This window comes from Panicum hallii, chromosome 8, assembly GCF_002211085.1.
Source record: "Panicum hallii strain FIL2 chromosome 8, PHallii_v3.1, whole genome shotgun sequence".
Taxonomy (NCBI): domain Eukaryota; kingdom Viridiplantae; phylum Streptophyta; class Magnoliopsida; order Poales; family Poaceae; genus Panicum; species Panicum hallii.
This window is the reverse complement of record NC_038049.1, coordinates 22,932,987-23,004,275: the sequence shown is the minus strand read 5'-3', so window position 1 is coordinate 23,004,275 and position 71,289 is coordinate 22,932,987. Positions and strand designations below refer to the sequence as shown.

Sequence of the window (71,289 nt, the reverse complement as noted above, 5' to 3'; positions counted from 1 at the left end):
ACGATGCAGGGGCTCGGGCCAGCTATGCAAGGGAGGTCACAAGGGGCTAAGGGTTTAGCGAGCAGGGACGAGGCGGCGCATCGGGCTGGGACTCATCCTTGAGTCCATATTGTCCACAAGAGAAACAAGATTGGGCTGACCAGCGGGCCCCACCAGTTAGCGAGCAAAGAGAGGAAGGAAGAGGTAAAGAAAGGAGGAAACGACCTCGCGTTGAGACTTGAGTGGCGAGCGAGTTCGGTTATGGGCCGAAACAGGTTCAGGTGGAGGCTGAACATGAAAACATGTTGGTAGTGCTGGTTGAACACGAACGGGCTATTCGAGAACGTGAAGTAGAAGAGAGAGAGAGAGAGAGAGAGAGAGAGAGAGAGAGAGAGATCAGGCTAGGCCATTGGCGGATCAGTTCAGGACCTTGCAACGGCGATTCTGGTTATCGAAATTGACAGTTCGCTAGCTTCAACGAGGAATCAAACTCCGGGATAGAAAGTGAAAGGGAAACGAGGGGTTCGCCTAGGGTTCCTCAAAGAGAAGCTTATGGTCTATTTTTTCGATGAAACGCGACACGCGATGAGATAGTGGTGGTGACCGAGCTGAAGCTCGCACGCGGCACGTTTTTAGGGTTTAAGGCGGAATAGACCCAAAATAAGTTGAATCCAGCTCTAGATGAAAAGAAAATAAATTTATTTTCCAGAACATATTTTCAAGCTTAAAATCAATCTAGAAAAGTCTAGATAAATCTTTTAAACCACGAAAAATATATCCTGAAGAATTCCAAAAATTTTGGGAAAAAACCAGGACACGATGAGTCCAAATAAAATAGTCGGAGCCCAAGAAAAAGATTTTAGAGCTTTCCAATAAATGAATTTAGCTCTACGGAAATAGAGAATAATTTTTAGAAAAATCTTGAAAATTTTCGAAAAACCCTAAAGATGGATGAACACATTCTAAAATATATTCACATCCTAAAATTAAATATTTTAGGGTGTGATAAAAAATAACTCCCGCAATAATCAAAAAAGAAGTACGGAGACATCTCCATTAACTGGTTATTGGAAAAAAATTATGGGGAACTGCTCTAATTGTGTTTAGTTGGGGTGGATTATTATTTGATCCCAATAATTATTTAAAAAAGAGAAAAGGAAATGGATCTGCTGAATCACTACTTTTGCACCAGCTATTTTAATATGATAGTTGGATTGTGGAATAAAGCTTGTGACCACCGATTTCCTCAAGAGTTACTTTTTGTATCTCAAAATTTATTATGAAATGAGATGGAACGAGTAATATCTTGGCTTAGAAAAATGCTGCAGTCCCGGCCGATCCCTAACATGTGGTAAAAACTACTCCAAGCAAAATTAATACGAGAAAATAGAGGCTCTCTCAAGAGCGTGTGCGGATCGCGTCTTGTTGCTTCACACAAGTTTTCGTTTGGTTGATTACTTAATTTCCTCGTCGTTTGGAGGAGGTGCGAGCCTATGAGGCTATGAGCAGGAATATTAGGAGAGCTGAGAGGGATGGTCATGTGGGTTGTTGCCGTCAAATCGCTGGCTTTGTCAGCCATTTTCCTCCGCTCACATGCACCAAAACACCTTATAAGCTGTATGAACTAAAGTGACCTTTTATATGTTGGGGACTTGGGGTATTTGTGGGTATTTATGGGAGCCTGGCTCAGCTCGGTTGGTCAGCCTGCGTGGGAGCGAGGCTGTCAACCAGAGTTCAAATCCCGCGAATCGCGTCTCGTGGAGTGCGGGACCGAATCTCGATCCTCATGCTATGTTTATCGGGGTGGCACGAGGCTAATCTATCCTCTGACGTATGTACTTAGATATTTATTCGGTAGATCGACGGTGGTAAAAGCAGCGAAAACATACCTCGATCGGGGCAACTTTTGACACGTCACGCTCCACGATGGAGTTCTTCACATGGCCGCGAGCGCGCAAGATCAAAATGGCTGAGCTCAAGATAGCAGAAATGAATCTGAACTTAATTTTTTTAATTTAGTCAATCATTTCGACTTATAAGTTCGAGGTCAAAACGTGAAGCCATGTTTACTCCAGCTGAAACCAATCTGCTAGATATTGCCTGCTTTCAAATATTCTTAATTGGGCTTCACGAGTATCACCTTCAGCTATAGTGTAACATCCTAATTTTTAAATTAGGAAACTAAATAAATTTTGCTAGATTCTTTTCAAAATTCATAAGGTTTTTATTCAATTATATTAATTTTTAGAGCATTTACTGTGAATTAATAGTAAATTATTTAACCATAAAAAGAAATATAAAGAAATGTAGATCTTGTGCATTTCATGCCGCATTGCATTATTTAATTGACCGTCTTTCATTTGAATTTAAATTTCAAATTCAAATTCAAATGCATTTAAATGCATTTCTTTTTCTCCCTCTTTTTCTCTTTTGGCCCGGCCCACTCCCTTTTTCTTTTTCTTTTTCCCTTCTCTCTTCTCCATCCACCGCGCGGCCCAGCCCAGCAGCTGGCTTCGTCCCCCCCCCCCCGGCCTAGCGGCCCGCCCGCGCGCCCCTTCTCTCTCCCCTTCTCTCTCTCGCTGACGGCCGGGGTCATCCCCGTCCTCGAGCTCGAGCTAAGCTCAGACTCGCGCCAAGTCCGGCCGTGGTACGGCCTTCCCCGCTGCGCGACGCCCCAAGCCCGCACGCTAAGGCCCCCTCGGCCGCCTGTTATCGCCATAATTTAGCTGGGCCAGAAGGTGGGCCGCGAGCAAGATGGGCTCAAAGGATAATTGTAATGGGCCTGCGAATCGGCACCTGCACGGGCGTTTTAAGGCCAGCATTGGCCATGTATCTAGATAAGTGTGTGCGTTTAAAATAGTTTAGATAGAGATAGCCAGGATTCATGCCGTAGTCAGTTAGGATTAGTTAGGAGAGGCAAGTCTCCTGACTATAAATATGTACCTTTATCACACCCGAATTATAAAGAACATAAATCGAGCAATCATATATGCGCCAGGATCAAGTCACGCATATATACAACAGAATCATCAAGATATCACAACACATATCACGAATAACATTAATATAAATCATAAATGAATTAGTTTATTACAACCGAATCAAGAATCGGTTCAAGAGTTGCGGAAGCGTAAAATGAAGTACATGAAAAGTAGGGCGCCACAGGAACATCGACTGGGAGACAAACGCCTAGAAGTCGTCGAAGCTGCTGACATAGTCCTCCACGTTGCCGGGCACTGAGCAGCAGTCGAAGATATCCAAGAGAACAGAAGAGTAGAGAGGCAAGTGTGAGTACAAACTCGTACTCAACAAGTATAACACAAACTATGAGGCTCTAAGGTTGGCTGACTCAACTGCATTAGCTTTTAGTCTTGGCAAATTTTATTAAAACTAGTTACTACAAGTGGATGAATTACCATAACCCACATTGCATAAGAAATTAATCAACATTAATTAAGAACTACTGAGAACCATCCAAACCAAAACCACCCGGGGAATCTCCCTAATCAAAGGTAGAAAACCCCACTAATCAAAAGGAGGATCTGGGTCGCTCATGACTGTGAGCACAGCTGATATATCAGTTTTACACTCTCGAGAGGTTGCACAACTTTACCCACAAGTCGTGAGCTACACTAGTGGTTCATCACACTTCCTTAGGTGAGATGGCTAGCAAGCACACTACGAGACCGTTACAAAGGATCACGTTGGTAAGGTGTAACCGCTAAGGATTCTGGATCAGCGACGATGGGGCCCACCTCCGGGGGTACAAGCACACAGCACAGACCAAGCCGGAGGAGCAGGGACCATTGAAGCCTACCACCCCTCTTGCCCACGCAGGTAAGTTACTCCCGAACCAACACGACCTAATTAATAAGTCAAGACCGTCCCATTCCAGTCTTGTGGTAGCGCGGTTGTCCCAGGTTGTCGCTCTATGAACTGGTCCTTATGGAGAGTGGCCAACCAGGCACTAAGCACCGTGCTGGCCCCCTAAACCATGTTTCTAACAAAACATCTTTCAAGGAGACGTGAGCTGCTCAAGCACACAGCATAGAGGGCCACTCTCAGAGTTAAGTTGCATATAACCATTAATCAAATTTAATTAAAAAGGACCATAATATGTGAGAGCGCAGCACCTAGCACAACTAACCAAAATGCAACCCAAGGTATAATATACAGGATAAAAGTGGCTAGGAAATCCTTATAGGCATACAGTATTAAAATGCAGTATGAAATTGTATTTAAAAGTGATAGGATGTTCATATTATACTTGCCTTCCTCAAACTCTCCTGGCTGCTGCTCAAACTGCTCAGAAGATGGCGGCTCCTGGTACTGCTCCGGTGGCTCGACGTCTAATCACGATCGTAATCATCAAGCATGGTCCACACATGCACACACATGCAAACAAGGACAAAAGATAAGAAACAGTACAAAATTACATCAAAACAGCACACAAGACTAGTCTAAAGCTATTCTACGCGTTACAACGATCGCGTGAGCGCGAGAATCACCTAAAACGGAGCTAAGACGCGAAATCTAGGGCTAAAATAAGGTCCAGGGGCTTTTCTGTAAGAAAACAGGAAAAACCAGGGGGTTCTTTGCAAAAACTGAGGGTCTAAATGTAATTAAAGGCTAGACACAGGGGCTAACTTTCTAAAACTCAAGGCTAGGATGGCGGGCACTAATTCCAGGAAGCTCAGGGGTCTAAACGAATAAAATAGGACTTATCCGCAAATATTCTAGAACTACAGGTGGACCGCGGGTTGATTCTAGGAAAAGCCGAGGACTCTTTAGCAAAAATACCCGGCTGAAGCGGTATGCGCTGTTCTGGGCCACTGGATCTAATCTCTACGGCCCAGATTAGATCTGATCCGCGAAGGGGTACGCTTGATTCTCATCCATCCGATCGGGATCTAACGCGCCCGAGCCTAACTTAACTGGAATCCAATCCCACGCGTCGGATCAAGAATGGACGGCCGGGATTTAAAATAACCCCGAACCGGTACGCGCGATTTGGATCCCTTGGATCTCGATCTCACGGCTCGGATCTACCTCGGCTCGATCTAATCCTGTCCATCCGTCTCAAATGCTATGGCTCGGGCAAACGGGCGCTCGGGGCGGCGGAGGGGTCGCCGGATCTCGGCTCCCGCGGCGGCGCCTCGCCAGCGTTGGGCAAACTTGGCCGTCCGGGCTTCATCTGGGACGAGGTCAAGCCCTGGAGGTAGAGCGCGACACGGCGAACTCGTCTAGGGGCTTGAGACGGCTAATTAGGGTCTGGGTCGGAGCTCCCCACGACAGAGGCGGCGCGGGCTCACGGTGGCAAGGGGAACGCGCTCGCGCAGAGGGAGAGGGGAAAAGGGAAAGGGCGCAGCGTGATACTTACCACCCCAGGGTGCTACGACGACGGTTAGAGACCGGAGATTGGCGGCACCGAGGGGGAATTGGGGTGGCGCAGGGCTCGGTCGACGGCGGCGCTGCCCTCGGGTCGAGTGGCGGCATGGCGGTGCAAGGGCACGGGGGAGCTGGGAGAGGCAGTGGCGGCTGAGGGAGAGTGCGAGAAAGTGGCCGTGGCTAAGAAAAGGGGGTGGGGCGGCCTCGGCGTGCGGGTCGTTCGCGCAACGGCCCCCGCTCCTCACAGAATCGTTGCGGCTTGACCTAATCCAAGCGCAGGCGGCTTCTAGAGGGAAGAGGAGGCTCGGGTGCTGGCCAGTGGGGCCTTGCGAGCGCGGGGAAGGGAGCCCAGGGGTGCGGCGGAGCGGCCCACGGTCAGCGGCAGGGCGGCCGGCCGGCAGGGAGAGAAACAGGGGAGGGGAAGGAAAGGGGAAGAGGATGCTGACGTGCGGGCCCCGGGTGTCGGAGAGAAAGGGGAGTGCGGGGGAGAGTGAGCGCGCGTGGGCCAGGCGGGCTGCGCACGAGAGGGAGGAAAGGCAGAGCGGGGAGAGCACTCAGGCTGGGCTGCGGAGGAAGGAAGTGGGCCGGGCGTGGCTGTTGGGCCGCGCGTGGAAGAGAAGAGAGAAGAGGGGGGACCCGAGGGAGAGAGAGAGGGAGAGGTGAGTGGGCCGGCGTGCCCCATGCGGGAGAAAGGAGGGCGAAGGGGAGAGCTGGGCTGGGCCAAGGGGTTTGGGCTGCTTTCTTTCCTTCTTCTTTCCCTTTTCTTTTCTATACTCAAACATTCAAACAAACTATTTGAATCCAAATAAATTTGAATTCAAACCCTATACACTCAACACAAATAAAACAATGCTCCAGCATGAATGCACAAGCAAGTTGATCCTATAATAAATTTTATTTCCTTGTGTTATAAAATTACTTTAACTGCAAGATAAATTAGGGAAAACCCTGGAAATTTTATTTAAGCCCAAATAAATTCCTTAAAATTTGGGAAAATTACATTAGGGTGTTACAAACCTACCCCCCTTACAGGAATCTCGTCCCGAGATTCGAATAGGCTAGCTAGCAAAGAGATCGGGATATGTCTTCCTTAGCTCATCTTCTCGCTCCCAAGTAGCCTCGTCCTCCGTGTGATGACTCCACTGAACCCGGCACATCTTGATTTTCTTGTGCCTGGTAACTCTCTCGGACGTCTCCAGAATCTTCACCGGATGCTCGGTGTAAGTCAGATCTTCCTGTACATCCAACCCTTCTAGCGGTGCTTGCTCTTCTGGCACCCTCAAGCACTTCTTCAGCTGAGACACGTGGAACACATCGTGCACTCCTGAGAGATTGGGAGGCAACTCCAAGCGATATGCTACCTCAACCTTCCGTTCCAACACCTTGAACGGACCAATGTATCGAGGGGCTAGCTTCCCTCTCACATTAAACCTGCGGATTCCTCTCATCGGCGAGACCTTCAGGTACACATGATCACCCACTGCAAAGGTCAAATCTCGACGACGAACATCCGCGTAGCTCTTCTGACGAGTCTGGGCGACCCTCAGATTCTCTCGCACCTGCTGTACCAGCTGTTCTGCCTCTTCAACAATATCCGGACCAAATACCTGCCTCTCGCCAATCTTATCCCAATACAGCGGAGTCCTGCACTTCCGACCGTACAAAGCCTCGAAAGGAGACTTCTTCAGACTGGCCTGATAACTGTTGTTATACGAAAACTCTGCATAAGGAAGGCACTTATCCCAGCTGGTACCATACTGAATAGCACAGGCTCAAAGCATATCCTCCAACACTTGGTTGGTTCTCTCTGTCTGCCCATCTGTCTGAGGATGATAAGCAGTACTGAAGTGCAGCTTCGTATCCAACGAATCATGCAACTGCTCCCAGAACCACGAAGTGAACTGAGATCCTCTATCAGATATGATCTTCTTAGGAACACCATGCAGACAGACAATCCTGGAAATGTACAACTCTGCAAGTCTAGCACCGGAGTAGGTAGTGTTCACCGGAATGAAGTGGGCAACCTTCGTCAACCGATCCACTACTATAGAGTTATATCCTTTCTGAGTATGGGGCAAGCCAACGATGAAGTCCATGGTGATCTCCTCCCATTTCCACTCTGGGATCTTCAATGGCTGCAATAGATCTGCTGGTCTTTGATGCTCTGCCTTGACAGGCTGACAAGTGTCGCAGATAGCCACGTACTCCGCAACGGAACGCTTCATTCCATACCACCAGAATCGTTCCTTGAGATCATAATACATCTTCGTGCTACCTGGATGAATAGAATACGCTGTATCATGAGCCTCACTCAAGATCAGCTTCCTGAGATCTGCTACATCCGGCACACATATCCGGCCCTTGTACCACAAGGTACCCTGATCATCCTCTCAAAAACGAGGTGCTTTGCCAATCTTAATCAGTTCACGGATCTCCTAAAGCTTCTTATCTTCTTTCTGATGCTGCCTGATATCCGCCTCTAGAGTGGGTTCTGCCTCGAATGTTGCACTCGAGGTGTGATGCAAGAAACCCAGACTCAACTGCTCAAACTCCCCGCATAACTCCTGAGGCATCTGAAAAGCCATGGCCATGTTAACATAGCTCTTTCTGCTCAGAGCATCTGCTACCACATTAGCCTTGCCCGGATGATAGTGAATCTCCAGGTCATAATCTTTGACTAACTCTAGCCATCTTCTCTGCCGCATGTTCAGCTCACTCTGAGCTAAAATGTACTTGAGGCTCTTGTGATCAATGTAAATGTCACACTGCTGCCCAAACAAGTAATGCCTCCATATCTTCAGAGCATGCACAACTGCGGCTAACTCCAGATCATGAGTGGGATAATTCAGCTCGTGCCGGCGCAACTGCCGCGAAGCATAAGCTATAACTCTGCCTTCCTGCATCAAGACGCAACCAAGACCATCTCTCAAAGCATCACAATACACTGTGAACCTCTTGCTCTGGTCTGGCAGAGTAAGGACTGGCGCCGTGGTTAACCTCTTCTTCAGCTCCTCGAAGGCCTTCTGACGCTCATCAGTCCAAGAGAAATCCACACCCTTCTCTAGCAAGGAAGTCAAAGGCTTCGCAATCTTGGAGAAATTCTCAATGAACCTCCGATAATATCCTGCTAAGCCCAGAAAAGAGCGGACTTCCTTCACTGTCTGTGGTACAACCCAGTCAAGCACATCCTTCACCTTTCCGGGGTCCACAGCAATACCTCCCTTGGGATGACATGACCGAGGAATGGAACCTCGTCAATCCAGAATTCGCACTTGCTGAGCTTGGCATATAGCTTGTGCTCTCTGAGCCTCTGCAACACAAGCCTCAGATGTTTCTCATGCTCTGCTTCTGACTTGGAATATATCAGGATATCATCAATAAATATCACCACAAAGGTGTCCAGATAATCCATGAAAACCTTGTTCATCAGATGCATGAAGAAAGCCGAAGCATTGGTCAAGCCAAAGGACATGACCGTATACTCGTATAGCCCATACTTGCAGGTGAATGCCATCTTCGGAATATCCTTGGAACGAATCTTCAGCTGATGATAACCCGAACGCAGGTCAATCTTCGAGAATACACAAGCACCCTGAAGCTGATCGAAAAGATCTTCAATACAGGGCAATGGATGCTTGTTCTTGATGGTGACTGCATTCAGATCCCGATTATCAATGCACATCCTCTTCGCACCCGCCTTCTTCTCCATGAGCAAAACATGAAAGGCCCAAGGAGAGAAACTGCGACGGATATAGCCCTTGGCTAGCAACTCATCGATGGTCTTCTTAACTTCCTCGTGCTCAACGGGTGCCATACGATAGGGCCGCTTAGCAATAGGAGCTGTGCCAGGCAAGAGATCAATAGAAAACTCAATGTCGCGATCAGGCGGCATACCTGGCAAATCATCCGGAAAGACATCCGGGAATTCGGACACCACGCGAATACCATCCGTGGGTCTAGCCTCCATCTGATGAAGAAATCCGGAAGGTTCTGTAGCTCCGACAGTGACCTCCTGACCATCCGGTGCTGATAGAAGAACAGTCCTCTGAGCACAATCTATCCGGACTCCCCACTTAGCAAGAGTCTCCATCCCTAAGATCACATCAATACCCTTGGTGTCTAGCACCATCAGATTTGCACTGAACTCTACCCCCCTTATGGCCACACTGACTCTGGGACAGAAGACATGAGACCTCAACTGCCCTCCCGGTGAAGATACTAACATGCACCTCTTTAATGTGCTAGTAGGAATACCATGATGCTCGATAAAAGACTGAGTAATGAAGGAATGCGTAGCACCAGTATCAAAAAGCAATGTAGCAGGGTGAGCATTAACCATGAACGTACCAATAACCACGTTGGGAGCCTCGGCCGCTGACTCGGCCGTCACGTGGTTCACTCTGCCCTGGGAAGGCGTCTTGGGCTGAGCTGGACGCCCCTGCTATCCTGACTATGCCTTCTGAGGACAGACGTTAGCGTAGTGTCCCGGCTCGCCACAGTGAAAGCACACCCGTGGGAGTGCTGGAGCCTGCTGCCCGGCAGGAGGAGTGGGCACTCCCTGCCTCGGAGCTGGTGGAGCCAGAGGTGCTGGAAGCCTCTGACTCTGTCCCGCCTGCTGCTGAGGACGAGGAGGGAACTGCTGCCGCTGCTGGTACTGCTGGGGCGGCCTCTGCTGCTGCTGCTGCGGATGCTGGTATCGGGGACGAGTGTTGCTGCCCGACGAGGATGGAGCCATCTTCCTCTTCTTATCCTCAATCTCCTGGCGCTTACGCTCGGTGTTGAGGGCAGCATCAACCAGATGGTTGAAACTGTCGAAGCGGTGGTTCAGGAGCGCATACTGGATGTGATCATCCAGTCCCTCCTTGAAATACTCCTGCTTGTCACTATCAAGGGCGACGTCGTCGGGGGCGTAACGGGCAAGCTGAAGGAAACGGTCATGATACTCCATCACCGTCGTAGATCCCTGAAATGACGAACATAGATAACAAGGATAGAATTTGCTCAATATGCCAGGATTACGAAAAGGTCAAGGATAGATCGAAGCTCAAAAGAAGTTGCAGAAAATTCTGTTCAAATTTACCTGCTTAAGGGCACGGAACTCCTTCTGCTTCATCTTCATAATCCCCTCAGGAATATGGTGGTTCCTGAAGCGCTCACGGAACTGGACCTAGGTGAGAGATTCGCGGTCCTGAGCCGGGTAGGACTCCCACCAGTCAAGAGCGGAGCCTCGCAGCTGCCCTGCTGCATACAGAACCCGCTCCCGGTCGTCGCACTGGGCCACAACCAACTGGCGCTCCACTGAGCGAAGCCAGTCGTCCGCCTGGAGTGGGTTCGTGGCGTGAGAGAAGGTCGGAGGATGACCTCTCAGGAAATCCGCACGTCGATCACGGGGCTAAGGCGGCGGTGGAGGCGATGGCTGGGCGTGAATCTGCTGCAGAGCCTGAACGGTGTTGTTCAGGGTCGCCATCATCTGCATCTGGAGCTGGAAGAACTGCTCCGGGGTCAGTGGTGGTGGCATCGGCAACGGCTGACCAGTACTCTGGTTGTTCTGCTCCTGCTGATTAGAACCGGAACCGGTGCGCCTGGTATTCACCATCTGATTGCAATAAATGAAATTTTTATGAGAATGAGATATTGTGCAGCTGCGGAAATGAAACTTTGGAAGGATATGACAGAGAGAAAGGAATATAGGTTTTACCCCCAACGTTCTAACTCAATTTTATTATTTAGTTCAAGTTGTGTTAGGGTCGATTTGCATGAACAAGTTTAACTACTAGACTATGCAATCAACCAAAAATCCAAATCAAACATTGGCACAATATCAAACATTCAATATTCACAACTTAGTCGAGTTTATCACACTACTCGACTAACACACTCGTTCTAGCGTATTTTCATTGGGATAGCTTAAACTTATAGCTTATAGGGTTAGACACTCAGGCCAACGTCTACGGAAAACTCAAGCTATTTCTCAGAAAAAATAGGAGAGATAGCAAATCAAAGGCTTAAGACTCAAGGAATAGAAGCAGAAAAAGATGTTAGAGTATTTTGCGGAAGCAAGGCAAGAGAAAAGAAGTCCTAAACTCGTCCAGTTCTATCTAAGCTTCGTCCTACAGTCGATATGGCTCTGGTACCAATCCTGTCACACCCGATTTATAAAGAACATAAATCGAGCAATCATATATACGCCAGGATCAAGTCACGCATATATACAACAGAATCATCAAGATATCACAACACATATCACGAATAACATTAATATAAATCATAAATGAATTAGTTTATTACAACCGAATCAAGAATCGGTTCAAGAATTGTGGAAGCGTAAAATGAAGTACATGAAAAGTAGGGCGCCACAGGGACATCGACTGGGAGACAAACGCCTAGAAGTCGTCGAAGCCGCTGACATAGTCCTCCACGTTGCCGGGCACTGAGCAGCAGTCGAAGATATCCAAGAGAACAGAAGAGTAGAGAGGCAAGTGTGAGTACAAACTCGTACTCAACAAGTATAACACAAACTATGAGGCTCTAAGGTTGGCTGACTCAACTGCATTAGCTTTTAGTCTTGGCAAATTTTATTAAAACTAGTTACTACAAGTGGATGAATTACCATAACCCACATTGCATAAGAAATTAATCAACATTAATTAAGAACTACTGAGAACCATCCAAACCAAAACCACCCGGGGAATCTCCCTAATCAAAGGTAGAAAAACCCCACTAATCAAAAGGAGGATCCGGGTCGCTCATGACTGTGAGCACAGCTGATATATCAGTTTTACACTCTCGATAGGTTGCACAACTTTACCCACAAGTCGTGAGCTACGCTAGTGGTTCATCACACTTCCTTAGGTGAGATGGCTAGCAAGCACACTACGAGACCGTTACAAAGGATCACGTTGGTAAGGTGTAACCGCTAAGGATTCTGGATCAGCGACGATGGGGCCCACCTCCAGGGGTACAAGCACACAGCACAGACCAAGCCGGAGGAGCAGGGACCATTGAAGCCTAGCACCCCTCTTGCCCACGCAGGTAAGTTACTCCCGAACCAACACGACCTAATTAGTAAGTCAAGACCGTCCCATTCCAGTCTTGTGGTAGCGCGGTTGTCCCAGGTTGTCGCTCTATGAACCGGTCCTTATGGAGAGTGGCCAACCAGGCACTAAGCACCGTGCTGGCCCCCTAAACCATATTTCTAAAAAAACATCTTTTAAGGAGACGTGAGCCGCTCAAGCACATAGCACAGAGGGCCACTCTCAGAGTTAAGTTGCATATAACCATTAATCAAATTTAATTAAAAAGGATCATAATATGTGAGAGCGCAGCACCTAGCACAACTAACCAAAATGCAACCCAAGGTATAATATACAGGATAAAAGTGGCTAGGAAATCCTTATAGGCATACAGTATTAAAATGCAGTATGAAATTATATTTAAAAGTGATAGGATGTTCATGTTATACTTGCCTTCCTCAAACTCTCCTGGCTGCTGCTCAAACTGCTCAGAAGATGGCGGCTCCTGGTACTGCTCCGGTGGCTCGACGTCTAATCACGATCGTAATCATCAAGCATGGTCCACACATGCACACACATGCAAACAAGGACAAAAGATAAGAAACAGTACAACATTACAGCAAAACAGCACACAAGACTAGTCTAAAGCTATTCTACGCGTTACAACAATCGCGTGAGCGCGAGAATTACCTAAAACGGAGCTAAGACGCGAAATCTAGGGCTAAAATAAGGTCCAGGGGCTTTTTGTGTAAGAAAACAGGAAAAACCAGGGGGTTCTTTGCAAAAACTGAGGGTCTAAATGTAATTAAAGGCTAGACACAGGGGCTAACTTGCTAAAACTCAAGGCTAGGATGGTGGGCACTAATTCCAGGAAGCTCAGGGGTCTAAACGAATAAAATAGGACTTATCCGCAAATATTCTAGAACTACAGGTGGACCGCGGGTTGATTTTAGGAAAAGCTGAGGACTCTTTAGCAAAAATACCCGGCTGAAGCGGTATGCGCTGTTCTGGGCCACTGGATCTAATCTCTACGGCCCAGATTAGATCTGATCCGCGAAGGGGTACGCTTGATTCTCATCCATCCGATCGGGATCTAACGCGCCCGAGCCTAACTTAACTGGAATCCAATCCCACGCGTCAGATCAAGAATGGACGGCCGGGATTTAAAATACCCCAAACCGGTACGCGCGATTTGGATCCCTTGGATCTCGATCTCACGGCTCGGATCTACCTCGGCTCGATCTAATCCTGTCCATCCGTCTCAAATGCTATGGCTCGGGCAAACGGGCGCTCGGGGCGGCGGAGGGGTCGCCGGAGCTCGGCTCCCGCGGCGGCGCCTCGCCGGCGTTGGGCAAACTTGGCCGTCCGTGCTTCATCTGGGATGAGGTCAAGCCCTGGAGGTAGAGCGCGACACGGCGAACTCGTCTAGGGGCTTGAGATGGCTAATTAGGGTCTGGGTCGGAGCTCCCCACGGCAGAGGCGGCGCGGGCTCACGGTGGCAAGGGGAACACGCTCGCGTAGAGGGAGAGGGGAAAAGGGGAGAGCTGGGTTGGGCCAAGGGGTTTGGGCTGCTTTCTTTCCTTCTTCTTTCCCTTTTCTTTTCTATACTCAAACATTCAAACAAACTATTTGAATCCAAATAAATTTGAATTTAAACCCTATACACTCAACACAAATAAAACAATGCTCCAGCATGAATGCACAAGCAAGTTGATCCTATAATAAATTTTATTTCCTTGTGTTATAAAATTACTTTAACTGCAAGATAAATTAGGGAAAATCCTGGAAATTTTATTTAAGCCCAAATAAATTCCTTAAAATTTGGGAAAATTATATTAGGGTGTTACAACCTTGGAGTACGGAGACGAACGACAACCATTCACAAACAACTCTCGGCGCATCGCCACCCCTATTCTAGGGTTTCTCTCGGGTAAGTGCTATGCAGCCCCGATAACGCTTCGTTCTTGCCTAATTATCTTTGTGTTTCTCGTGCTGAAGTGTTGTTAATGGCGAGCAACACTAGTTATCTTAGTGTTTACAGGGTTGCATCGGCTCTTATATCTTATTTCATGCATTGTTTGCCGCCTGTAAACGTTTAGCTGTCCTCGTGCCCGATCATGGGTGCGAGGGCAGCGTCTTGCTCTGTTCTCGATTAGTAGATCCAATCTGTTATGCTTAGTCTTTGTTCATCAAAGATTTAGCTTAATATCCGCATGATTAGGCCCTTCAAACGAGTTAAATGATCCGGCAATACATTTGATGCTTTGTATTAATCTAAAGAGGGATTCTTCCGGGAATCGGCTCTCTGTTGGTTTTTAGGACTCTGTTTAGGTTGCTATTCCATTATCTTTCGTATTTGTTAGGCTTAGCTACGCGTAGGATGTTCCGGTTATGCGGTGAAAGCTTAACTATCGTAGATTGAATTAGCTTATTGATTACAGAGCAAGTTTATATTACCATCAGATATATGCTTTTTGTTTAAAAACTTAGATCCAATCTGATACTGGAAGACAATCAGCTCTTTACAGCCGATATCAGGGATCACCCGATGAGCCGATCACGGCTCGAACTAATGTTTGAACATGTCTGTGCATGTAGGAAACTAACTGAAATCACTTCTACACCTTCCTGATCCGGTACAAGGTCATGTGGCACTCCTAGCAACCCAGATGTCAAGTCGTGTGCCGGATCCTGGGCCGTTGGCTGAGGGACCGGGGCCCACCAGCAGTCCCGAGAGCTTCCCGGCTCCTCGTGTTGCCTGTCGTTGCTCGCTGGTGGGTTTTGACCGACAACATATTCTGGCACGCACTCGGCCCCATGAGCACAGATGGTAGACCAAACCAGCACCATCTTAAGGGATCAATTTGGTATTTTACCAAAGAGGCAGGCGATCGGCTATACTAAGCCGTATCCCAGTGACTATGGTTTAATTCCTCTGCCACCTAAGTATCGTCTCCCTGAGTTCACTAAGTTTAGTGGAGCGGAAGGATCCAGCTCCATCGAGCATGTGAGCTAATACTTGGCACAGTTAGGGATGATCTCAGTGTCGGATCCCTTGCGAGTAAGGTTCTTCTCGCAGTCTCTTACAGGGCCAGCCTTTGGATGGTACACATCATTAGGCCCTGACTCGATCTGCACCTGGAAGAAGCTGGAGGAGCAGTTTCACATCCAATACCACTCGGAAGCTGCGGAGGCTGGGATTGCCGATTTGGCACAAGTTCAACAGAAGCGAGGGGAAACCATGGCAGAGTATATCCAGCGCTTCAGAGAGGTCAAAAACCGATGCTACTCGACCCGTATTTCAGAAAAGGAGGCAGTCGAGTTGGCATCCTTGGGACTAGTAAAACCGATCAAAGATCTGGTTTTCCAATTGGAGTTCAATTCTTTGGTGCACTTGGTGCAGAAATTGACATCATATAAGCAGCGCCACCCAGAATTATATGAGGACAAGTTCAAGTGTCAGGTAACATTGATCGACGCAGAAGACGCTGAAGATTCTGGGGATGACCAAGAAGTAGCAGTTGCAGAGTGAACTCGGGGGGCAAATCCTGTGTCCTGTAAGTAGGTGAAATAGCATGGATCTGCAAAAGGTTTTGACTTTGACGTGAGCAAAGTGGAGCAGATATTTGATCTGTTATTGAAAGAAAAGCAGTTAAAGTTACCTGAACGCTGTAAGTATCCTACAGCACAAGAGCTGCAAGGGAGGTCGTACTGCAAGTGGCATCATTCTTTGACTCACAACACTAGCAACTGCAAAGAACTCCATCGGTAGATCCAATTGGCTATTGAACAAGGCCGATTGATCTTGGGTCAAAATTCCATGAAGGTTGACACCCAGCTTTTCCCAAGCGTGAATATGCTAGAGGGTTATGACCGATCTGCGAGACGATAATTGGATTTCGCATTTGGCATCAATACGGCAGGGCCTGCGCCGCGTCGCTATACAAGGAATGAAGAGGCCGATCCCTGCGATCGGCCCCAAAAAGGGGAAAAGGGATATATCACGGAAGAGCAAGTAAGGCACGTTAGGAATCAGCGGCCAGCTTCTTCCGATCTCCTCAAAAAGTATGAATACCAGTACCAGCAACGTCTCCATCGTGAATCAGAGGATGAAGAGTATGAGCGCCGTACTGGAAAAAGTTTGAAGAAGCGGGGAGATACACGTGATCATTGACATTGCCTGTTCTTCAAGTATCGCTGGGACTCTGGTATGAGCCGATTGCCTACTGTCGAGGATTGCCCGGAGTGCAGATCTCGAAAGCGTGATGCAGAAGGGGTCTCGTGTTTTGATATTTGGGACCTGTGCCGCCCCAACTTGAGCAAACCGAGCCACCGTGCAAAAGGGTGGACTTTGAAGAGGACGAGGATAAGTAACACCGGCCACGCTGGTGCCCTGATGGACTTAACCGTTCCCAGAAACGCAGGGTACAGCGGCTGCGCAGTCTAGAAGAAGCTGATGCCACATATCTTGAGATGCTAAGAAAGGCGCGCCCAGATTTGGCAGACAAAGTTCATTACACCTAGAAAAGGGAGTCGCGCCCTCCTAAGAAAGAGTGGCGTCCAAAGCCGACAAGAGCCGATGCGAAGACATCGGCTGATGCACATATGGTGTTTGTACTCCCCGCGGAGTTCCACGCCCAAGGCCGTGAAGGTTTATCGGTAGCCCAACTTGACTTGGGGCCGCGGCCAGTCATATTTGAGAAGCCCCGAGCGAAGAATTACAAGCATTTGAAGGCTTTATACCTAAGGGTTACATAAACGGCCAGCCTGTCAACAAGATGTTGGTCGACACCGGAGCAGCGGTCAACATAATGCCATACTCAGTGTTGCGTCGGTTGGAGCGGTCCACTGGAGATCTAATCAAGACCAACGTCACACTGAGCAATTTCAATGGCCAAACATCAGAGGCACAAGGCGTCCATAGTGTGGATCTGACCGTGGGAAGCAAGATTTTCCCCACTTCTTTCTTCATCGTCAACAGCATGAGCATCTACACCGTCCTAGTTGGGAGGGATTGGATTCACGCCAACTGCTGCATCCCTTCCACGATGCACCAATGTCTGATTCAGTGGGATGGAGACAAAGTAGAGGTGGTTCATGCGGATGACTCGATCGAGATTTCACACGCCGCCATGAGCATTTGGGATGCAGAAGATCAAGAGCCGATCTCAGGAATCAGTTTGGAAGGCTGTGATCGTGTGGAGACTACAAAAAATAGGGTGAGGCTGGTCTTATCCACTGGCCTTACAGAGTAGACGAAAGGGCGAGCTGTTCTGACGCACTTGGCGAGGCCGATCCCCGCGATCGGCCCCAAAAAATAAAATGTGAACTTTTGATGACAAGTATTTTGCATGATTGTAGCAATTACAAGGAGGCCCGCTCTAGCAGCCGGCCATACATCAATTGTAAGATCTCAAGGATTAATGAAGATTATAAAGTGACCGATCTTAACAATCGGCCGAAACTCTTTTCGTCACATTCTTTGTCCATTTGCAGCATTGACTTGACAGATGACAGAAAGCTTGGATACAGGTTTACATCGGCTGACGAGCTCGAAGAGGTTGATATTGGTCCTGAGGATAAGCCATGACCAACATTTATCAGCAAAAAGTTAAGCCTGTGTCTACAAGAGCCGATGATAGCTTTGCTGAAAGATTACGCAGATTGTTTCGCCTGGGATTATAGGGAGATGCCTAGGTTGGACAAGAGTATTGTTGAGCATCGGCTCCCTCTCAAAAAGGGATTTCGGCCGTTTCAGCAGCGAGTGCGACAAATGAAGGCTGAAGTTCTGGTGGAAGTCAAGAAAGAGGTGGAGAAAATGCTAGAAGCAGGATTCATCAGGCCATGCAGGTACGCCGAGTGGATTTCAAGTGTCGTACCTGTGCAAAAGAAAGATGGCCGATGGTGAGTCTGCGTGGACTACAGAGACCTCAACAGAGCTACTCCAAAGGATGAATACCCGATGCCTGTCGCGGAGACATTGATCAACGCAGTTGTTGGTCAAAAGATTTTGAGTTTCATGGATGGCAACGCCGGCTATAACCAGATTTTCATGGCTCCGGAGGATATACACAAGACCGCGTTCAGGGTACCCGGGGCAGTAGGATTGTTTGAGTATGTGGTAATGACCTTCGGGTTGAAGAATGCCGGCGCCAGGTATCAACGTGCCATGAACTACATCTTTCACGATCTGATCGGCAAGTTGGTGGAGATATATATTGATGATGTCATGGTTAAATCTGCATCAGTTGAGGGGCATTTAGGAGACATACGACGAGTTCTAGAATGAACCAGAAGGTTCGGGCTCAAGATGAATCCAAAGAAGTGCGCTTTCGGTGTATCGGCCGGTCAGTTCCTGGGTTTCTTGATGCATGAAAGAGGAATTGAGATCGGCCTAAAGATTCAAGAAGCTGTAAAAAACGATGGTGCCACCTACTACAAAGAAGGAGCTCCAGCAGCTTATTGGCAAAATCAACTTTGTCAGAAGGTTTATTTCCAATCTCTCCAGGCGGATTGAGCCTTTTATGGAGCTGGTGAAGGTTAAAGCCAATGACAAGTTTCACTGGGGGGCAGAGCAACAACGGGCCTTTGAGGAGATCAAAGAATATTTGTCAAAACAACTCGTGTTAGTTCCGCCCCAACAGGATAAGCCATTCTACGTTTATTTATCAGTAGGCAACACCTCCATTGCTTCAGTGGTGATACAAGTACATGACAGCAAGGAGAGGGTTGTGTTCTACCTCAGCAGAAGGATGCTAGATGCGGAGATCAGATACCCTGACATTGAAAAGTTATGCCTTTGTTTGTTCTTTACCTGCACAAAGCTTCGTCATATCTTGCTATCAGCCGAGACGATTGTCATCTGCAAATCAGATGTTATCAAGCATATGCTATCGGCTCCTGTGTTGAAAGGCCGACTTGGAAAGTGGATATTTGCATTGTCAGAGTTCGATATCCGATACCAACCCGCGAAGGCAGTCAAGGGGCAAGCGCTGGCGGATCTTATTGTAGAAAGGATCAATACTGACATAGCAGCACTCTCCGTGCGCGCAGGGGCCATGTACTTCGACGGATCAGCTTGTGGAGATGGATGTGGCATAGGTATCCTACTTGTGTCGCCTCGGGGGGCAACATATTCTTTTTCAATCAGATAACCTACCGCTTGTACCAACAATCTAGCAGAATATGAAGCGGTACGTAAGGATATGGAGTTGCTTCTTGAGGCCGGAACTGAAGCAGTGGAAATTTTCGGGGATTCAAAGTTGGTGATTTCTCAGCTCACAGAGGAGTATAGGTGTGAGAGCGAGTTGCTCTTCCCGTTATGGGAACAATGTTAGGAGCTGATGATTCAATTTAGGTACATAAATTTCTATTGGATACCTAGGATACAAAATTCAGAGGTCAATGATCTTGCACAGATGGCTTCGGGATACAAGGCTGTGGCAGACAGAGCCGATCTTCAGGTACACCTACTGGAACAAGGAGACTGGAGAGCCGATATCTTCAATTACTTGAAGGACATGGCTCAGGGGGCACCTAAGAGGATACGTTACAAGGCCATGAAGTGCGTCCTGATAGGGGACGACATGTTCTACAGGACTTTAGAAGGATTGTTGCTCAAATGCTTGGGGCCGATTGAATCGAATTGGCTCTTACACGAGGTCCACGAAGGCACTTGTGGGACTCAACAATCGGCTCATAAGATGAAGTGGCTGATTAGGCGATCGGGATATTACTGGCCCACCATGCTTGAAGATTGCTTCAAATATTATAAGGGATGTCAGACATGTCAGTGGTTCGGAAAAATACAGATGGTACCAGCGTCAGTAATGAACTCTATCGTCAAACCCTGGCCATTCAGAGGTTGGGGTATGGACATGATCGGCAAAATTAATCCTCCATCTAGCAAAGGCCACCAGTTCATTTTGGCCATCACGGACTACTTTACCAAGTGGGTGGAGGCCGTCCCTATGAAGTCAATAGCATCTAAGGATGTCATTAATTTTGTTAAAGAACATGTCATTCACAGGTTCAAGATTCCTCAGACCATCACAACAGATGGAGGATCGGTCTTCATATCAGAGGAGTTTAAAAAGTTTGCTACTGACATGCCTTATCAAGTTGATGAAGAGAAAGATCGATGAGCATCCTATGCGTTGGCATGAAGTCTTATCAGAGGCATTGTGGGCATACCGTATTTCGTGCCACGGAGCGACAAAAACTTCTCCTTATCACCTGGTGTATGGACAGGAGGCTGTATTACCATGGGAGATTACGGTCGGCTCAAGACGCATAGAGTTCCAAAATGACCTAATGGCTGAAGAATATGTTGCTCTGATGAACGACAATATCAAGGACCTTACGGAGCTCAGACTTTGGTCGCTTGAGAAGATCAAAGAAAATAAGGCCAAGGTAGCTGATAAGTACCGATATGAATCGGTAAAAGGATGGCCCGATCTTCACGATAGTAGGTTTAAGAACAAGATAACTCGCTGTAGAAACAGCGGGGATAACTAGTTTTATACCTGACCAAGGTTGGATGCGACCAAGCGACGGGGAGAGAGACACCGAAACCGCGAAGACTTCAACTCGATCTCCGAACGACCGCAGAACCACAACCGGAGCTAATTCACACAAGGCGAGGCAGCCGTACTGGAACTCGCAAAGCACGAACTAGTGGATCCCAGAGGAATCTCTTCACAAGTCCAAGAAGAACAAGGAAGAACAAGAGTTGAGTAAGCACTCAGCAGCTCGGCTGCGAAAATCACTTGGATTATCTCAATTCATCAAAAGTTGTCAATAGCTTACACATAGGGAGGTATTTATACAAGGATCATCCCTCCAGGATGGGTGGAAACACGAAAATAAAATAAACACGTCGCTAGTGTGAACAGGCCTCCTCATGGAGAGGTTCTGAGTGGTTTCCGCGTGGTTGCTGGAATTCTGCGCAGTCTTTAATGTTTTGACCATTTCTCCTTGGAACCTCCAAATGACGCATGGCTGGATGCGTTTGAAAGCTAACTGGATAAGCTTTCACACCATGTATAGTATGCACTATGAAACTTCGTAGAATGATACAGTTTAATACGAGAACTTTGACTTCAAGCAGACTGTTGGCCACCAGACCGGTCAGCACAAAAACTGGTCGGACGCTTTACAGAAAAATCCAAACTGGTCGGGGCTTAAGGCATCGGAAATTAGACTTCAAGAGCTTTCCAGCAAGTCCTAAATGACCATAGCTTTTGGGAGTCAAAAGATATGACTATTTCTTTCAGGTTGTTCTGTCACGCTGGATTGATTCGAACCAGTATTTCTCTCTGGTTTGTCCTTGGTGTATGCTTGTCTCCTTCTTTAGTGAACCTAAGCAATGTAAACATGCACGACATAGGTAGCATAAAATTCTCATTAATATTTAATTGAAATTCACAAAGTAGCGCATGCACCTCTTGTTGTATCTTCTTAGCTCGGCTACGAGTGATTGGACCAGTAGGGGTCGGATATGTAGCCGGTGAGGTGGCTGGTGTGCCCGGAGAGATCGGCGAGGTCGCCGACGCTGGCATGGTCATATCAGTAGCCCACGCGTACAACAAGAAAGTCAAGCCAAAAGAATTCCAAGTTGGAGATCTGGTTTGGGAAGCGGTGTTACCATTGGGGACTAAAGATACAACGTATGGCAAATGGTCTCCAAACTGGCATGGGCCTTATAGAGTTGACCAAGTCGTACCTGGGAACGCATATATGCTTGAGGGGTTAGATGGCGTCAAGTTTCCGGTGGCGGTCAATGGTCAACATCTTAAGAAATACTTCCCAAGTATGTGGGACGATGGGCAATAAAGCCGATGCTACGCATCAGGCCGTGAGCCAATACATTCAGTTGGCCCGTACAAGAGAAAGCCGATGCTACGCATCAAGCTGTGAGCCGATACATTCAGTTGGCCCGTACAAGAGAAAGCCGATGTTAAGCATCAGGCTGAGAGCCGATATGTTCAGTCGGCCCATATATAAAAAACATATACTTTGTATCCAACGCACTGAGTTGGTCAAATAGCCGATGTATAACCATCGACTTTAGAATTTTGATTTGAGTACATGTAGGTTTTGAATGACAACGGGCTACAGGAGGTGATTACAAAATAGTCTACTGAAGGAACTCGTCGATGGTTGCGATAGCCTCAAGGCGGACGCGATCAGCTTCAGCAATCACTGCTTCATCATCCTTGTCCTCACCTGACACTATCTACCAACTCAAAATGCTCAGCTCTGCGAGTTCTATCTTCAGCTGGGCGGTCAGGTCTTCTGCTTCTTGTTTGTAGCTAGCTATGAGGTTCTTCTCTTCCTGGATGCGCAACTCGGTTGCCCGGACCTTTGCCTTGAGGTCTTCTAACTCCTTCTCTAGAAGTTGAAGCCTTTGAGAATGTGCAGAGGTGTCAGTCTTGGCGTCCAAAGCTGCCTTCTTCTTGTTAACCAGACGACACCTCTCGGCAATATCGGCTTTCAAGGGGGCTTGTGAGTGACGGGCTTCAATCCTCTGCCGAGCCTTTTCTACCTTTGCCCGAAAGAAAGGCAGATGTCCGGTTGGCCAGAGCTTGATTTGAAGGTCTTCCGGGAGTTGGGGCTTGATCTCCTCAAGAATTTGCCTCACTCCATCGGAATCCTGGACCAAGGCATCAATTGGAGCCAATAGCAGACCCTTTTATACGGAGGAGTTGGCTAGCGACGCCGGACGGCTCTAGCCGGTGATCATTCACTTCGAGTATGGCCGAGCCGACGGATGCGGGGTCAAATGAGAGCAACTCTGAGAGGTTTAGACCCTGAAAGAAGACAGAAAGTTAGTACGGTACAAGGGAAGAAAGATACAAACAGCTCAGGGATATAACATACCTTTTCATGAGAAGGATCGGTAGCCGATGAGGTGACAATTGGCTCCTGCAGAGAAGGATCGATAGTCGAGGAGGTTACAATCGGTTCCCGCAGAGGACTTACACCGACAGGTGACAATCGGCTCCTGTAGATCCTGTAGGCCGACCAAAGCGTTGGCTGGCGTTGCGAGGTTCTCCTGATTCTCCAGGATTGGATCCTGGAGGTTGACCAAGGCGTCGACCATTGCCAAAGGATTCTCTGGAGCCTCTGGGTCCGGTCTTCTTGGCGCACTTGCTCTTCCCCGGAGGAAACGTCCACGACATCAGCCTTTAAGCAGGAAAAAAGCAATTGAACCAAAGTGTACCTGTTCAGAGGATCGATTCTAAAGGGACAATCCGAACCTGGTTGACATTGGGAGCTTCTTGATCGGTAGAAGATGGTCCGGCCTCCTTCAGGATCTTTCTAACAATCATCTTCCTTGCCTTGATCTGGGCTCGGGGGGCAGCAACGTCGGAGACCCGTTTTTGCTTGGAGCCTGATTTTGCAGAATCGGCTGGATCCGCATTAAGACCTTCGACAGAGGAGGTGCGTTTCTGCCAAAAAAGGACTACAGGAGCAACCGGTAAGAATTTGAAAGTGGAGCCGTCATCATTCTTTGGCTCCAGACCATCCTCCTGCTGCAGAGAAAATAAACAGAATTAGAGAAGGAGTCAAGCAGAATTATGAAGAAGTACTGAACTCATGGTAATACCTCTTCCTCAGGGGCTTCATACTCAGCGTGAATCTGCTGCAGCATTGGCCCCAAGGCTTTCCGGAAGACGTGAGTCTTCCACATCGACCACCAACTCTCGAAGCCAATAGCCAAAGAAGTGAATGATAAGTCAACGGAGATTGGGATGTGAAGATCAGTGAACAGACTATAACATCTTTGGCTGGTGAGAATATCGGGCAGATCAGCTCTACTCATTGTCAAATGGTGGAGGAAGAAGTGAGGAGGAACTTGCCCGAGACAAAACTGCCGGGCTGCTATGACCGGCTGATAAAACTCATAACCCGGCTTAATGATTCTATTGGAGGTGCTCATGCCGACTGGAAGGAAGCAAGGGCGAATCCTGATAGAGTACAGATGCCGAGTGCTATCATCATCGGCAAAGTCAGCCAATCTGAAGGTAATTGGATTCTCAAAGATTTCAGAATCCATGTAGGGAAGGTAGATTGGGTCCTCCAGACCCTGGTAAAACACTCTGAACCAGCTTGAGGCTTGTTCGGGGTTCAACTTGCTACCAGAAAGACTGTACAAGGCTTGGCCAAAGCTGGTACACCTGATTTGCCTCCCACTCTGATCTGGAAATGAGTTGTTGGCCAGAATGGGGAAGTTTGGCATGTGGTTCTGAAAATACAGGTGAGCCCATAACTGAATGAACCACTAGGGACCACCAGTCTTGAGTTACTTCTTGGAAGCCAGGCTCGAAGACATCAGGTGTAGACATCTGTAAACCTCCCTAAGGAACAATCTGCCAAGGCCAACAGTATTACCGTTGGCCAGTTCATATGCTAAAGAGAGGTAGTTCTTGGTTGGGGCAAGGGAAGGACCGCAAAATATGAAGTGTTCCAACCAAAGATTCAGAAAGGTCGTATGCTCCTTCTCAGTCACAGGGCCTTTGGTTTTGATGTGCTGGTTTAGGTAGGCACCCCAATTTGTGCACTCTGTTTTGGAGGATAATTTGAAGGGGACCTCAGGTAGTCTGAAAGCAGAGGGGCTAGGTGATGAGATGTCCAAACCAGTAATCATCACCACATCCAGGAGGGTTGGAGTCATTGGCCCATGGCCAAATAAGAAGCAGTTCAAGGCATCAGACCAAAAGTAGCCGATGGTTTTCAGGAGGTTTTCATTCTTCTCGAGAGGGGACAAAGATAGAGACAGAGCATTGGCTATCCCTATGGCTTCCCATGTGGGCTGGTAAGTTTGTGCTACTCTGTTGTACCAAGATACCCAGCCCTCGGGAGGATTTGGCCAGGCACGCAGGCTGTTGGCCCTGGAATCTAAGTCTATGTTTTGACTTACGAATGGGATTCGATTGGCCTCACAAGAAATCAGATCTATCGGACGCTCATAAGAACGAGACCCGAGACAAAAAGAATTGGGGAAAGAAGGATGCGGCAAAAGAATATCTGAAACCTGAAGAATCGATAAGAGCCAAATAACAGGAAAAGATCATTTAATGCTTCAAGGGTTCAAATAATTACTTCATTAAATTGGAGAAAGGTCGGAGTTTTACCTTCAGACCAAGGACGCCCGCATCGGCACTCGAGGGTTCCACCATCTGAAGCTCCAACGGAGATCGAAGGCTCGGAAACTGAATCTAGGGTTTGCTTCGCGAGCCTCGAGTTAGCACTCTGTGGCTTCGACTTGGGGTTTTGAGGTTGGATGTGTGAGCAAGGGTTTTGGAGCGCAACTTGGATTCAGGGAATCTGTGTAGATTTGTTTTAGGTAGGTTCTAGATTTAAGCAGAAGATGGAATTAGGTCAGGGATCAACCCAGATCCGGATCGACACTTTGAGGAGAAGGACCAATGAGTTGCCATCGGCTTCTGGTAAATCGGCTTCTTGACAAGTTGCAGATTAAAATGAAAGGATTTGATTCATAAGGGAAAATTATTACAAAAGGGGAGCCGATTGCTCCTAGAGCCGATCTATCAGCTTGATCCTACGATCTACCACCAGTAGGCGCCTGAGACTTTGCGGTGCTTGATCGGAGGAGCCACGCCGGCGTCACTGTCGTCGTTATTGCTGTCGTCGTCGCTGCCACCCTCATCTCCGCCGCTGTCGCTGCAAAAGCCGCTACTGTCTTCAGCCTTTTCATCATCATCATCGTCATCGTCCTCCGACGACCCGCCAAGCAGGAAGCCTCCTGCCATCGAATCCTCCTCGGTTGATGGGGTATCGACTTCTTCCTCCGAGGAGAAGAAGTCTCCCTCCCAGGACATGTTGTCCTCGTCGTCTTCATCCAGCTTCCCGCTGAAGAGGAGCTTGAGATCTTCACCGTCGCTCAGGGATTCATCATCCTCTGACCAAGTCTGGAAGTTCCACTCCTCTGCATCCCAATGCAGAGGAGCACAGGCCTCATAGGCGGTGATGGGGTCATACTCTGGAGTTGCTTCTCGAGTGGACTCAGATTCGAAGGAAATGATGGAGGAAGCAGAGGAAGAGGAAGCCATTGCGAGAGAAGGAAGGGCGTATTAGTGCGGTTGCTAATGGCTGAAGGAAGGGGATGAGTGAAAAGAAATCTACCAGGGGCAGGCTTATAAAGACAGAGTGGAATATGAATCGGCACCGTGACAATTTCCAAGGAGTTAGATGTAGAGGAGTCACATCCCGTGGAAGTGGAAGCAGCACGCGTGTACAGATTTTGGAAGACGAAGAGGCAAGGCGATGGAAAAGAAGAAAAAAAATGGTTTCGGAATAATTATTGCCGAAACTAGGGGGCATGTATTATCGCCATAATTTAGCTGGGTCAGAAGGTGGGCTGCGAGCAAGATGGGCTCAAAGGATAATTGTAATGGGACTGCGAATCGGCCCCTGCGCGGGCGTTTTAAGGCTAGGATTGGCCATATATCTAGATAAGTGTGTGCGTTTAAAATAGTTTAGATAGAGATAGCCAGGATTCATGCCACAGTCAGTTAGGATTAGTTAGGAGAGGCAAGTCTTTGGACTATAAATATGTACCTTGGACTATGAAGACGAACGACAACCATTCACAAATAACTCTCGGCGCATCGCCACCCCAGTTCTAGGGTTTCTCTCGGGTAAGTGCTATGCAGCCCCGATCACACTTCACGTGATCGGGGCAGCATCATTCCTGCCTATTTATCTTTATGTTTCTCGTGCTGAAGCATTGTTGATGGCGAGCAACACTAGTTATCTTAGTGTTTACAGGGTTGTATCGGCTCTTATATCTTATTTCATGCATTGTTTGCCGCCTGTAAATGTTTAGCTGTCCTCGTGCCCGATCTCGGGTGCGAGGGCAACGTCTTGCTCTATTCTCGATTAGTAGATCCAATCTATTATGGTTAGTCTTTGTTTATCAAAGATTTAACTTAACATCTGTGGCAGAACCGCCTGAATTATTCTGACTCAAGTGCGCTAGTCATCGCTGTTTAGCCGTACTAACTCAACGCACTTCAAACGGAACAACCCATTGGTCTGTCGGGTCTCCGCCCGATACAACCACGGTTCAACAGGATCGAAGCAGGTTTACCTCGCATGAAGGCGAGTTTACAATCACAGTACAGCTCATCAACTTTTAATTTACAGATATGCAAATATTATTACAAACCTTGTTCAAACTTACAGTAAACTTATACAAGCAGTGTTTAAACTGACAAGCTAAATAGCTTGTCCATGCTCACAGGGGAAGGAAAAATAAACACGCGACTACACACGCCGCAAGGGTTGACACCATGCTCAACCCAAGGTCTGGTGTCGCTCAGAAGGGTCACTGCCAGCCGGGGACGGATCCCACTCCACGGACCAGCCATGTGGAACCGAAGTTGGCCACGCAGAACTATCCACGGGGTTCTCGAAGGTTATACCTAAAAATGATACTAGCAAGACTGAGTATTCTAATACTCAGCAAGGCTTGCCCGGGATTGGGTATACTTTAGCCCGTAACTAGACTCATGAAGGCATTTCAAGGGTTCTGGGTTTATTTTTAGCTGAAAAGTAACAAAGAGTATGATCTACTTTCAAATTTTAGCTCTCATGTTCTAGTTGATTATCCATTCTAGGTTAGCACCTACACTAAGCAAGAAAAGTAGAGATTATCATTCATCATGCTTAATCCATCAATAGTTACACTTCTTACTCTATGTGGCAGAAGGAATAAGCAGTCTCAATTTCCGCGAGACACGGACGATTCTGAATCGAATTTCAACCTTGCAAGGATAAACCTAACTCACACGCTTGGAACATCTAAAGATCGTTCCGAAGCAACCGTTTCCCTCATATTCCGGGTTATGGATCAGGGCCACCACAAGCGACTGCAGGACCGTACGCACACCAATTGTGCAGGACGTATGTCTGTAGCGCAACTACATGATCGTACTCCTGTCTGCTATGCAGAACGTACTCCCACACGTCAGTACGTGTAAACATAAAATAAAAGTCGAGTGGTGGAGACATGTCCATTTGCCGGGCCATTCAGCTACTAGGCTTACCGCTTTACCATATTTCGCGGCATGTGGCTAGTACTTTCAAACGCTTAGCCACCACTACCACACATTTCGACCTTATCAATCTTTAACAAAACAGACAGGGTAAAACTTCAGGTCATGATACAGCCCATGACCCTATCCATTATCCTTATAGTGATTACAGAATAGTAAACATGTAATTCCTATATCGCGCGAGTGACAGGGAATCTCTCAACTTTTACCGGCCCTATTTAGCAGAGCGTCTAATGCGATAAGGACTCGGGTACAATACATTGGATCGCTAAGATCTTATGCAACTAGGGTTTCATTTCAACTCCTAGATATAATGCAAGATATATAATTTAATAATGAAATTGTAATGAATTGAAATACTGGTGTATGCATCGGGGCTTGCCTTCTTGAGTGGGGTTGGGGGCAGGAGTGTCAGGGACTTCTGAACTTTGGTTCGGGGCTTCAGTCAGTTCCTCGGCGACATTTATTGGGTCTTCAGAAAACCCTTAGTCTTGTCCCAAGACCAGCTCGTAGTCTCCGTCGTCGAGAGTCGTTGATTCTATATGACATCCAATAATTTAAATGAAATGGTGCTTGAGTTTAAGAATTTTATTTCATCATAAAGTTGCAATCCAACAATTGACACACATGAATTCATGAAACAAGGGGGTTTTACTTTTAAATTACCATTTATACTTAAGTTATGGTTATAGTACTGGAATTACTGAAAACAGAAATTAAAACCCTTGAATTTGAATTCAAATTTCAAATTTCAAGTTTAGAATTTAAATCTTAGGTAGATAGAAGTATACAGTCTTGAAAATTTAATTATAAATTAATTATCTACATATTAGGTTATGACAAAAAGATCTAATTAATTAAGACTAAGGAACATGCTTAATTAATCTCAAATTTGAATTACCCAAATTCAAAAGAACTTAAACTACAAAATAGTGCTAAGTTTAAAACTTTTACACAAGCTCACACATGACCTATAGAAGCTACATACCAAAAATCACAAGAAACAAAATTAGTATGTAAAAGTTATGCACACTATACCCTTTTACCTTAAGTTTAAAATAGATTCAAAAATACTTAGTTTTAAACTAAACTTTATTAATAAAAGTGGTAGAGATTGAAATCTAGTTTCCAACAAAACTGGTTTGACAATTTTTGGAATTTCCTACAATTTCCTATCGAATTTACAAACCAGCAGCCTTGCTCACATAAAATAACAAAGGGTTTTGCACTGGGGTCCTCGTGTTTTAGCACCTAGGCCCTTAGAACCGAAAAAGATTTCATAGATATGCCCTTGCCGGCTCTCGACGGCGTCCGGCATCTCTGTCTCCGGTGTTCTCGCCGGCGGCGAGGTCTTGGCCGGAGATGATCTAGTCCAGCATGACCTACAAGACCTACGGTGTCCACCAGTGGGTGATGTGCATCAAGATCATCGACGGAGCACGGCCGGCGGCGAGGGATGGCGGCGACCGTGTCGGGGTATCGTCGTTCCCGGCGAGGGGCCGGCGAACATGGGAGAACAAGGCACGCGTGAGCACCGGGGGAGTGCGGGGATGCTTTCCCCCAACTCAATTTGGACAGAAGCAGGGCGGAGAGTGGTGATCGATGGCGGGGTGGAGCTCGGGTTCTCACCGGCGGCAGTGGTGGCTGGCGTTCTGTAGGCTAGGGTGACGGAGGGCGGTGAAGGAGGGGCGGGATTGCTTCAGGAGGATGATGTGGTGCTGGTGGTGCCTTTGATCGGGGCGGAGGGGCCTTGTATCGGTGGGTCGACAGGAGGCCGAGCGGCGGCGGAGGAAAGGGGCTCGCCGGTGTTGCGGTCTGGCGGTTCTGGTGGAGGAAATTGAGATTGGATCACTCGGTGAGCTGCGGTGGATCATGGGGGTGCTGTTCGCACATCGGATCGAGGATGGGGAGCGGTGGTGGGGGCTGCCGACGGTGAGCCGGAGTCGCGGAGGAGGTCCAGTGAGCAATGGTGGCCAGAGCAGGGAAAATTAAGTGGAAAAGCGATGTGCAAATGCCAGGGCGTGTGCTAGGGAAGCTAAAGGAAGAGCTCGGGGTCTAGAAGAAGATGTGCCCGTGTGCAAGCAGGTGCTGGCGCCTCGGCGGCGCGCGTGGCAGCCGCGGCGGAGCTCGGGTAGGAGCACTGCGACGTGGAGGACGCAAGGGTAGCCAGCACGGGGTCGGGAGGGCAGCGGCATGGCAGAGGAGTGACGTGTGGAACGTCGGAAGGCAGGAGGTAGCGTGGGAGATGCTGCGACGGCGAGCGGTGGCGAGGTGCAGCTCGGGCAGACGGCGGGTGACGTGGCGAGGACAGAGGGTGGCCAGCGCAAGGGCGGGAAGCGGCGGGACAGAGGCCGGGGTGGCACGTGGCGAGGTCTAGAGCAGCGCAGAGACGGCAGGGGCGGCGCACATGGCCGAAACAGCGGCGGTGGCACGCGGCAGAGGAGAACAGAGAAGAGGGAGAGAGAGGTAGACGAAGAGGGACCCAAATGCAATATCACAGAACTGCAGGGACCCTACTGTAATGCATCAATAACTTTTAAACCAATGCTCAAATGGAGATGGGCCCAAAAGCAAAAATGTATGATTTTTCAAAATGTACAACTTTGCTTTAAGGTTCATCCATAGAAGAGCTAAGGAGTTGGAGTTAAAATAAAATTTAGCAAAGATTCTAAACTTTATACAAACCCTATTTAAAAACTACACTACAAATATACCCTATGTGCAATTTCACCTACATTTGCGATTTAAACACAAGTTTTTGACTTTTGCAAAACAACCCTCATACAATTGAATTCTACCCTCCATGCTTACCCATTTAGCACTAAAGGACCTTTATTAAAATATAATTATATAAATAACCCTTCTCCCTAAGTATTTAAATTTTTAAACCCACTTTTACCACATTTTGCACATAACATCACACTAAAAATCTAGGGTGTCACCATACTAATTACCTGAGTGTCACAACATCCGCATGATTAGGCCCTTCAAACGAGTTAAATGATCCGGCAGTACGTTTGATGCTTTGTATTAATCTAAAGAGTGATTGTTCCGGAAATCGGCTCTCTGTTGGTTTTTAGGCCTCTGTTTAGGTTGCTATTCCGTTATCTTTCGTATTTGTTAGGCTTAGCTACGTGCAGGATTTTCCGGTTATGCGGTGAAAGCTTAACTGTCATAGATTGAATTAGCTTATTGATTACATAGCAAGTTTATATTACCATCGGATATATGCATTTTGTTTAAATACTTAGATCCGATCTGATACTGGAAGACAATCAACTCTTTACAGCCAATATCGGGGATCACCCGATGAGCCGATCATGGCTCGGACTAATGTTTGAACGTGTCTGTGCATGCAGGAAACTAACTGAAATCACTTCTACACCTTCCTGATCAGGTACAAGGTCAGGTGGCACTCCTAGCAACCCAGACGCTAGGTCGTGTGCCGGATCCTAGGCCGTTGGCATGGGACCGGGGCCCACCAGTAGTGCCAGGAGCCTCTCGGCTCCTCGTGTTGTCTGTCGCTGCTCGCCAGTGGGTTTTGACCAACAACACCGCCCTATAAAGCTGTCGCCCCGTGCCCTAGGATCCGCAAGACCCGCAGCCGCCACCTCTTACCTCGCAGCCCTCGCCAGCGCCGCCTTAGCCGCCGAACCTCGGTCGTCGTCGCCATCGCCGCTGCCGCCTCGCCGCTCTTCTATTGCCGCGAGCCACCGTCGGAGCTTGGCCTTGGGGTGAGGAAACTCGCCGGCCTCCTTTCCCCTTCCTCCCCGTTTTCCCGCACACGCGATTGCTAGCCATCGCCGCCGTGCCGCGCACCACCACCGCGCGTCCCTCTCCGGCCTCGTCTCGCCAACCCGAGCCCCTAAACACGTTCCCCTCCTCGCTCTCTTTCTCCCAGGCCAAACCGGAGTCGAAACCATGGCTGGAGTCGCGTTTACGCGATTTTCCGACGAGCTGCCGCCGCAAACCCTCGCCGCCCGCACCGCCTCAACCCCGCGTAGCAGTCCGATCCAGATCCGACGGTCTAGATCTAATCTAGACCGGAGTCAAAAAACCCGATACCCGTCAACCCTAGTATATTTTGCAGTTTAGCCCCTGAGTTCTATCAAAATCAATCCGCAGTCCACGGCAGTTAAAAAGTATTCACGAGTAGATCCTTTTTCTTCTGTTTAAGCCCCTATCCTTTTCTAAAATAGAACCCGCCATCCCTAGCCCCTCTGTTTTTCAATCTAAATCCTAGATTTAAGGTTTAATTATGTTTTAGACCTCGGTTTCTTTGTCCAGAGCCCTTCTAGATTCAAATCTTCTACAAATAAGCCCATGGAATCATGTTTTAGTCATAACTTCTCCGTTTTAACTCCGTTTTCATCGATTCTCGCACTCACGCGACCCTTGCGATGTATACAATAGCTTCATAATGTTGTTTTGCCCTATTTATATTGTTTGGTATACTGTTTCTTATTTATTGTACTTATTTGTTTGTATGTACTTGTGTGTTACGATAGACGGTGCGCAGTTTGAGGGTCCGCAAGAGCAAGGCTTTGAAGACATTCCTAAGCAGCAGCAGTCCTTTGATGAAGGCAAGCGGTCCTTGATCATATTCCGGTCCTAATAACTTTCTAAATACACATATTTACTTTATATGCATGTATATGTCTATAATACGATGGATCCCAAACTAAGGATGTGCCTAGTTTCTTTTGAACTTCCTTGATTAAACCTGGGTTGTTATATTCATGCTATAGCTATGCTAGTTGCTTTTACTTAGACTTTAGTTGGATATTCTGAAAATCACGCTACACTGGTTTTACTCATTTTCTGAAATACCTTTACGGTGATAATTAAGATCATTGCATTAATTGGAATATGGAGAACCATCCAGGAAAATAGTGCAACCACAATACTACATGGCTCTGGTTTTGACTAATTAATTAGAAACACTAGCTTATGACGATCTTACTGAAAGAGCAAGAGGGGTTGCATCGTCGGGGTATAGCTCGGTCCTCTTGAGGCTTTATGATATATGGTCTTTGGCTAAGGTACTTTCTCACTAGAGAGGGTTATTACCGCTTTGACTTGAAACCTTAGTGGATTGTCATAAGTTAGGGAATCGTTGCAAAGGCCTTGTAGTGAATCCCTGCCACTCACCTCGAAAGTGTTTAAGGGTTTTGCAAACTCGGGCATCGAGGGAAACACGAGTTGTGGGTAAAGTGTACAACATCTGCAGAGTGAAAACTGATATATCAAGCGTGCTCACGATTAAGAGCGGCTTGGACCCTCACATGATAATTAAACTTAAAGATAATCTAATTGATGTTCTTTAGTTATTGTTGTTAATTTATCTCTTTTATTTATTTAAGAGTTGGTATATACTTACATTTAGTTAATGCTTGCTAAATAAAATTTGGTCAACTAAAAAGGCTTATCGCAGTCAAAGCATGTCAGCCTTTTCTTGATTTTAGCCTTGCATGTCATATAATTTACTCCACTTGCTGAGTACCAACCATAAGTGTACTCACGCCTGCTTTATTAAAACCAATGCTGCTCAGAACAAGATAATTGTTCAGAGTTCCCTGAAGATCTTGAGGAGTTTTAGGTGTATGTCTCCCAGTCATCTGCCTGTGAAGTTGAAGTCCGCTACTAGTTATAAACATTTATTTATTCGCTTAAGATTAAGACTTTCGGTCATGTAATAAAGTATTATGATACTCTCTTTCGTTATGATATTATTTTGGGTATACACTTGTATCGTCTATCGTATATGTGGAACTTAATCCTGACAGACATATGAGATGCATTCGGTTCCTTTCTAAAACCGGGTGTGACATATAGTGACATCTTTATTAGATAAATTTGGAATTACATATTTATTGGATAAGTTTTGAATCCTAATGCGTGAAAATATGCTGAATTTCCTTCTAGATACTGCATCATATAAAAAATTAGCAAAACTAGCATAAATATCTTGTGCCTCAGGATAACTTGAGGAGCTTATTTAAGACTCCTTCCACAAAATCCCGCTGGAACTGTTTGGTGAGACAACTGTGCCAGATATCTATGGAATTTAGTTCCTCCTAAACAAGCGCATTTGAGACAAAAAGAAAAGATACTATATTATGAACTTGAAGCTTGAAAAACTTGGCGGGAGCATAGGTACCTAGAGCGGCTAGTTGGCGCGCCATTAATTAGCTGGGCGCCGTGTGGGAGGGGAACTCGCCGGCCTGCGTATCTTCAATTCGCGCGTCAAGTACGGCGTGCAGGGCCAGGGCGTCGTCCTCCTGTCTGTCACAGCTTGCTTCCATGCCCTGACGACCCGCTGCTGCGCCTGCGGTTGCCTCGTTCGTGCGACCGAATTGAAAGCCCCTCGGGAAAAAGAAAGGCCCGGCCCCGTCCACGGCGCTCGAGATGGATGGCTGTCGGCGCCGTGTGCGCGATTCATGGCGGGTTTGCGTACAAGCACGCGGAAAAGGCCTCAAGGTCCGCGGTATGTGCCTGCCTTTCGCAAAGTGGTTAGCGGAGAGCGATTACGCCTGGTTCCACTCTTCCTTTGTTTATTTATCTCGCGTACACCTAGGTATGTACATGGGAAAAGTTTGTGCTGGATCAAAGTTTACTTATTTTCTGCCCGAATGTTTGAGCAAGCGAAATGGATCCAAGTGTCTTCTTTCAAGAAGAAATGTGCATGTCCATTCCAGTAAACACACGTGCGTGCATTCTACACAATTATCCTATACATAGCTATGAGAGATGTCATAGGTAAAATTGCCTACCATTGAAATATATGCCGCATTAATAAGACCACAGGATATCAAACCTGAGGTTTATCCTTGGCCGGTAGGGGTAAGAGATGGTTTTGCATTTTCCTGTTCTCTTCTCTGCATGCCTTCTTGCCCCAGTTCACTCATGACACTAGCACTTCAATTCTGAATCAGGCGCAAGCCACGTTTTGTCCATGCCAACAGCCAGCCAGAGCGACAGAGAAGCATACCCCATTACCCCTGCTATTAACAAAACCTACGGACATCATCAGAAAAAGGGTATCCTGCATACCAAGGATAGCACACAGCAGCATTGAAAATATCTGTTGGCTACTTGTAATTTTTATTCACAGGTTGCTCCCTGCAGGATGCTATGTGCCGTGCAGCTCGTACTAATCCCTTCCATCACAAAACATTAGCTGCGCAGAGCAAAAAGGGCCCGTGGAGGCAGGTTAATTCTTGAATTTACTGCTCATCCGGAAGGTCGTCGAGGATGAACGGGCCAAGCTTCCCTGACCTGAAGAGAGTCAGCAGCTTCTTCGAGGTAGGGCCGTGGGTTTCATCAAACGGCTTGTGAGGTATTCTGAACACCTTGCGAAGAGCCGTGAGCTGCATGTCTATGAGGCTTTCCAGCTCGCTCTCTTCCTCGGTGTTGCCAGCGAACTCCAGGCACGTACTGCATACTCTGGACCTCCGTCACTAAATCCTGGAACAAAAGTACAAGGTTTGTTAGCTTTCGTAGGAAATGCTACAGGTGATCTGGAGCGATCTGGAGGGAACCCATTGATTGCAAAAGGAAGATGGGAAGCACAATTAGGTAGAGGAATGGACAGTTGCAACAGTACAACTTGTTTGGTTGAATAATCGAACTCAAACAAAGCAAAATACACAGAACAAGGAATTGGCAAAAAACATATGTAATTGAGCTTTTGAATGCAATGCGGATTTGCTGAACACAGCGGCACGTGTCCACCTCCATCGGACGATGGAGGATACAGGTAGCTTTTAGATACGTGCTATCCAATCGGCTGTGTTAGCAAGCAGATTACCGGTTACGTCCGCAGGGTAAGAGGTTAGAATTAATCTGGTGACACAAAAGTCAACATGTCAGGACGACTTCAGGTCAAACGGACTGTAGCCGGCTTCCGACCGAAGGAACCAAAAAAGCAAAGCTAGAGAGAAAACTAGGTATGTGCGGCGTTGCAACGGCAAAAGCAATAAATCTCTAAGCAAATATTGACATTTTCAAGAAAAATAGATAGTTGTTTCAAACCAATGCACAATAACACCAAATATTTATTTATCAAGCAAACCAATTCAAGTGATAATGTAATTCCGCTGAATGTAATTCAAGCAAACTAACTCATTGCGTTTTTAGAAAATTAGATGCTTCCGGGGACAATAACTTTGAGAACAGAAAAACTTTTCGGAATCTTCTCTGTGGAAAAAAAATAGTATTTCTGAAACACTTCACGGTCACTTGTGATTGCCATTTGCCAATGCAACCCTTAGCGTTGAGATCACATATTTCTATTAAAATTTGATTTCAAAGTTCGTAGAAACCAGGATCTTGAGTCTTGAATGTTAATTGCAGAGCGGTAAGACTTATGGTGGGAAATATATTGTATATCCCATGATGAATAGAATTTACCTTTTCGAGAAGTGCTTCACGATGTTCAGGAAGTCCGTCATCAGAACTATATCTATTGATTGCTGGTTCCCTGATGATTTTTTCAATCTTATTCATAGCTGACTCAGGAGGTTGCCAGTAAACAACTCCCTGCATTCAAGATTTACAAAGATTAAAAACAGAAACTAATTTCTAGGAGATGCTGCATGGTCTGGTCATGCTGATTGGACCCTTAAAAGACATGCTTGTCACTAATTAGATTGCATACACTTGGCTAAAAAAAGGAGAGGATTACATACAAATGTGTCCCACTTTGGCAACATAAGAACCATTTTCAGGAATTGGAAGTAAAAACTGTATGATGTGTTCCACTAAACATAGCAAACGATCTGTACCCATCTACAAACAACTTGAACAACTGACATAAATAAATAATATGGGGAGCGAATTGCTATACAGGTGATCGCTTTACATGCCTCCATTGACTTCCATTTCTTAAACATCCTGAACATTGGGACAAATATATTCTTTCCATTTCTTAAACTTCCATTGCTATACAGGTGATCACTATACAGGTGATCCATTGCTGTATGATGTGCCAATAGTCCCATTGCATCAATTGTTACATGCCCCCACGTGCTTGTGCCATTAACCTTACATCTCCCTCAGAAGTCAGAACGCATCAATTGTTCAAGCTTGACTACTACATCTGCAAAGAAAACAAATAAACAAGAGGAATTAAACAAGCAGTAACTTAAAACAGCAACGGGACTGTGCATTGCTATTTCTTATTGATGATAACTGATAACCATCAATCAAGAAGTAGACGTGACCAAATCAAATCAAATCTGTTCCACTTATCTAGAAGAGACTGTGTCCCTGAACTGCTAGCTCCATCAGTACAGATGCGTGGGCGGCCAGGCCAGCCCACCAGGCACGGCCGAGGCCACACCGTCCGCGAGGATGAGGAGGCCGAGAACGAGGGATTGCGGAGATGGCAGCGCGTCCGGTCGACACCTCCGTGGATGCAGAACGGCGGCCCCGTCGAGGATGCGGAGCGGCGGCGGCGGTTCCTAAAAAAAAAACAGTGGAGGAGGGGACAGTGGGGAGGGGGGAACGGAAGGTGAGGGGCGACAGGACGGCGGGACGAATTTGGAGATACCACAACCAGGGACGTAGGAACTCACCTTGTGTAGGGGCACTGAGGCGGCGAGAGGTGGAGGCCGTCGCCGTGCTTGCGACCGCCGACGCCCCGTACATGAGGAACCGCACTCCACGTCTCCACCACGGTGGCCACGTCCTCCGCTGACACCCCGTACCATGCGAACTTGGGGGTCCCGGCGGCGGCGCCGTGCCGCCGTGCACGGCGGTGAGCAGCTGCTCCTGCTGCTGGAACGCCCTGGCCCTCGCGCCTTGCGTGACCTTGCGGACCGCCGTGATCACCGCGCCGAGGGACGCCATTCCGTAGCTGAGGAACAGCTTGCTGACGACCTGGTAGTACTTGTCGCTCTCCTCCAGCCTCGCCGCCGCATTCTTCCCCCACGCCCCGCTCGCCTTCATCCCTCTTGGCAGCGTCCTCCGCCCCGCGGCTCTCCCCGGAGCGCTCGTCCACGGCCGAGGACTCGGCCTCGTCCTCCGCCGGCGCGTAGTCTCTCCTCCGCTTCCTTCCGCCGCAGTCCGACGCCGGGAAGAAGCATGCCCCGCGGTCATCGATCCACACCAGCGCGGACTCCTCGCCGGTGGCCGCGTCGATCCTCACCATGCGCAGGAAGTCAAACAGGTACGCCCTGCCCCCACAAGCGGCCTCCGCCATTCGCCCACCTATTCTGGAACGCCCGCCGCAGCTGCCCGACGGCGAGCCAACCGTACCTTAAACAACCGAAGCCCAGGGACCGATGAGATGGCGACAGCGGGGGATGGCGACGGCGGGAGATGGCCACGGCCAGTATGGCGACGGCGGCAGATCGGCGACGTGCGATCCCGCCCACCCTACACACGACGTAGCTAACGGCGGGATCGGTGGAGTCGAGTGGCGATGGTACACTCGGAGGAGACTACGCCGGGATCGGTGGAGCCAAGATCGCAACAACGACGGAAGGTCAGGCCCGCAGGATAGCGATGACCCTCTGGACGCCGGGCCTTAGATTTAGTGGAATCAGGTGAGAGAAAAAGGGAAGAAAGCGCGAGCTTTACGCGTTTTGAAATTCGAACGACGCACGACGGATGGAAACCGCATCGCTAACTGTGGAATTAGCGAAGGAGAGATCGGACGGATGACGATGATTAACATGTTTAGCGAGCCGGGTCGCACCTCAGGCGAGCGGCGAGTGGTCGCGGCGGCGAGGGCTCGCGGCTGCCGAGTTCGCGACGGCGAGGCAGCGGCTGCGAGGGCCGCGACGCCGAGGGATCAGGATGGCGACGTAGAGGAGGTGCGACGACGGCAGGCGATCACGTGGGCGCGGGCGCGATCACGGCGAGTTGCCTGCTGCGCGTACAAAGGATAGGAAACCTAACGACAGAATCACGGGCGATCACGCGATGATTTCGGAGCGCGGGTGCGACGGCCGATTCATCCGACGCGCCAGAGAGCTCAGCGGCTGAACGAAAATCATCGGACGATCATTGGCGTTTGGAGGCTGAACGAAACATGTTTAGCGAGCCGGGTCGCACCTCAGGCGACGGTCGAACGACGATTACGTCCCGGTTGGGTTTTTTTTAGTGGTAGAGAAAAAAAAAGGCTACGGCGGCCATAACTCTGCCTCCCCGCGCACTGGCCGGCGGCGAGGTGCAAACACTCGGGATGCGACTCTTGGATTGCTGGTGACATCTGTTGAGATCAGTAGAGGGGTGTAGGAGTTCACCAAATTATGGATCCGCGGTCCGGCGCTGCGGAAATAGTGAGATGGCGTGATGCCGGTGCTCCGTGTGCATCGACGGCCTCCGTTGGGGACGAAGAACAGGGGGATACAGAGGTACTCTTTCGTTTCCTGCCAAAAAAGGCTCTGATTTCACTCAAATTTGTTAGACTATAAGCCGATTCTATTCGTATATAAGGATGTTATCATTAATTGGTAAAGTTTCGTTAGTCGAATCAATCCGAGATATAGGTTTTCGGCCCTTGCGTATAAGATGCTCAGATCGTTGTACGCTGAATTTTTGGTTATTGCATACAGGGAAGAATACAGACCCGCATAAACGATTCGGCTGGAGACCAACAGTTGGAGCTCGCGGTTTATCGTCAGGGAACCAGCAAAGGTCACCCATCCAGAAATAGTGAGGAACAGCGCCTGCAGTTAGAACGGCTGTTAACATCATCAACTACCCGAATAAGGTTAGATCAGAAGTTTATCTTGGTTAAACTTGTTAGGAGTTGGAACCCAAAACAGCTGCTGCATATAACTCAGTATGATTGCCACATCAAAACATATGAGAAGAATTCGATTATACGATGCAAGTAAAAAAAGGATATAAGTTTCTGACAAAGTATAACATTATAAACATTTTAAATATAAGTGGCCAAAGCCTGATGCCTACAAAGATAGAAAATTGCCATACCCTATGCTGCCTGAATCACATAAACTGACCTTCAGCCTGCTACGCCATTACAGGAAACGTGCCACTAACGGACCGGCAGCAAGGATTGAACCATGGCAAGAGACCGCAGTAAGCAGGGCTTTGAGACAGCATGAAAAAAATGGCAGCAGCTACGTATTCTACCCAGCAGTAGGAACAGATTTTAACAGTTGTGAAGAAGCCCATGATTTCTACAACCTATACTCGTGGGAAAGAGGGTTTGGCATCCGCTACGGGAGAAGCCGGACAAATTCAAACTCATACAAGACAAAACAAGATATCATTTGCTCCTGTCAGGTGAGACTAAATTGAAGGCAAACAGTAATAAGCAATAATAAATAACTGTAATGTGAATACATTTACAAAAACCTCAACTTCTACAGGGCAGGAAGGAGCCAACAAATATATCTTCATGCAGGACTGGATGCCAAGCAATGATAAGATTATTACGAACAGAAGACCATGGATGGTACATAAGCATGATGAAGGATGAACACAACCACCCACTGTCCAACAGCTATGCAGAGAATAAGCAGTGGAACTCGCACAACCAAATTGATGCGATAACAATGGACTTCATCAAAAAGCTGAGAGAAAACAACGTCAGTATCAGTAAAGTATGCAGCATCCTAAGGGTAGACAGCAGCAACCCACAGGCACCATTGAGGAAAGAAACAATCAGAAATGTCTGCCAAAGATAGCGCAGGAGAATATGAGGGAGGACCTAGGAAGGACCATGCAAATTTTACATGACATGAGAGCAAAAGATAACAGGATGACCGTCAAATTCAAGCTGGACAAAGAAGGTAAGCTGACGTCAATGCTATGGAGCACGGGGAAGAACAAGGATGACTACGAGAGGTTTGGAGACGCAATAACTTTTGACAAAACATACAGTACAAACCTATACAAGCTACCTTTTGGCTTGTTTGTGGGTGTTAACAATCATTTCCAATCCGTGATATTTGGTGGCCTGCTATTAACAACTGAAACGACAGAAGATTTTGAGTGGGGTTTTTCAAATTTTGTGGATATCATGGGCGGAAAGGCTCCACAAACAATGCTGACAGGTTAGTAACAATATGGATTTGAACTGAAAATTACAAATTTGTTACACTTGAATGAGTTGAAACTTGTTAATGTATATAACTATATAAATTGAGTTGTGAGGACTGGTAACTTAATAAATGAACTTCAAACAGATCAATGAGCAGCAATGGCCAAAGCGATGAAAACAACCAGATACTCGGCACCGTTGGTGCAGATGGCACGTCCTAAGAAAGGCAAAACAGAAAATTGGAAGTGTGTACACCAAATACAGTGGGTTCAAAGAAAACTTCCGCAAGCTAATCACTGAAGAGTGCAAGCGTCAATTCGAGCTGAAGTGGCAAAGAATGATAAGAACATACAAGCTTGAGAAGATCAAATTCATGACGAGGTTGTACAGGTACCGGTTAAGATGGGCGAAACCGTATTTTATGGGAGTCTTCTGCGCAGGAATGACCAGCACCCAAAGAAGTGAGAGCGCGAACCACATGCTGAAACAAATTATCCAACGGTCAGCTCCAATGCATGTCTTCGTTAGCAAGTTCAATGAACTACAAGTCTGCCGACAAAATGATGAAGGAAGAGAGAGCCACATCAGCAAACAGGTAAGTAAACTAAGACAAAGCTTATTCAATGACCGCAAACAAATGCTCGCATGAATACTGGTTTCAAATAGGTTACAAAGAAGCTAAGGATTGGAGTGCCTATCGAGCGACATGCAAGAAGTATCTACACTCGAGCTGTGTACCACATTTTCCGCGAAGAAATATACAAAGCTGGTAACTACAGAATCAAGGAGCGCATGAATGATTATACATTTGTGCTAGTTCATACAATGTTTGACGAGAACCCAAAAGCTAACCTGTTCAAGGTAACAATACGATACAGTGAAGTCATACATTGCAGCTGCGGACTGTACGAGCACAAGGGCATGCTATGCAGACACTCTTTGAAGGTACGATGAAATAGAAATCCGTTGATACTCTGCTAAAAAAAAAGAAAGATGTAAACTTCAGCAAAACTAATTCTCCATGTACTGCACATTGATACAGGTCTTGATGACACTAGACAGGAAGGAAATACCCAAAGACAATATCATGGGGAGGTGGTTGAAAGACAGCTTAGTAACCAACCTGGAAGTCCCATCAGTTCAGATAATTCCTCCAACAATGGAAACACCAGATAAGATTAAGAAGAACCTGTTACTGAAGAAGGTAATAGAGGTGGTCAGCGCAAAGGAAGAGATATGAGATGACGACTTCCAGGTGGCAATGGAAAAACTCAACCGAATGGTATCAAAGGGGGTTCCACAAATAAAAGGCAGAAAAGAAGCAGAGGAAATAAATGGTATAGACAATGATCAAATACCTATGTCTTGCCCTTCAAGGCCATCCGGCGGCGGAAGACCGCCAAACACAGGGGTCAAGTCATACCTAGCTCAACTTTCAAAGGATAAGAAGAGACGGAATAGTATGATTGAATCAGAGCATAATACAACAACATACGGAGAGAACCCAAAAGGGTGGAAGACAAGGAGGCTTAGCGTAATCGTATAGAAATATGCATTGCCACTTCCCATAAACAACTAAGAATGGGAAGTGTAACCATTTGAATGTATTATAATTGTAAAAACTATTGTTTTAACTTAGAGACCATCGATCTTCATAAAGTCAATTTGTTCAGAGCACAGAATGACTAAATTGAGAAGAAGTTAGTGAGATAAAAATATCGCACTTGAACCCATCCTGTCCAACAATTATTACAAATATAGGTGAGCAGTAACACACAGTACATTCCAAATGGAAAGAACATTACACGCTTGAAAACTACAAGCACGTGTGACACAGAGGTGGTGCTCGATATCACAATTTCTAGATGCGAGAAGTCCTATGAATTGAGTCCCCATATTTCACTAAATCTTGCCATTCGACCGGATTACCAACCCTCTGAACCAGCATGGTGCCCAACAACCACTTCACAAAGCCAAGTGCGTTACATATCTGTGATGCCTACAATGAAAAAGCAGGAATTTGTGCGTACCAGATAAATTCCAAAACCTCTTCGTACACATTAATTACTAAGAATTGTCTTCAGAAATAAAAATCATAGAAACAGTAAACATCTCCTGATGAAAGCATAGAGATATTAAGAATACAGAAACATGAAGTAGATAACTTACTGGGAATTTATAGTCCTCAAGAAATTGAAATAACTCAGATTCCGATAAGGAGAATGTATCACGTCCGTCGTAGGCAAACGCATAAATTGCAGCAGATAGACCACAATCACTACAGGCAAATTGCAGGAGCGCAGTAGCGAAATAAGCGAACAAGAGAATTCTTATCAAAACGACGCACAAACACATCAAAAGAGGAATTGTTCATACGCTTCAATTAACATGGATCCAAGCAATTATTTCAGAAAGAAACATATATACGTCCAGGAACACAACAAAACTTACCTATCAGAGTAACTTGCATCATCAACAATCGATAGGACCAATCCATAGGGCTACATTAAAAATAATGGAAAATGCCAGAAAGAGAAACAACAATATAGGGGATTCGATGAATACAAAGGACCAATTACATCATTCGTAGCAAGCAATAATATTCAAAACCATAAATAAACCTATGAAAGTCAGGAAATTATTACTGTTAAAGCTGAAGTTGTACAACAAACAAATCTGACACAGGAAAGGTACTGAGTATCCCAATTTTTAGTGAAAAGGGTATATATGACTTGAGTCGTCAGCTTTCAGTACATGGTGCCATTCAACAGGATTTTCCACCCTTTGTAGAAGCATGGTGCACAGCAGGCACTTCACAAAGCCAGATGCACAACATATCTGATTTGCCTACAAAAATAAGCAGTAGACAAATGATTACCCAAATATCTTCCCAGAGATCCTTTTATACAGACATATAGAAGAATTTGTCTCTGAAATACATAGCACCCGTATGAGAAGCATCTCCAAAACAAAGCATATATTATGCAATAATAACAATATAAGAAAGATAGAACTTACAGGGAATTTATAGTTTCTCGAAATAAATCCAATTCCATTAAAACCAATTTCGGAAACCAGCCTCCTCTTCTCCTCATTCAATTTCGAGATTACATCATGAAGATGCCTGATTGAGCATCTTGAGGCAGCAGCAGCAGCAGCAGCATCTACATTGGAATGAAAAGAACGGACACACGCCCCCAGCTGTCTGCACTGCTTCAAGAGTAACCGGTCTGACCCATCATCTGACCGGTCATCTGACCGGTCGACTGGGGCGGCTTGCCCGGTCCTGCTGGTTGACCAGTGGCCTTGACCTTCCACGCCTTGCCTTGAGGGACAATAGGTCTATACTTGTTGAATTGCTCATCCCTCTGCTTCTCGAGTTTCTGTTCCCGCTTCTCCTGGAACCGCAAGCGCTGCAGCTTCCTCTTCTGAGTATGAGTAAACCCCAGAGGACACCACCTTGGTTGAAAGTACCTCTCCGTTGAACTGCTGCTGCTGGCCCCATGATCATTACCCATAACAGATTTCGGGACAGAAGAATTGACCTGATTGCCAACAACAATCGGTCCCTTAGCTACGTCTTTGACGTCCACATTCACATCACCAATCTGCATGACGTCATTAGTTGTGGTCTTCCCTGTATCAACCTGCATGGGTTGTACCTCTTCCTTCTTCTGCTTAACGCGGTATTCTTGTCTGAGAGAAGAAGAATGACCCGGCCCTGGGTATGACCGGTCAGCAACCGGTCAGACTGGTGTAGGCTTCTGCCTCTAACATGATTGCTGAGAACCCAATCGGTCGTGAACTGGCCGCGGCAACCTGTCGAACACCGGTCTCCTTTGATCTTCCTCACTATGGTGAAATGGCAGATGTGGCATCAGATAATATTGCATTCAAATTCCTCCATGCTCCCATGTTGGGCAAGAAGAACACGATGGCGGAGGTGCCCAAGGCATTGTAGCATATACCTTCTGCAGAGGAAACGGAGTAGTAACATCACCCCTGCGCTTGCTGGATTCTCCCTGAGGAGATGATGGCCTATTTTGATGCGGAGGTGACCATGGTCTCTTTTTTAATGGCCGATCTTTCGGAACGGCCTTTTGTTTCATGTATTTGTTCAGAAGCTGATGAAAGGTGGGTTTATGCTTTGCAAACTTCCCCTGCACCTTAGACTCATTCACCTTCCAAGTGCCAACTTCCGGGCGCCTGGGCTTGATCATCTTGGGTCGGCCCTGGGCCTGACCGGTTGGAAGGACCGGTCTGACCGGTCGCGCCTGGGCAACAGGCCGACTCGAAGCTCGTGAGGAACTGGCTTGCCCCCCGAGTTTAGAAGCTTTGACAGTAATTTTCTGTAACTCCTTCCCATCAGGAGTCTTCTCTAGCACGACTTCCCTTGCCAGAATCTTATCTTCTGAATTTTTCAGCCTTGCTTCACCAATGATCACATTCTTCCCTTTGGCCCATTCGGCTTGTTCTAGCCGAATGAGTACCTTGGCGTTGCTCAGATCAATGGTATGAATAGGGAGTGGTGCCTTATCAACTTGCATCTTAGGCAAAACCAATCGTCCTTCATTAATGGCCGATTGTACCTGTCGACAGAAAACATTACAATCATTAGTTGCATGTCACACTCGGTTTTGGAAAGGAACCGAATGCATCTCATATGTGCGCCAGAATCAAGTTCCGCACATATGATAAACTATATAAGTGTATACTCGAAGCAATGTCATAACGAAATAGAGTATTATAGTACTTTATTATATGACCAAAAGTCTTAATCTTAGGCGAATAAATAAATATTTATAACTAGCAGCGGACTTCAACTTCACAGACAGATGACTGAGAGACATACGCCTAGAACTCCTCAAGATCTTCAGGGAACTCTGGACAATTATCTTGTTCTGAGCAACATTGATTTTAATAAAGCAAGCGTGAGTACACTTATGGTTGGTACTCAGCAAATAGAGTAAATTATATGATATGCAAGGCCAAAATCAAGGATAAACTGACATGGTTTGACTGCGATAAGCATTTTAGTTGATCAAATTTTATTTAGCAAGCATTAGCTAAATGTAATAATATACCAACCCTTAAATAATTAAAAGAGATAAGATAACAACAATAAATAAAGAATATCAATTTAGATCATCTTCAAGTTCAATTATCATGTGAGGGTCCAAGCCGCTCTTAACCGTGAGCACGGCTGATATATCAGTTTTCACTCTACAGAGATTGTACACTTGACCCACAATTCTGTTTCCCTTAATGCCCGGGTTTGCAACGCCCTTAAACATTTTCAAGGTGAGTGGCAGGGATTCACTACGAGGTTGTTACAAAGATTCCCTAACTTGCAACGGTCCGCTAAGGTTTCAAGCCACAGTGGTCAAAACCCTCTCTAATGAGGCGGTACCTTAGCCAAAGATCATAAACAAAGCCTCCAAGAGGACCAGGCAATACCCCATCAACGCACTCCCCTCTTGCCCAATCGGTAAGACCATTACAAGCTAAAGTTTCTAATTAATTAGTCAAGACCAGAGCCATATAGTATTGTGGTTGCACTGTTTTCCTGGGTGATTCTCCATGTTCCAATTAATGCAATGATCTTAATTATCACCATAAAGTATTTCCGAACATGAAGTTAAACAAGTGTAGCGTAATTTCCAGGTTATTCAACCAAAGTGTAAGTAAAAGCAACTAGCGTAGTTACAACATAATTATAACTCATGTTTAATCAAGAAAGTTTGAAAGAAACTAGGCACATCCTTAGTTTGGGATCCATCATATTCTAGACACATGCATGCATATAAAGTAAATGGGTGTATTTATAAAGTTATTAGGACTGGAATATGATCAAGAACCACTCGCCTTCGTCAAAGTACTGCTGCTGCTCAGGAACGTCTTCACAGCCTTGCTCTTGCGGACCCTCGAACTGTGCACCATCTATCGTAACACAAGTACATACAAACAAACAAGTACAATAAATAAGAAACAGTACACCAAACAATATAAACAGATCAAAACAGCATTATAAAGCTATTGTATATGTTGCAAGGGTCGCGTGAGCGCGAGAATTGATGAAAACGGAGTTAAACGGAGAAGTTATGGCTAAAACATGATTCTAGGGGCTTATTTGTAGAAGATTTGAAACTAGAAGGGCTCCGGACAAAGAAACCGAGGGTTAAAACATAATTAAACCTTAAATCTAGGGTTTAGATTGAAAACAGAGGGGCTAGGGATGGCGGGTTCTATTTTAGAAAAGGACAGGGGGTTAAACAGAAGAAAAAGGATCTATTCGTGAATACTTTTGAACTGTAGTGGATTGCAGGTTGATTTCGATAGAACTCAGGGGCTAGAGTGCAAAATACCCTAGGGTTGTCCAGTATCGGTTATTTGACTGCAGTCTAGATCTAATCTAGACCGTCGGATCTGGATCGGACGGCAACGCGAGGTTGGGGTGGCACGGGCGGCGGCGCTGCGCCGACGGCGACAGCAAACGGCGGCGGGCGGAGGCGGGCTTGTCGGGAAATCGCGTAAATGCGATCCCGGCCACGGTTTCGACTCGGGTTTGGCCTGGGAGAAAGAGAGTGAGGAGGGGAACGCGTTTAAGGGATCGGGACGAGGCGCCAGGGGCCGGGGAAAGCAGACCGTGGCGGCGTGCGGTCGCGGAGCTCCGGCGAGCAATCGTGCGTGTGGGAAGGCAGGAAAAAGAGGGAAAACCGGCCGGCAACGATGGCCACCTCCACGGGGAGCTTCGGCAGCGCACGGCGGCGTCCCCGAGCTTGGCGGCAAAGGCGGCGGTGCGGCTAGGGTTGCGAGGCAAGGAGGCGGCGGTTTTATAAGGCGGCCGAGGGTGCCTTGGCGTGCGGACCCGGGACAGCGCGCGGCGGGGGAGGCCGGGACTCGTGCCTCGGTCGGACTCGTTTTCAAACCCAAGTCTGGCTCGAGGTGGAAGACGCGCCCGACAGGCGGGCCCCGCCTGTCAGCGAGAGAGAAGGGAAGAAGAGAGGAGGGGCGCGTGGGCGGGCTGACTGGGCCGGGGAAGAGAAGAACGCAAGCAGCCGCTAGGCTGGGCCACGCGGGGAGGAAAGAAAAGAAAGAAGGCCAGCTGGGCTGGGCCGTGCGGTGGAAAAAAAAAAGGCTGTTGGCCTGGGCCTTGCGGGAAGAAAAGGAGAGAGGGAAAAGAGAAAAAGAGAGTGGGCCGGACCCAAAGAGAAAAGGAGGGAGAAAAAGAATTGCATTCAAGTGCATTTGAATTTGAATTTAAAATTTAAATTCAAATGGAAGACAAACAATAAAACAATGCAATGCGGCATGAAATGCACAATTCCTATGTTTTCTTATGATTCTTTTTATGGTTAAGTAAATTACTATTAATTCACGATAAATGCTCTAAAATCAAAATAATGGAATAAAATCCTTATGGATCCTGTAAAGAATCTAGCAAAATTTATTTAGGTTCCTAATTTGAAAATTAGGGTGTTACATTGCATGAGATGAAGAATTATACCACTTGCAATATGCATACCGCTTTAATTCTTCAAGCGGTGGTATGGCATGAGACAACTTGATGTGTCCGTTTTTAAGCAATTCATCAAATATGCAATTACACTTAGAAACATCAAAAGTAAAACGAGTTTCTTCTTGCCGATTCTTTGAGTCGGCTTAAGTGATGAACAAGAATATGATTCAGCTTCGGACGGCCATACAAACTCAGCAACATAAACTCTCTTTCCTTCACCGTTCGAATTATCGGATTTACAATCAACGATATGTGTACTGGACTGATGAGTCATATAAGTTTCTTTGGCAAATTTGTACTCCTGGTTTAAAGCTCTAATTTGAAGTTGATTAATCGAAAAATAATCACAACCCTCGAGCTTTTCTTTAAAATGAGAACGTAAACCACCAAGAACCAAATCAGCCAAATCTCTTTCAAAAATCGACAAATTAAAACATCGATTTTTAACATTTTTAAATCTCTTAAAGTAATCCATGATAGATTCATCTCTACCTTGTCTAACCGATGTCAAATCTGTCAATTTCGCTTCATTGTCCCCACTATAAAAATGGTCATGAAATTTTTGTTCTAATTCGTTCCAAGAGTGGACCAAATTTGGAGGCAATGAAGAAAACCAAGAGAAAGCAGTTCCAGTCAAAGATAACGAAAACAAGTGAACGCACAAAGCATTGCTAGAACTAGCCTCTCCAAGTTGAGCAAGATATTGGCTAATGTGTTCCCAAGTTGTTCTCTTATCGTCACCGCTGAATTTTATAAAATCAGGAACACGCCAACCAACAGGGTAAGAAACAAAATCAAAATCATCGGAATATGGTTTTTGATATAAATGAGATCTACCCATATCCAACCCGAGTTTGGTCTTAAACATGTTAGCCAGATCCTCCTTCATTCTAGCGAGATTGGCTTCGTAATTTCCACTTGTGGACGTTTGTGCATTAGAAGTTAGACGATGTGCAATGGGATCAGTTTGTGCCATCGTCTCTATAGAACTAACGGGTGCGCGCTTCAATAAATCATTACAAACGTCGTCCGGAACCGGCCCACGAGGGACACCCCATCCTTGCAGAGGGATAGGCGGCACACTGTACGCTACAGTAGTATATGGAGGCTCAAAATTCATCAATTCGTTCGTTCGGCTAAGGCTAGCCGAACGAGGAACCGATGCAAGTGGTGCTGGTGTTGCCGGGTTGGCCACCATCACATTGGTCTGTTGGACCGGTCTGACCGGTTCTGCCGTGCTCGGCTGGACCGGTGGTGGCGGTGGTGTTTGCCCAGCAAAATAGTTCGGCGGCATGCCATATAAAGGTTGTGATGCAGATGCTGGCGTACCCGATGAACTAGGGTTAAGGGTTTTAGTGGAATAACTATGATCTACGCCTTCACCCTTGGACAAAACTTGCATTTGGTTGTTAAGATTGAGCAATAGATCAGTTGTTTGCTTATTCGACTCAGCAATCTTGTCTTCTATGATGGATGCAAACTGATCCTTGACTTGCATTGTCTTTGAGGGTGAAGGCGGGCATCATGAAGTCTTGCACTCTCTTCACCTGGCCGGACCGATCCTTCTTGAATCCCTTCAAGAACTGTGCTTTAAAGTGCTCTTCGGCCACCAGATAGTCTTGCCGCTCCTCCTCGGTGAGCTCTTCGATGGTTGCAGAGATGATATTATCCTGATCGAGCTCACTAATGGCACCAACCTTGCTTGGGCAGATTAGATCGGTTTTGGAACCAAGATCTTTTTCCCTAGCGGAGTCACCAAAAAGTATGTTGATGCGAATCCGGTCAACACACGAGTGTGCTAGAACGCACGGTTGCAACAACCGTCACCGGCGGTGCTCCTAGGCAGGCCGGTCAAACCAGTTCTTCCAAAGGCGGCGCGAAAAGCTAGAACCACAAGCTTGGGCGGGACCCGTTGGAGCTAATGGATCTAGGGTTGTTCTGGAGTCGGCAGACTACTCAGAACGCCTTCAAACGCCGTAGAGACGTAGGAAGAACAGAATTAGGGTTGGAAAAGCTAGGGTTTGAAGGATAAAAAGTAAAGGATAAATTGTATTGATTCGATTGGGATTACCCTCAATCGGCCATAGCCTTCATATATATAGGTCGGGGAAGTCGTACCCCTTCACGAGTCGGTTTACAAAAGATCTCGAATTACCAAATCTAAACCTACTCAGATTACACAGGCCAGACCGGTCTAACCGGTCAGGCGGACCGGTCTGACCGGTCGCCCTCGATCTTTGCCAATTTTGGCTGTCAACAACAAGATGCTGCAATAGCAGATAAAGGAATGGTAACAGAAATATGAACTACATTTTTTTATTCAAGTCATCTTCCACACGCAATATGGTTATAGGCAGACAAAGAAAATTGTGGTTGTTCAATGGAATAAAATGGAGGCTTTTATGGTAAAAATTGAAGGCATCTATGGAGTTTTTTCTATATGTGGTGCTTCCTTCTTTTGCTTTTTGTAGCAACATTTGAATTTTGGGAGGGACACAACAAAATAATGATGTTTACAAGATACAAGATCATATACTTTCAATAATTACCTCAAACAGTAAATGCAGTGAGAATATTTCAACTAGTTCGTTCAGAACTATTTGAAAGAACTGTTTTCAAACAAGAGATTTCACGTTATACTACTAGAGTTCACATTTTCTTTTTCTTGGCATTAATTATTGTTCAATTGTTAAAGACATCTATCAGCCATATAATTTTAGAAAATGGCGATGATACTAATTGACTTTTTAAGTAGTTACGAGAGAAGCACTGCACTACATGGAATGCCATACAATTTGACACTTAATCAACCATGAATCCTCCAGCATAAAAATATCTTCTGTGAAGTTTCAATGGTAAAAAAATGCATCAATATGAAACTAACATCTAACTAGCCTGATTAACAGAACTGCTGCTACGTGCATTTATTGAAATACAATCCTGCTTGCATGATTCAAAATGATTAAGCCACCTCTGTAAATAAAAAGTAAAAATACCCATTGAGCAAATACAAAAGGTGAATATCATAAGTAAGAAAACAATGGTTACAGAAACTGCACGTTAAGTTTTTCTTTACAGAATAAAAATAGAAGGAAGTGCGGATTGCAGTTTGAGGAGACTAAGCTTATCTGGTGATACATACATTCAGTATATTGGGGTTTGCTAGATCCTTCTTGTTTAGAGCAAGAATACGCCTTTTAGCTGCAAGCACTGGTTGAAGGTCTTCATTTGCTGAGGATAATGGAATCTGGTCATAAGTTACAGTGGTTGTATACCAATAATCAGTGAAGCAGAATAATAAGGAAGTATATGATCATGCAGAAAACAACAAAAAGGGAGCCACCATGAAAATAACTGGGTTGAACATTTTATGGCCCACCTGGTGACACTGCTAGTGATCAAGGAGCTATCGAGCCTAAGCACCATCATTCGTTAAGAAATTATCAGGGTACTGCTGCGAAGTTGACTAGCAAGAAGAGCTGTGATGGCTATTACTATGTCAAGAAACTGCATCCCTACGCTGACTGAAATAAGCAAAGCATTTCGTCGAACACCACCCGAGCGCCACGAGAAGATTCAGTACACAGCACACCCGCTAAGAACTCTCGAGCAACAGCAATATGGCAAGGAAAGAAAGGTGAGCAACTAGAGGAGGGAGAAGGAGGATAACTCCAGAAACTCACGCGTGCGTCGCGGACCTCGATGACGAGGGGTCGGCAAAGCTTGAGGCGGTCTCGGATGGCGCGGGAGGCGGCGGCCCTGTGGCCCGGGAACCAGTTGACGGCGCCTCCGCCGGCGTTGAAGGCCATCTCTCCGGCGCGCTTCGCCGCGCGCGTCAGCCCCCTCATTCTTGGCACGGCCGCTCCCTCCGCAACGGCGGCGCTGCTCCGGTTCGCTCGCTCCGCCGGAGCTGCTTACGCGGAAAATGAAAAACCTCTGTTAGAAAGAATGGGCCGGTTACCAAATTGTGGCCGGTTACCAAATTGCATCTGCTTACGAAAGTTGGGCCAGGATGAAATAAAGCCAATTGTATCGCAAACATTTCTCCCGTTCCACTAAACTTTTCATCAAAGCTGAAAAAACAATAGGGATGAAAACGAAAGCAACAATTTCGGATTACCGGGAATCATTTCCAAGAATTTACCGAATTATAGAGCTAAACGAAAACAATATCGGTTACCGAAAATCCGAAAACGAAAATGATTTTGATCTCTTCCGATCGTTTTCGAAAAATGCCGTATTTAGTCGGTAAAATACCGTCGGTAATTATCGAATTATATTCATCAGCAATTTTACCCAGGATCCAAGTCACACAAGACCATTCTGAAGTACCTCCAGGCCACGGGCAGCGCGACTGGTACCTGGTGAGCACCTCAGTGGCGGATCTGTGTCTCCTGCGCCGGTGCTGGTCAGCTAGAGGATCTGCTGCTACATTCCCTGCCGGTCCCGCCCTTGCCCGTGTCTTGAGTGCGAGGCAGCGGCTGTGGGCTGTGCGCGAAGCGGTGGTCACCGCCGTCCGCCGGCTTCCTCTCGGTTGAGAGCTCGATTACGCGCCCAGCCCCAGCCAAGAAATCCTCCTCCCCCCGCCTGCAGGCACTCCTTGGCATGCTCGTATACTAATTAGCGGCTAGTTATTCTATTCGGAATCAGGTTGGAATTCGATAGGAGAGAAATCTGCCGGGGGAAAGAGAACGAGAGAGGGAGAGGTGAGATTGTACTACTCTCCAGGCCTCAGTTACGGCGAATCGGCGATACAGGATAGATGAAGAAGAGATAAAAGGGCAGTAAGGTCTTTTTGGCTCATTTCATCTACTTTCATTTCTGAACTATTTCCAACGTTTTCTTAATTTGTCAAATATGCATTCTCTAAAACAATCAGCTACATGCTGAATCACTATGATTTATGGGTTCATGTATTAAATAATTCACGGACAGCCTGAATGCAATCCATTTTGGTATATATATGGGACATGACATGTATGTGTAGACGGAAGCCGTTGGCACTCTAATACGTACCCTCTTATATAGTTATCGATTTTTGTGAAACGTTGAGGACCGCATCATCACATCTATTGACTATTTGGAACATATACACTGACCATGTGACAAGGATGGTTGGATCAATATCCTAATCGACAATACTTGCATATGAGATGGATCAAATTATATGGCTAGTGGAATGCTCTACAATTTCACGTGTTTATCGTTTTTGAAATATCCTTTTGGTGAGCTTCGATCGTTATCGACATGCTTTCGATGGTTAGTCTCGTTTTCGAAATTACTGGAATACCGACACCGTTTTTATTTTTGACAATATCGTATCGTTTTCGTTTCCGAGTAAAAGAAGTGAAAGCGAAAGTGATTAGACCTTTTACCGATTGATTCCGATCATTTTCATCTGCGTGGTGACGCCAAAATTTTGCAAGTATAATTTTGGTAAGTAAAATCAGAGCCCATGGAGGATTGGGAAAGGCCGATGCCCATTCTGCTTGAAGCAAAGGGGATCCAGTCAAGATCAAGAGGAGCTGCGGTCAAAGATGACATGGCATTAGTTAGGAGCAGAGTTGGATTCGGTCAAAGAGACAAGAGGAGTTTGTATCAGACTGGAATATGATGTCAGCAGAAGATCTTGAGAGAGTCCGGTTTCCTTCTGTTTTATCTCGTAGATTTAGTAAGATTTTTACATTTGAATCAAGTTTGTAACCGATCATGATTGGCCTGGAGTCTTAGTACTAGGCTATACATAGCAGAGCTTAGAGTTTTGTAAAGAATAATAATCAATTCAACACAACACCTTTTTCTGCACTTCACCAAAACCCTAGAAGTAGGAGTAGAATACTTTTTGCTGAATTCTTCAGCAAGTAGGGCTACATCGGATCGATATCCGGCTTGTTGGTAAGTTGGTGTTTATCAGATTATCTAGACTTTAGCTTCTACCGTATCGCTGTAGTTTCATCTAGTTCAATCTACCAAGTTATCGACTTCTATCAAGTTCTCATAAGTGTGGCAGAACCAACCTGAATTACACCGACTCAAGTACGCGAGTCCACTCTTGCAGGCTCCAACGTGCTTCAAACGGTATAATCGTTTGGCCTGTCGGGTAACGTCCTGATAAACCACCGATTGCAGGATCAAACAAGGTACCTCGCACGAAGACGAGTCTAGAGATACGAGAGCCATCACATTTTACATCACAGGCAAAGATATTACATGAGAGTTTAAAAGTAACATCAGTTTCTAACTGATGGCAATTATTACAAAACAGTCTTAAGTTTCAAGTCATAGCAGCGGAGTTTATAACACGGGCACTGTACACGTCGCCAGCTCAGATATCATGCTAGTCCCGGCATGATATCACTCGGAGGGGTCTGCATTGGCCGGGGACGGGTCCCACTCCACGGACCAACCATCAGGCAGAGGGTAGGGCCACGGTACAGGCAGAGCTGAGTCGTCAGGAGGATTACCTGAGCAAAAATTCACAAGGCAAGACTGAGTATTCTAATACTCAGCAAGGCTTACCCGTTCATGGTATACTTAGCCATATAGCTAGACTTATGACGGCTTTTCGGATTTTGGGTAAAGTTTTCAGCTGAAAAGCAACAAAGAGTAGATCCTTAATGTCAACTTTTAGCTTTCAAGTTTTATGTGATTATTCATTCTAGGTAAGCACCTATAGCTATTCAAGCATGGTAGAATCTTTAGCCAAACATCATCTTTGATAATCACAAAGTTGCTCTTGTTACTCTATGTGGTAAAGGGATCAAGCAGTCTCAATCTCCGCGAGAAACGGACATTCCTGAATCGAATTTGAGCCTTGCAAGGGTAAACCTAACTCACACGCTTGGAACATCCAACGATTGTTCCGAAGCAACCGTTTGCCTTTCATTCCGACTCGTGGATCAGAGCCACCACAAGCGACTGTAGGACCATACGCACATCCAATGTGCAGGACGTACGCCTGTAGAGCGACTACACGGCCGTACTCCTGGTTGCCTTGCAACACGTATTCCTACACGTCGAATCGAGTAACAGGAAGAACCAAAATACGAGTGGTGGGAGGTATGTCCACTCGTCGGGCCGATTGGTTACTAGGCTTACCGCTTACCATATTTCGCGGTATGTGGCTAGTACTTTCAAACGCTTAACCACCGCTACCACACACTGCGACCTTATCAAAATTAACAACACAGACGGGGTATCATCTCAACCATGATACCTCACATAATTCCCGTCCGTCATCCTTATAGTGATTATAGGAATGTAAACATTACAACTCCTATATCGCGCGAGTGATAGGGAATCACCCGACTTCTACCGGTCCTATTAGCAGAGCAGCTACTCGGACTCAAGGGCTAGTAACCAAGACATTGGTTCCTAAGAAATTGTGACTAGGGTTTCTCATACAATTCCTGAAAACGTAATGCAAGGATAGATATAGATATAAATAATATAGGTTGCAGTGTAAATAAAGTAGCGGTTATGTCCGGGGCTTGCCTTCTTGCGTAGGGTTGGGGGCAGTAGTGTCAAAGTTTTCCGAACTTTGGTTCGGAGCTTCAGTTAGACCTTCGACGGCGTTCTCGGGGTCTTCAGGAACTTCTACGGCTTGATCCGAGATCAGCTCGTAGTCACCGTCGGCGAGAGTAGTCGGGTCTACATGATATGCAAAGATGTAAATTAAGGGATGCATATTCTTTTATTTTATTTTACGATAAAGTTGCAATTCAACAAAGCATAACTTCATTATTGAACATATCTTTTATTTTCCTACTAGGCAGTCATTTATCGAGTACTCATCATTTTATGTAGTTACATGAAGTAACAGGGTTGATTACCTTAAACCTTGAACTAATGGCATTAGGTAGCAGGGTGGGTTAGCTTTAAACATTTAAACTAATTATAACTACTAACTTCATTTATTTGCTTAACTAATTATTGATACTAACTCTAGGTTATTACTTAACTATTGACTTATTTTATCTAGATAAGGCATAACCTTTATCATGGCATGTTTTATTTGTTTGGTGGTGTTACACCTAATCCTAGGATGAGAATTTAGTGACAACTTATATCACTCAAGAACAGCACTTCAAAAAAATATTTCCATGATTTTTGAACATTTAAAACCGCAGATATTAAATATACAAGGTTAACCATACATTATTCATAATTAAATCCTACATTAAGAAAATATTACATAAATAGTAGGTTAATTATTTTTCCTAAGTACTACATAATAATACAAGATTAATGCAATTGGTTTCACATTTTTATCATTCTTCTATCAATTACTATGTATTTCCTAAGCCTACAACTAACTAAACTTAGCATTTAAATTAGAGCACAAAATATTCAGAAACTGAAATTTATCCCTTAAAGAAAGTTGTAGATCTTAAAAAGAGGATTCGAACAAATTTTACTTTGCATTTTTTGATTTTTTCTTGATTTGATATGAAATTTCAAAGTCTGCATCAGAAATAACATAAAGGGGTCCTTCCAGCACTATTCATATGAGTCTAGGGCTTTGCAGATAGCCCCCTAGGTTTTCAATCCTTCTAAACCCGAGGTCCTCAGTCAGGGGCAGAAGGGAAGCAAGGATTGGGCGGCCATGTTCCGGCGAGGGGGGTTGCCGGCGGCGAGATCCGAGGGAAGAGAAAGTCTCAGAAGCTCACAGCGGTCCGATTGCACCACGTGTCGAGGATTGGGGTGACCGGAAACGGTGACTTCGACGGGAGTCCGAAGTGGTGGCGGAGGGAGCAACATCGACGGCGATGCTCCGGCGGCAAACACCGGCGAAGAACCTGCACGCAAGCACTAGTGAGCCGTGGGAAAGGTGTTGGTGTCGTCAATTGGGAGCATACGCTTCGGATTAGGGGCGACCGGCAAAGACAGTGGCGGAGGCGGTGGAGGTAGACGCCGGCGAGCGTCGGGAAGGCGATGCAGTGCACTAGAGAATCAACGAAGAGGTCGTAGAGCTTCACGGTGTTGATGTAGTGCTGGCTGAGGGGTCGTGGAGGCGCGGGAAGGCTCGGAGTGAGCTGCCCACGGTGAGCCGAGGGCGGCGGCGGACGGCGGTCGTCGGCAACCGTGCTCCGGCCAAAATTGGAGGGTTCCTGGGGGTTGGGAAGCACAAGCAAGGACCGGGGAATCTTTCTAGGGTGTCAGGGAGAGCAATGGCGGCTTGGTGGCGGCTACCCACGGCGACCCGTGGTTCACCAGAGAAGGGGATCGGGCGGCGGAGGCGACGGGAGCTCGGGAGGCTTACGGCAGGAGAATTTGGAATGCAAAAGGAACGAGTACCAGTTGCGATGGTGCTAAGCAGCAGGGAGAGGGAGATAAGGCAAGCTCGCGCGGGAATTACTGTGGTGGCGAGGTGGCGGCCGGCGGGTGCTCGGGGAGGCCGTGGCGCGCGCGAGGCAGGACAGCAAGGCTAGGCTAGAGCGGCGGGCAAGGTCGGGGTGACGCGTGGGGAGGGGCGACCGCAGGAGGTGGACGGCGGCGACGGTGGCAGAGCGGCAGCCAGGGGGAGAGCTCTGCGCTAGCAGCAAAAGGGGAAGCAGAGGAGCAGAAGGGGCTCAGAGGAAGAAGAAGGAGGAGAAAAAGTCCAAGGGCTCATGTGGAAAATTGAAAAGATCCAGGGACTTCCCTGTAAAGTAAAATTCCCCGTTGATCTAAAGCTCTAATGAGAAAGTGCCCAAAATAAAAGTTGTAGAGTTTCTCAAGCTCTACAAAATTGCTTTAGAGCTCAAGTTCAAAAACTCAAAGTTTGCAGCTTTACATGATAGGTTTTGAATAAAGGTGAAATTTGAATTACCTTTGTCCTTACCAAAGAGAATTTGATCAAATTTTAAATACATTTGCAAATGTTCATGGAAAGTCATGATGACTTGCACTCTTACATGTTAGCCCTCAAGTAAACATGAAAGTTACTTTTACACATCAACTATTTTGCATAAAAGACCCTATGGCTTATGTTTTATTTATACTTAGGTCCCTGCTTTTACTTAAGGGCTTATTTTCCTTAGAATTTAATCTACCTTTTACACTTTCTTCCTTATGGTAACATAATTTTAACACCTAGTATTATATTTCTCCTAGGTTTCAAAGCTACCTTCCATTCCACCCAATTTACACTTAAGGGCCTATATTTTATAGAAATTACAAATAAACCCCTAGTCTTTTGTACTACCCACACATACCATAGCAAGCCTACATATATCACACTAAAACCTAGTGTCTATGTCTCTAATTACCTGAATGTCACAATAAGGCTGGATGGTTCGACCTCTTACTAGTTCTTAATAGAATTCATAATTTATCCAGTGGTAATCATCAAGTTATCGGCTTTATATAACCTGTTCTGCAGAGCATCTGTCAGACCCTCTACGGGACTGTGTACGTAACGTAGTTCGTACAGGAATAGGGGATAGGACATATACTATACCTTATCTATATTGTACTCTACTCGCATGCGAAGTAGGACTAGCCGATACAGAAAGAAGCTACTCAAGTTTGACTCGAATACGATTCCTAGGCTAGTGTCGGACTAGGATTCATGTAACCCTGTCCTCCCGGATATATAAGGGCGGGCAGGGACCCCCTCAAAACACAACATCAACACCCAAGGCAATACAGACCACCACACAGGACGTAGGGTATTACGCACATCGCGGCCCGAACATGTCTAAACCTTGTGTTGCTTGCACCTTCGAGTTCCTGATCTCGGTGTCACCCTACCTAAAACTTACCACCTCAGGTATACCCCTCGGTGGGTAGGCAGTAAAACACCGACAGCTGGCGCACCAGGTAGGAGTGCGCATCGAAGATCTACTGGCGAACTCGATGGCATCGTTCAAGTTCACCAGTGCCGTGCCCCCCCTAGGGCACGACATTCGTTTTCGGCTCGTGGGTTTGCGTCGCAGACGACGCGGGCAATTTTCATCGATTCATCATCGACATGAAGCCGAAGTCTCTTGCAGCAAGTTTTCATAGCAGGCTCGACGAGTTCGTTGACATTCTCGACGGCTTGTCGACCCATGGCTCCGCTAGGAAGACCAAGGAGGAGTCCGTTTTCAACGCGACTCCGCCCAGCGCTGCAACAACCTCGCTCGGGTCGGACTCATTCCAATCTGAGGACCTGCAAAGCCGATCACGATTTGGTCTACGCTATTCGGCCACTGAACTTTAGGAGGCCAACAATTCTGATTCCCTCTCCGCATTGGAAAAGGACTTGGACTATTTACTCCGAAAATCGGAAAGCCCGAAGCCACCGCACGTCGGGGGGCTGCGGGTCTCCTTGGTGACAATGGTCCGATGATCACTTCCACTCCAGAAGGCCGTTTCATGCATTGGAAGGGCATGAAACTCTTCGATCTACTCGAAGACGAAGACCGACTCGTGGCATACCTTGAGCCCTTGCCTTTTCAGGAGGGCAGGCCATTAGTCACCGTGGTAGAGGAATCGACTGAGCTAGTCGAAGCGAGCTCCGATGAGCTCATATCTCGCCAAGTGCTGATGGCAGAGGAAGGCGAGGATGATGGCATCTCACCCATTGACGCACTTGATATGATATCCGAAGACGAGGCCACAGCCAACGCCAGCGATGAAAACGACACTAAGCTTGAGGCACGAAGGGCCAGGAATAGAGCTCGCGCAGTCCGGCGAAGGAGGGTCAACGAGTGCATGCGATCTATGCATCATGAGGAAGACGCCGAATTCGCTGTCGTGAGTGAGTGGGGCTTCAGAACTCTCATGGCCAACATCGCCAGGGTCACTACCATACTCGAACGCAGTAACAACCCAAACTTGCGCCAAGCACTTCACTACACGCAGAGGGCATGGATTCAGCTCGATCAACAAAACCCGGCGTTCGCCGTCGGAGAAGAACACGTGGGCGAAAGCCGCAGCCAGCCTAACAGTCGAATGGCAGGCGGCCGTCCTCGACCTCAGCACAGCAATAACAACGACAACGCTCGCGGTAGTCAGGCCACTGGCGGGAGGCAGCAGCCACCTCCAGGAGGCAACCCGCGATAGCCTAATCATCGGAATCCTCCAGAAGACCTGTGCCAGAGAATCAATGAAGGACGTGATGCGCGATCCATAATTGATTCCAGACGCCGAGAGCGTGAAGTAGCCGATACAGAGGGTACCGACTGCAGTGATCGCTTTCCCACGTTTACAGCACGGTTCAGCAGCTACAAGTACCCTAAGGGCTTCAAGCCGATTGGGATCACCAAGTATGATGGCAAACAAGCTCCTCAGCAATGGCTCCGATGCTACTCCACCGCTATAGAAGTCGCAGGAGGCTCCAACATCACCAAGGTCGTCTACTTCCCGATGGCCTTGGACCCTGCACTGCTCACATGGCTGGAGAGCCTTAGCAACAACTCGATCAACTCCTGGGAGCGGCTCAAGAAAGTCTTCATCGACAACTTCCAGGGGGCGATCACCCGTGCAGGTACTCACCATGACCTTGCTCAATGTAAGCAGAAATGTAATGAGCTCCTACGGTCATACACACGCCGTTTCTTCGACGTGCGAGCCACCATTGCGAACATCTCGGAGGAGGACATTATCGACTGCTTCTACAATGGCAACACCAACCCAGGCATCTATAGAGAGTTTGGGCGGAACAGACCAAAAACTGTTGCAGGATTTCGTGACATGTTGCATGACTGGTCCGAGCAAGAGGAAAAGATGCGGGAGCGGTTCCCGAGGTGCAATGACAACAACCTAAGGTGCACAAATGACAATCGTACCGACAAGAGCTAGCGGGACTACTCGGGTCGATCCCGAAAGCGCAAGCCAGACGACCTCGTCGTGGCTGTGGATCATCCTTCGCGAGGCAGGAAATCAACGATGCAAGAGGAGTTCGAAAAGCTCCTGCAGAAGAAATGCCCATGGCATCCAGGTGCCAATCATGCGGCAATTGATTGCTACCACCTCCGGAGGACATTCAGCAATCTTGCTAGTAGCAAGAAGAACAAGCCAGCGGATAAAGAACCCGAAGAGGATGACCAAGGGGACAAATTGCACAATGCGAAGTTCCAAGATGCTTCGAAAACCATTAACGTCATCTTCGGAAGTGATGAAGAGTTCAATTCCTGGAGGGAACAGAAACTGCTCCTCCGAGAAATCATGTTCGTCGAGCCGGTGGTACCATGACCACTCCGGTGGTCGGAGGTCCCCATCTCATTCTCACGTGATGATCAGTGGACAAGCTTCTCGGAGCCCGGCAAATTCCCCCTGGTCCTCGATCCGGTGGTGGCAAAAGTCAAGCTCACTAGAGTACTCATTGACGGTGGAAGTGGTCTCAACCTCATCTTCGCCAGCACTTTGAGAAAGATGGGCTTGGACTTAACGGACATGCTTGTCCCAAGCAAGTCCCCCTTCTATGGCATTGTCCCAGGCAATGCAGCGCATCCACTTGGTACGGTGGTCCTTCCAGTCACCTTTGGCATGAGGGAGAACTACCTATCGGTGTTTTACAGGCTGCCCACCGAGAGGTATACCCAAGGTGGTATGTTTAGGTGAGGAGACGCCGAGATCAGGAATTCGATGGTGCAAGGAACACAAGATTTAGACAGGTTCGGGCCGCGATGTGCGTAATGCCCTACGTCCTGTATGGTGGTTTGTATTGCCTTGGGTGTAGATGTTATGTTTTGAGGGGGTCCCTGCCCCCCTTATATATCCGGGAGGACAGGGTTACATGAATCCTAGTCCAATACTAGCCAAGGAATCGTACCCGAGTACAACTCGAGTAGTTTCCTTCTGTACCGACTAGTCCTACTCTCATACGAGTAGAGAACAACATAAATAAGAGATAAGACAGGCTTTATCTCCTAATCCTGTTTAAACTACATTATGTACACAGTCCCATAGCCCCGGGTCTGACAAGCCCCCGAGCTCTTCGTAGCTGAGTACTGCAGGCTTCTCGAGTACTTTCGAAGTAGTCTTCGGCTTCCTTTGAAGCTCCGTCCTGAAGTTCTTCTTTGAGTACTTTCTTGGCTGTATTGAAGCTATGAGGGGCTCATGCCCCGAATTACTTCTTTGGTATGGTGTGCGATTGAAAAATCGCACTCCATATAGAGTAGCCCCCGAGCCTTAGGTTGAATCGGAGAATCAGGCTGAGGGTCACATTAGTCTTGAATCTTCCTTGCTTACTTTTTAAATAAATTTAAAAAAATAAGCAGTCGATGCCACGTATCCCGCAGCCCCCGAGCCTTGAATCCAAATCTCACAGACTTGAAAATAAGGATCCAAAGGTCATGGCATGCAGTGAAAAAATGTTCCCACGATAAATAACTGGTGTCATGGTATGAATGATGGAAGTTAGATCTGGAATTCGAAAACCCCCATTTTTTAGGACAATTAACCCTGAAAAATGATTAATCGAATATTTTATCTAAACAATCCACCAAATGACTCCTCATCTTCCGAATATTCCCTGAAATGACTCTTCAACTTTGAAACAGTAAAACTGTATCCGGCCGCTGGTTATTTAACCCCGCGGTAACGCCAAGTAAAACCTGTGCTTCCAATTATCAATCCCCCAAGAAATTTCTGAACCCCCCAACAGAGCCGCACTCCGCCTTCACCCCCTTGAAAAAGCCCCAATCCAGCCAAATCTCTCCGCCCGTTTCTCCGCAGCCCTCGAGCAACTCGTGGCGAGCGGATCAAGAAATGGTGCCCAAGAGATCTAACAAGAAGGATGGGAAGAAGAAGGAGGCGTAGCCGCCATCTGGGCAGTGGACTCATAGTAAGTACTCCAACAATGATCTCATAAAACTTGTTTCCAAGGGTTTGCTCCAAGAAAAAAGTCTCATCAACTGGCGCCCTTCTTTTTGCGAACCTCTTCCCATGGAAAATGTAGACGAAATTATCATATTTTACCATTTTGCCAAACGGGGTTTGGCCCTCCCCTCTTGCTCTTTCTTCCGAGGCCTTCTTAATTTCTACGGGCTTGAGCTCCATCACCTCAACCCGAATTCCATTTGCCATATTGCCATCTTCATCCATTTCTGCGAAGCTTTCCTCGGAATTGAACCCCACTGGGATCTTTTCCGCTTCCTTTTCCGAATGAAACCACAACCCATAGCCAAAAATCCATCCATCGTAGGGGGCGCCGGCATCAAACTTAGGCAACAAGCCGGCGATAGGTACATTTCCTACAAGTTCCGCTCCAATATTCCCGGATGGAAAAACCATTGGTTCTACATCGGGAACCATGCCTCCCAGCTACGTGAAAAATCCGGGAAACCCCCTGTCATTAGGCCAGAGTGGAACACTGAACTCTCCAGAGGAGACCTGGACCAAGTCGACGAGTTGCTAGCCATCATAGCAGCTCACAAAGAAATTGGAGTGACCGGAGTGTCTGTGATGTTTTCCTTCTTCAAACGCCGGATCCAGCCAATCCAACAACGCCACACACTAGGATTCGAGTACATAAGCGCTGAAGATCCCTCTCGGATGTGCGCAGAAGAATTGACTGATGACGCCGCACTCATCCGGGTTAGGCGAGTGCTGCTGAATGTGGACACCGTTCCCTACGTCCCGTTGTTGTTTTCTGCACAAAATCCTCCGAAACCGGTAAGTATTTGACTACTTTTTTTTTTAAAACAAGTTCTGCTGTTCTGCCACTGCTAACTGAACATCTTCTACAGGGACACACATAGTTGTACCGGAGCTATCCACCACAACCCGACATCCCCTGACCGGACCACCTTCTCCCCAGCGCCACAGCCGAAGCGAAAAGGGCTCAAGCAGCTGAGGCTCTGCCCGACAGCGAGACCACTGAAAGTGGGAGCCCCCTGGCGGAAAGGGAAGCCGAAGGGATGGCGAGAAGAACACAACACTGCCCGACCTGCCACCCCCCGAGCCCCAGCAACCCGAAGCTGGAGCTGGTGGTGAAGAACAAGTCGAGGCTACTGATGCCGCTCCTGCAGATGGCACAAGTAAGTGTCTGACCGCCCACGGCTAGCTGTTTAGACCACAAACATCATGTACTGAATGCATCTTGACTTGCAGGTGCCCAACAACCATCTACTGAAGAAGCTGCAGGGACCTCAAGGAGCCCTGGAGATATGCTGATGGCCGGACGCGGATACCAGAACATCATCACCACAGATCTAGTGGATGATCCGATTTTGATGGACGACAACATATGATATTTCAAGAAGATCTCCAAAGAGATGTACAATTTTACCCTGGTAAGACATGATTACTCTTCTGCCAGTATACGTTGTGGAGTTGCTTGTCTTAATCTTCCCCCTTATGCAGGATGTGATCAAGCACTCGCAAAAGAAGACCAAAAAGCTGAAGGCAGTCGTGAGTGGCTACCAGGAGCTCGCTGCAAAAGAAAAACGCATATCCGAAGAGCAGATGAAGAACATATATCTTCAGAGAGAGCTCGACAAGCTGAAGCTGGAGTGGATGCGAGAAACATGGCTCCTCAAGAACGATCTCTGCAATCTTGAGAAGGCCAACTCCGAGCTCCAGGAACAACTCAAAGAACAAAAGAAGGCGCACCAAGGCAAGCCCTTTCTTCCCTCGAGTACTTTGACTTAACAATTTGTCTTGAATTCTGAAAATATCTTCACCGCAGAGCTTAGGAAAATCTTAACATATAAAGAAGAGCTGCTTACTGATGTGAAGAATATGCTGTATCGCTGCACAGATGACGTCGAGAGGCTACAGAAGGTGATCGCTGATACCGAACAACAGTTCGCCGGCTGCCTCCAGCAGATCAAGACGCTGGGCGAAGAGAAGGAGCAGCGACAGAAGGAGCTGGAGGACCTCAAGGGAGCCGCCCAGAAGCTTGTGGACATGGTGGACCCACAAGAAGGTGGCGAAGCAGACGAGCGGCTCTTGCTGGAGTGACTTCTCGGAGCGCCACAGAATGTCCTCAGTTTCCTCACTAAAGCCCCGATCGCGTGTGTCACCCACGCTCTTTCCTTTGTAAAATCCTTTTGGCTAGAAGCTCGACTAGAGGCGTTCGTGCAGGGTGTGGCTGCGGAGTGTTCTGAAGAACAATTCAATGAGTACCTCCAAGAAGCCCAACCTGTAGCAGAAAAGATAGTAAAAAGTGTACTACAGGATTGAGATGTAAAAACAATTACTCGTTTCCTTGTATATATTTTTCTTTGATGTCTCCACTTGTATGTGCCTTAACTGAATCGTCATCCAAGTTTAAAGGCTAAGTAGTAGACACTACCCCGGGTGCAGCGACCCTGGAAGTAGTCATAGTAGCTCCGAGTAGGAACCCATCCAACAAGTTAGATATAACCCGATCGAGCAGGTCTAACCAGTTAGGAAAGAACGCGAGCATCGTCGGGAGACTGCCGTTCTTATGGCAAGAAGTCGAAAATACCCTGAGTGCAACGACTCTGGGTGTGGTCGAAATAGCTCCTCATGTGAGCCCGTCCAACAAGTTAGGTATAAACCAATCGAACGGATTGAACTTGTTGGGAAAAATACGATCATCATCGCAAACGACCATCAAAGGTCATAGCAAGAAGTCGATTCATATAAAGCATGGATGTGGCCGTAGCTTCCATCAAAACTTATGACAAGAAGTCGATAAAACATGAACATAGCCGTAGCCTCCGTCAAAACTCATGACAAGAAGTCGATTTATATAAGACATGAACGTGGCCGTAGCCTCCGTCTATTAACAGAAAAATTTATGTTCTGAATTTTGTGACACGTAGCCTCCAAATTGATTCGAAAGAAAAAGGCCGCCTGGGCGGCCAGAGAACAGCTATCCCAGCACGTTTTCTCATGGGTAGAACTTGCGCAGATTCTGAACGTTCCAAGAATTTGGGACATCTTGGCCCTCGGGGTATTGTAGTCAATATGACCCCGGTCTTGTAACCTGCTTGACGACGAATGGCCTTTCCCTCCTCGAGTTGAGCTTGTGTAAGCCGGACTAGTCTTGTATGCGGCGTAGGACCAAATCACCTATCGCCGGATCCCTTGCAGGTATCATGCTGACTGAACAAGAGTGGTGCAGCGAGCCTCCTCGACAGAGTTGAGCTCTAACTGCCTTGCTTCGTCCGCCTCGCCTTCATTGTATATTTCAACCCTTGGGGATTTCCACATGATGTCGGCCGGTAAGATAGCTTCAGAGCCGTAGACAAGGAAGAACGGTGTTTGTCCTGTGGCTTTGGACGGCTGAGTCCGGAGCCCCCAGACGACATGTGGCAACTCGTGTATCCACTTTCCTTCTTTCTTGCTGTTTTCATCATAGAGTCTTTTCTTGAGGCCATCAATTATCATGCCGTTCGCCCTCTCGACTTGACCATTGGCCCTTGGGTGTGCAACAGAGACATATTTGACCTCGATGCATGCATTTTCACAAAACTCCCAAAACTGGTTGGCCGTGAAATTTGAACCCAGGTCTGTGATGATGGTATTCGGAAAGCGGAAGTGATGCAAGATATCGGAGATGAAATCAACAATTCGATCTGGTGTGAGCTTGGCTATCGGCTTGTACTCGATCCACTTGGTAAGCTTGTCGATGGCCACCAATACATAGGTGAAACCGACTGGCACCATTTTGAAGGGCCCAATCATATCAAGGCTCCAGCAAGCGAACGGCCAGGATGGCGGTATGGTGATGAGACTGTGAGCTGGGACGTGAGATTGCTTGCCAAAGAATTGGCAGTTTTGGCATCTCCGCACGAGATCCTCAGCATCGGACACTGCGGTAGTCCACCAGAAACCAGCTCTGTATGCTTTCCCCACCAGCGTTCTTGAAGCTGCATGGTTGCTGCAAACGCCCTCATGTATCTCCCGCAGTATGTTGTAGCCGTCTTCTCTCGTGACGCACTTCATGAGCACCCCTGATCGTGCGCCACGCCGGTAGAGCTTACTGTCGACTAGGACGAAACCCTTACTTCTGTGCATGACACAAGCTGCCTCTGCGCTTCTTGCGTCCATCCCCGCTGGTAGTCTTTGATCCCGGTTGAAATTAATATAAGCCTCTCTCCAGTCCTCTCCAAGCATCATAACCTCCCGATCAGGCTGTTGAAGGCCAGCATCAGTGGTTACCTGAGGTGAGGGCTTGTTGGATGGCTGCTTTAACAACTGGACGAAAACTCCCGCTGGAACCTATGCACGATTGGACCCCAGCTTGGACTGTATATCTACGCCAACATTATGCTCCCGTACCACATGATGAACCTCCAGTCCGGAAAATTTGTTTTCCATCTTGTGCACTTCTTGTACATAAGCGTCCATCGTCTCCTTGTTGCAGTCCCACTCTTTGTTGACTTGCTGAATGACTAGAAGTGAATCACCATATACAAGAAGTTGCTTGATGCCTAGTGATATTGTCAAACGTAGCCCGTGAAGCAGTGCTTCATATTCGGCTTCATTATTGGATACCTCCCAAAAGATCTAGAGAACATACTTCAGTTGTTCGCCTCTTGGAGAAATAAATAGGACTCCAGCACCGCCGCCATCGAGCTTAAGAGACCCATCGAAGTACATGGTCCAGTGCTCTGGCTTGTTGACTGGAGTTTGAATTTGATTCTCTCTCCACTCAGCCATAAAATCGACTAGAGCTTGAGACTTGATTGCAATGCGTGGCTTGAAGTCAATAGACAAAGCCCCCCCAGTTCCACTACCCACTTTGATATACGCCCCATGGTATCTTGATTATGGAGAATATCCGCCAACGGAAAATCCATAATCACAGTGATCTTGTACTCGTCGAATTAATGGTGCAACTTTCTCGATGTAATCAGAATTGCATATAAGAGTTTCTGAACTGCCGGGTATCGTACCTTGGATTCAGAGAGTACCTCGCTGACGAAGTTCACGGGCCTCTGTGTAACATTCCTGTAATTAGAAGTATAGACACCAGGTATTAGTGTGTTGTATTAGGGTTGTACTGAGAACTAGGGGTATATTTGTAAATTATGAATATTATAAGTTCTTATATGCAATTGTGGTAAAATGCTCTTAAATGTCAAGATCAAATATTTATAGTGAAGAAAAGTACAAATAGTAAGTCAAAACCTAAAAGAAATAAACTTTGTATGAAACCAAGGGTCTATGTGTAATTAGCACAAATATAAGGGTTACATTTGAAATGGTTGGAATATAAAAGTCAAATTCAAATTTACTTAAGGGTTAAGGTGTAAAAATACAAGTAATCATGACAGGTCAGAAAATTTGTAAACATGCCCAAAATTTGATCAAAATTAGGCGGGCAAAGATAAATTTAACTTAAATTCCATCTTATTTCAAAATATAATCCAAATAGCTATAGACTTTGAGTTTCTGAACCTAAGCCCTAAAGCAATATTGTAGAGTTTGAAAAACTCTACAACTTTCATGTTGAACACTTTTTCATTTGACCTTTGTAGCAGTGAGAAGTTTTAGTTTACAGAGAGGCCCCTGAATAGCATGTTCTTAAGTTTCCAACCAAGGATTAGGTGTTAAACAAATTGGATATAATATAATTGATCTATAATGTAAGAGTAACCTAAGTTCCATGTGAATAATTAATATAACAAATAACTATAGTTATTTAAAATAAGTATTAGGAACCACCCCACTTTGTTGCTCCATGCTATTAGTTAGAAAATTAAATGTAATCAACCCCGTTGTCTAATGGGTTTAGATAAAATAACTAATACTCGATAAATGACTGCCCAGTGCAGTGTAGTTAGATCATTGTCGTAATGTAATGTTCTTTATATTGGATTGCAACTTTATCGTGAATTAAAATAAAAGTGTATGCACCCATTAAACTTCATCTTGCATATCATGTAGACTCGACCACTCTCGCTGACGGGGATTATCAGCTGATTCCAGAACAAGAAGAAGTTTATTCTGAAGACCCCGGGAACTTTGTCGTGGATTTCTCTGAAGCCCCGAACCAAGGTTCGGAAGAAAATAATTTGACTAACCCCAACCCCACCAGCGAAGGCAAGCCCCGGACATAACCCCTACTTTATTACACTGCAACCTATACTATTTATATGGATATCTTTATGCATTAAGTTCTTAGGAGTTGTTTGGAAACCTTAGTTGCATTATTCCAAGAACCAATATATTGAACACTAGAACTCGAGTCCGAATAGCTGCTCTGCTTATAGGACCGGTAGAAGTCGAGTGATTTCCTGTCACTCGCGCGATATAGGAATTGTGATGTTTACATTCCTGTTATCATTATAAGGATGACGGACGGGAGTTTTATGAGGTATCATGGTCAAGATGATACCACTGTCTGTTTTGATGAATTTGGTAAGGTCGCAGTGTGTGGTAGCGGTGGTTAAGTGTTTGAAAGTACTAGCCACATGCCGTGAAATATGGTAAGCGGTAAGCCTAGTAACTGATCGGCCCGAGGAGTGGACATACCCCCCACCACATGTATTTGCTTCTTTTGGTTACTTAGTTCGACGTGTAGGCATACGTGTTGCTGGGCAACCAGGAGTATGGGTTTTGTAGTCGCGCTACAGACGTACGTCCTGCACTTTGGAAGTGCGTATGACCTGCAGTCGCTTGTGGTGGCCCTGATCCACGAGTCGGAATGAAAGGCAAACGGTTGCTTCGGAACGACCCTTTGGTGTTCCAAGCGTGTGTGTTAGGTTTACCCTTGCAAGGTTTTGAATCTCGATTCAAGAATCGTCCGCCCTCTCACGATGAATGAGACTGCTTACCCCCTTTACCACATAGAGTAATAAGAGCAACTTTGTGATTATCAAAGATGATGTTTGATTAAAGATTCTACCATGTTTGAATAGTTATAGATGCTTACCTAGAATGGTTAATCCACTAGAACCTGAAAGCTAAAAGTTGAAAGTAAGGATCTACTCTTTGTTGCTTTTCAGCTGAAAACTCTACCTAAAGCTAAAAGCCTTCCTGAGTCTAGTTATGGGCTAAGGTATACCCAATTCCGGGTAAGTCTTGCTGAGTATTAGTATACTCAGCCTTGCTTTTGTTGATTTTTCTCAGGTAATCTCACCGATGAGCCCGCTTTCATTACACCGTGGCCCTACCCTTTGCCTGATGGTTGGTCGGTGGAGTGGGATCCGTCCCCGACCAATACCAATTCCGCTGAGTGATATCGTGCCAAGGCTAGCATGATATCTGTAATAACGACGTATACTATGTTTACGCTTTTAAACTCTGTTGTTTCGAATAAAACTTAAACTTGTTTTATAATAATCTCCCTTCACTGGGAACTGAGAATACTTTGTAAATTTTTGTAATATATCTGCCTGTGGTGTAAAATGTATTGGCATTATATCTCTGGACTCACCTTCGTGTGAGGTA

At 46.6% G+C, this 71,289-nt stretch overlaps 3 protein-coding genes and 1 pseudogene across 9 annotated transcripts; 1 reads left to right on the top strand and 3 right to left on the bottom strand.

Annotated features, from left to right (window-relative positions):
- Window positions 1-35,539: 35,539 nt before the first annotated feature.
- LOC112901987 lies at window positions 35,540-37,862 on the bottom strand. 2 transcript variants are annotated; one of them, XM_025970876.1, is made up of 3 exons: window positions 37,156-37,862; window positions 36,878-37,006; window positions 35,540-35,932 (listed from the first exon to the last, which is right to left on the bottom strand). In XM_025970876.1, exons 1-3 carry the CDS (start codon window positions 37,186-37,188, stop codon window positions 35,789-35,791), a joined length of 306 nt encoding a protein of 101 aa, XP_025826661.1. In that variant the 5' UTR covers window positions 37,189-37,862; the 3' UTR covers window positions 35,540-35,788. The 2 variants fall into 2 exon arrangements, with proteins under 2 accessions (XP_025826661.1, XP_025826660.1); XM_025970875.1 differs by having other exon boundaries at window positions 37,333-37,862.
- Window positions 37,560-38,669, bottom strand: LOC112903686 (annotated as a pseudogene).
- Window positions 38,670-41,664: 2,995 nt separating this feature from the next.
- LOC112901989 (protein FAR1-RELATED SEQUENCE 11-like) lies at window positions 41,665-43,145 on the top strand. The gene is made up of 3 exons (XM_025970877.1): window positions 41,665-42,081; window positions 42,153-42,431; window positions 42,529-43,145. The coding sequence occupies exons 1-3, from the start codon at window positions 41,824-41,826 to the stop codon at window positions 42,724-42,726; spliced, it is 735 nt and encodes a 244-aa protein (XP_025826662.1). The 5' UTR covers window positions 41,665-41,823; the 3' UTR covers window positions 42,727-43,145.
- A 901-nt stretch (window positions 43,146-44,046) lies between these two features.
- On the bottom strand, window positions 44,047-53,727 carry LOC112901986 (mitochondrial GTPase 1-like). 6 transcript variants are annotated; one of them, XM_025970874.1, is made up of 7 exons: window positions 53,367-53,727; window positions 52,689-52,915; window positions 52,148-52,252; window positions 47,352-47,426; window positions 45,455-46,075; window positions 44,505-45,338; window positions 44,047-44,333 (listed from the first exon to the last, which is right to left on the bottom strand). In XM_025970874.1, exons 2-6 carry the CDS (start codon window positions 52,851-52,853, stop codon window positions 45,336-45,338), a joined length of 969 nt encoding a protein of 322 aa, XP_025826659.1. In that variant the 5' UTR covers window positions 52,854-52,915; window positions 53,367-53,727; the 3' UTR covers window positions 44,047-44,333; window positions 44,505-45,335. The 6 variants fall into 6 exon arrangements, with proteins under 6 accessions (XP_025826659.1, XP_025826657.1, XP_025826655.1 ...); XM_025970872.1 differs by having other exon boundaries at window positions 44,505-46,075; window positions 52,689-52,941; window positions 53,338-53,727; XM_025970870.1 differs by having other exon boundaries at window positions 44,505-46,075; window positions 53,338-53,727.
- Window positions 53,728-71,289: the final 17,562 nt, after the last annotated feature.

Excerpts from the sequence above, each read along its gene's own strand:
- LOC112901987 (XM_025970875.1), bottom strand. The coding sequence starts at position 37,467 with ATGGGACTATTGGCACATCATACAGCAATGGATCACCTGTATAGTGAT. Across the intron at positions 37,007-37,332 it reads AGAAATGGAAGTCAATGGAG|GGAGTTGTTTACTGGCAACC; the intron begins GCATGTAAAGCG and ends TCTTGAATGCAG. Across the intron at positions 35,933-36,877 it reads GTGAAGCACTTCTCGAAAAG|GATTTAGTGACGGAGGTCCA; the intron begins GTAAATTCTATT and ends CTTTTGTTCCAG.
- LOC112901989 (XM_025970877.1), top strand. The coding sequence starts at position 41,824 with ATGATAAGAACATACAAGCTTGAGAAGATCAAATTCATGACGAGGTTG. Across the intron at positions 42,082-42,152 it reads AGAGCCACATCAGCAAACAG|GTTACAAAGAAGCTAAGGAT; the intron begins GTAAGTAAACTA and ends GGTTTCAAATAG. Across the intron at positions 42,432-42,528 it reads TATGCAGACACTCTTTGAAG|GTCTTGATGACACTAGACAG; the intron begins GTACGATGAAAT and ends ACATTGATACAG.
- LOC112901986 (XM_025970872.1), bottom strand. The coding sequence starts at position 52,853 with ATGAGGGGGCTGACGCGCGCGGCGAAGCGCGCCGGAGAGATGGCCTTC. Across the intron at positions 52,253-52,688 it reads TCGAGGTCCGCGACGCACGC|ATTCCATTATCCTCAGCAAA; the intron begins GTGAGTTTCTGG and ends ACTTATGACCAG. Across the intron at positions 46,076-47,351 it reads GCAGCAGTACTTTGACGAAG|GTACAATCGGCCATTAATGA; the intron begins GCGAGTGGTTCT and ends TTCTGTCGACAG.